The sequence below is a fragment of the Bufo bufo genome, chromosome 1, assembly GCF_905171765.1.
Source record: "Bufo bufo chromosome 1, aBufBuf1.1, whole genome shotgun sequence".
Taxonomy (NCBI): Eukaryota; Metazoa; Chordata; class Amphibia; order Anura; family Bufonidae; genus Bufo; species Bufo bufo.
This window is the reverse complement of record NC_053389.1, coordinates 289,106,698-289,167,645: the sequence shown is the minus strand read 5'-3', so window position 1 is coordinate 289,167,645 and position 60,948 is coordinate 289,106,698. Positions and strand designations below refer to the sequence as shown.

At 45.3% G+C, this 60,948-nt stretch overlaps 1 protein-coding gene across 1 annotated transcript; it reads right to left on the bottom strand.

Annotated features, from left to right (window-relative positions):
- Positions 1 to 4,003: 4,003 nt before the first annotated feature.
- On the bottom strand, positions 4,004 to 54,030 carry CCDC69 (coiled-coil domain containing 69). The gene is made up of 9 exons (XM_040440350.1): positions 53,863 to 54,030; positions 18,385 to 18,430; positions 17,916 to 18,052; positions 15,008 to 15,095; positions 14,060 to 14,100; positions 12,703 to 12,804; positions 8,511 to 8,630; positions 7,312 to 7,409; positions 4,004 to 4,465 (listed from the first exon to the last, which is right to left on the bottom strand). The coding sequence occupies exons 1-9, from the start codon at positions 53,911 to 53,913 to the stop codon at positions 4,291 to 4,293; spliced, it is 858 nt and encodes a 285-aa protein (XP_040296284.1). The 5' UTR covers positions 53,914 to 54,030; the 3' UTR covers positions 4,004 to 4,290.
- Between the last annotated feature and the right edge of the window lie 6,918 nt (positions 54,031 to 60,948).

Below are 60,948 nucleotides of genomic sequence, written 5' to 3'. Positions count from 1 at the left end.
GGAGGTGGTGATGGAGAGTACAATAAAGGAATTCAAGAGGGGCCTGGATGTATTTCTGGAGCGTAATAATATTACAGGCTATAGCTACTAGAGAGGGGTCGTTGATCCAGGGAGTTATTCTGATTGCCTGATTGGAGTCGGGAAGGAATTTTTTATTCCCCTAAAGTGGGGAAAATTGGCTTCTACCTTACAGGTTTTTTTTTTTTGCCTTCCTCTGGATCAACTTGCAGGATAACAGGCCGAACTGGATGGACAAATGTATTTTTTTGGCCTTATGCACTATGTTACTATGATATAGGGTGCAGGGGTGCCTATCGGCCACAAATTCCTGACCAGACTATAAAAATAGTTAATAATAATTTTTTCAGTGTCCATGATTTTTTTTTTTTCTTTGAGGCTGGTGGTACTTGAGCAGGTCACTGTAATTTTCAGCTTTTCTGAGCTCGCAGTAAATGCTGGTAAGGGTGGGTTCACATCAGCATTATGGCTTTCCATTATAACATGGTTATAACGGAAAATAACGGAATCCATAAGACGGAAGTCAAAACGGAAGCTTTAAGAGGCATTCCATTTTGATCCGGCATAATACAAGTCTATGGGCAGCAGAACGGATCCGTCCTGGTTTTCATTATGCAGGTGTCCAGTCCTGCATAAAGGAAACCAGGACGAATCCGTTCTGCTGTCCATAGACTTGTATTATGGCGGAATGCAAAACGGAAGCCTTTAAGAGGCATTCCATTTTGCTTTCCGTCATAATAGAAGTCTATGGGCAATCATAACGGATCCGTCTGGTTCCCATTATGCAAGACGGAAAACAAAATCCCGACAGGACTTTGTTTTCCGTCTTGCATAATGGGAACCAGACGGATCCGTTATGATTCCCGTAGACTTCTATTATGACGGCTCAAAACGGAATGCCTCTTAAAGGCTTCTGTTTTGACTTCCATCTTATGGATTCCGTTAATCCACCCTAATGTGTTCATTATGAGTATCTGCCCTATAGACATGTATTACTTCTCTGTATAGTTCATTATAGTTTTCCAGTTTGTCCGTAAAAAATATTGTCTGTCCGTTATTTTTGGATAAATTGTCCAGAAAAAACCCCCAATAATTTAGGTTGGAAACCCTGAAAGGGTTGCTGTTCAGACCTGCAGCAACCTGCTAAAATCTGGAAAGTGTTCCATTCCCTTGCAGCACCCCCACCAGGGGAAATTAAGTATTACATGGTGCTCATTAAGTCCTCTCCTGCATAACGGAAATGGGATGGATCCGTTTTGCAGCCCATAGAGTGACCACTTGAATGAATTCTTTTGGATGGTTTACTGTTCCTACAAGGGTATCGGTGAAATGGGGTTGACAATAATAGAATGACATAATACATCCATGTAACCAATAGGAAATTGTAAAATAAAACATATAAAAGAATAATCAGTGCAGAATAATTGACACTAAATTGATTAGGCATTGTGGGCCCTTGCATCTTATATGCAAAATATATATCAATGAAAGCTAGAACAAAAAAAATGGATGAAATATTTTATAGTTTTTCCCTGCAGTTACATCACTGACAACCTCATAGAAAAGTAGTTATTTCTGATGCTTTAACTGCCACAAAAACTATAAAATACAGACCCTGCCTATATTTAGCCATTTTTATATCTAGCCTTTAATGATATATATTTTTCATACAGAGATGCAGCCTAACTAAAGCCTTAAGCCTGTATTAAGCAGGCAGATCAGGAAGCGTTCCCTCCCACCAATCGAGCGCTAGCTGAGGAGACCGCAGCTATTACATGCAGCGACTTCCTCCGCAGCATGGGGAGAAGCGATGGCTATGCCATCATTCATCCCCATACTGTCTAGTGGTTTGCCATTGGCAGATCGCTACCGTATTAGACAGCACGATCTGCCACCGGCAAGCGCTGATTTTTAAGCATGCTTGAAATTCAGAATGGTCAGATGAACGAGCGTTAGCGGCGGTATTATACTGCAAGATGATTGCTAGCAAGTGTTCATGCGAACGCTCGTTAGCGATCATCGGCTGAAATATTGGCCAGTGTAATGCCTTATTCACACAGTCAGTGTTCGGTCAGTGATTTCCATCAGTCATTGTGAGCCAAAAACAGGCGTGAAGCCTCCACACAGATCAGGTATCAGGGAAAGATCTGCACCTGGATTTGGCTCTAAGGGCTTATGCACACAAACGGACCGCAAAACAACGGTCGTGTGCATGAGCCCTAAGTCACTGATGGAAATCACTGACCAAAACACTGACATGTGAATGAGGCATAAGGGCTCGTTCACAAGAACATGTGAAGCCCGTGCTGTGGAGCGCAAATTGCGGTCCGCAATGCATGGGCACCATCCGTGGGGAAGGTGCATGGGGATCGCAGACCTGTTCACTTGAATGGGTCCGCGATCCTTCCGTTCCGCAAAAAGATAGAGCAAGTTCTATCTTTTTGCGGTGTGGAAGCACGGAACGGAACCCCAGAAAGCACTGAAATGAATGGGTCCGCATCCATTGGCCACGGAACGGTGCCCGTGTATTGCGGATCCGCAAATGCGGTCTGCAATACGGCAACAGGCAGCACACGTTCGTGTGAATGAGCCCTAATACAGGCTTTATTCACATGTCAGCATTTGGTCAGTGATAATCATCCGTGATAGGCTGAATGCACACGGCCGTAGAACACGGACGTGAGCGGTCCGTGGTATCCCGCCCTGGCATCCTGCTGACAGCAGGAGCGCACGGCGTCATTGGTTGCTATGACGCCCGTGCGCTTCATGCCGCCGCTGCACTACAGTAATACACTGGTATGATCTATACGAGTGTATTACTGTAGTGGAGCGGCGGCATGAAGCGCACAGCGTCATAGCAACCAATGACGCCGTGCGCTCCTGCTGTCAGCAGGATGCCAGGCCGGGATACCATGGACCGCTCACGTCCGTGTTCCACCTGCACCTGGGGACACATTTATCAAGCTCGCCTATTTTTGCCATAAAAGTAGACACGCGTATTTTAGTCCTCTTGCACATGACCGTATGGCTTTTTCAGTATTTTGCGGTCCGCAAAAAACACAGATGACGTCCGTGTGCAATCCGTGTTTTGAGGAACGGAACAGCTGGCCCGATAGAACAGTACTATCCTTGTCCGTTATGCGAGTTAATAAATATCCTTTTTCAGAGGTGTAACTATAATTCATAGGGCCCCCACCACCTAAAATGGCTGCATAAGTAGCAAAAATTATAGATATGTATAATAGCACCATATATCAGAAAAACCACATTATGGCAAAAAGCCACCCTATTGTTATTCCCCACAAAAATGTCCAAATTTCTTGCACCTGATTGGGCCCCCTAACCTCTGGACTCCATAGCGAGTGCTATGGCTATAGTTACACCCATGTCCATTTTCATAAGGTAAGCTTTGAGAGGCAGTAACTTTGTACTGTACGGTCTCGCTTTGTCTGTCCCACAATGGGGATAATCAAAAATGATCTTTTGTTATATTGCAGATAATAAGGGGAGATTTATCAAAATTGGTATAAAGGAAATCTGGCTAAGTTGTCCTTAGGAACCAATCAGAATCCACCTTTCATTTTCTGTGGAAGCTGTGGGAAATGGTAGGTGTAATATGATTGGTTGCTAGAGGCAACTACACCAATTTTGATAAATCTCCCCCGATATGTACAAGGAGACAACATTGGTGAAGTCTGATTTTAATTTCTGGTATGAAAGCCCTTTATAGAATGCTTATACCCCTGTGAGGGCACTGTTAACAGGATTTGTGGCACCAGAAACCCGACACAAGTGCAAAAGGGTATTAGCTTTGTATAAAGCCCCTTCATTCTACAGACAAATTGTAGGCCGAGACTGACTTCACCAATGTGATCTCCTGTCATGTATCTTTCACGCATTAGAAGACCACTTTGGCTTGACTTCCCTCTTATGTAGTATGGTAAAAGCAATGTTGACCGATGGTGGCCACAACAAGAACAATAAAGAGAAGTAGAAATCTAGAGTTTAATGACAGTCGTGTTCTTCGGTTCCGGATTAGTGACAGGGTAACAAGAAGGATTATTACGAGTGGTGGAGGGGGTGAAGCACTCATTCAGTTATGGACACCAGTGACAAGAACTGGGTTTATTGATTATATAATTAAAAGTAATAAATAAAATCCAACATCTGGCTCCATCCAGGAGAGACGGCAATCCTTGGATCAGGCCAGTTCAGCTTCAGTATAAAACAATGATTAAACAATTTGTCCATTAGTTTTTATTGGTCTTTGGTCTAAGTCACCAAAACAGCCACATCCTGTGAGGAAATAGACAATGAGAATGGCAAGGACGGCTCCCTGCTGACTGCCCGATACACGTGCTGCTCTTTATCATGTTGAAGCTGTTCCCGGAGCTGTATTTCCTTCTCCAGGGCAGCCTTAGTGCTCAGAAGCTCCTCAGTCAAGCACCTGAAATACAACAGAGGTGGCGGCATTAATTCCTAACATAGTTACATATGAACATCAATAAATCTGATAATCCAGCACAGAACTTCAATATAATGTGGATTTTCACAATACCACAACAAAACTTGGAGACAGGCCTAACAACTTTCATGAAGCCCAAGGTGAGAATGGTGCCTTGCACCAAATTGCTTCTCCTGCTTGAGAGCAGTGTCCTGGAGTTGCCACTAGGTGGAGCACAATGCATAGTTGAGTAGAAAGGCTATGTCTGCCTTCACAATTAATTTACGTTGTACCAATCCATCTGGGATGAAACATAACGTAAATTTGCATTAGGTCTTTGATTAAAAATTTCCTAAAGCTTTGCTTATACAGCTCCTTCTAGAGGTGGATTTACACATTCAGATAAATCTGGCAGATTGGGAACGCTTGTTCCTGATGATCTGCACGAGTAAATGGTGAAATGATTAATTAGTGCAGGCACATAAATTATGGGCAGCATGATCGCTACAGCTGTATGAGGACGAGCAATCGCAATAGCTATCCCTCGTTCTCATACTGTGGAGGTGATCACTGTATCTTAACCCACACTGAACGAGCAGCAGAGTATCGGGAAGGAATGTATGGGGGCTGTTGGTCAGGACAAAATAGAACAGGTTCTATTTTTTGACGTACGTTATTGACTGGCTGTCAAATAAACTGCTGTGTGAATAACCTTATATAGACTACCATCGCTCTTCAAACGTCACATGTGACCATGTCATCTGAGGGGTTAAATGTGTGTGGGTTAAAACAGCAGGCACCCGGTGGCTATGGCGCCCGCTTATCTAATCGCTGATCTAACTGGTGTGCAATTCATTATTTTATCCCTTTTATTTCTGTCCTTTTTTGTCATCTTTCTGTAACCTCTTATCACTGTACATTTTTGTTTAATAAATCTTAAATTTGATAAGTCATTCTTTCTGCCATGCCCTCTAATTACCACTTTGCTGTGTTACCATTGATGGGCAGTGTGCTGGTTTCTCTGTCGCATGCTAGAACGCAGTGCGTTCCTGTGAATGCTGTGCACCTGTAACCAGGGTATTTCTTTGGCCGTACTGACGAATGGTGACAGCGTTGGGTGTGGATGCGTGGATGTGTTTGGGGGTTCACTTCCATCTTAGTAGAGAGTGGGGACGGAGTCCCACCCTACAGTCACATCCAAGGTCACGGGTGCTGTGAATGCCAGAGTGCCCCTCGTGGCCCGTCATGTTGCATATGTACGTGATCATGACCGCATATGCTGGTAAAGTATAGTCTGCAAAAATCTGTAAGATATGAAGAGTTCATACATACCACACAAGTCTACATGCTGTATGTGCTACAAAAATACAAAATACAAGTCGTTTTCAGTCAGGTATAAAACAGATGTTTTATTACTCCCGTATTATCGACATGACACTTGAACCTACTGTAGTTCATCAGGAAATGAGCTGTCAGTGCCCTACTTTTGGTTCTGACAAACTGCCCTATTACACCTGTCTGAAAAGTGTCTGAATACTGCTGCTTGAAAAGAAAAAAAAAGGAAAGCTGCAGTAATTGAAAAAGATTTTTTATGGCAACAGTCAGTGAGCAAAAATGTATTTTCTGACCGATTAAATTTTTTCATATTACAGATATTTATCATTAGTGATAATCGTTATTGCTATTATTGCAGCCAGTATCTCTTAAGAAGCCATCATTTAAACCTAAAAGATAGGATATGGACAAAACAGGGACAGTGTATAACGGAATTATTATTATGCTTGTGTGTTTGGAACTTTGTGAAAAGCCGAGCATTGCTGTGGGAAGGATTTATTAATATATTCAATTGAATTCAGAGATTTTTGTGGTCCTGAGCATGCAAAACTCCCGTGTTTGGTGCAATATATTTGGTGCTGTGATCTGGACGCTCGTAAATGCCTGGATCATAACGTCAATAAACAGTCTAATTAGGCACAGAGAGGTGATTAAGCAAACAGTCTTCATAATGCTTTTCTGTAAAAAAATAAAATAAAATGACCACCCATATGTGACAATCAGATAACAAGTATGCTTTCTAAATTATGGGAAAAGGGGAACTGATAACATGCAAAGAAGTCCATGTTATCCTCCCTCAGGGAACATGTTCAGTAACTTTCCTCTGTGCAGCCTGTAAGCACTCTCCCACTGCACCCCCCCCCCCCCCCCCCCCATCTTCTTCTCCAGGCTGGCTGACATCTCAGCTGACTGAAGGGAGGAGGGCTGACTTCTGCTGACTTGCTTCAGGCTGTGTAAAAGCTATAGATTCATGCCAGGTTTGACAGTCTCACCTTTAAAACAAGACCAAGATTGAGGCTCTATCTGAGATAAATTGTGAGACAGAGCAATTAGAAATCAGGTCAAGAATGAAAGCTGCAGATATAAGCAGCTTTCACTGAGACCCCGCTCTAAGGGCTCTAACTTGAGATGTGTCAAGGATAGAGCCTTGATCTTGATCCTGTTTTAAATCTGAGATTGTCAACTTTAAAACAAGCCATCAGCAGCAAGGACATACCAGGTACATTCTGGGCTACTGAATTGCCATTCTGCAAGGACATATGACATAAAACCCAGGCAGGAAAAGATATATATATATATATATATATATATATCCACCTGCTTCCTCTAATGGTAGCGCCAGACAGCCATATGTATCGTGTACTTTGTGGAAAGCAAAGCATTGTGGGAAGGATTTATTAATATATTCAATTTAATTGAGAGATTTTTGTGGTCCTGACTATGCAAAACTCCTAGACAGAAATCTAACAATGCAAAGCTGAAATGTATGTAATTTAATTCAATGCAGAGCTCACATCGCGATGGTGGAGTGATTCTGTGTCTGTTCTTGAAGGGCTTCATTCTCCTGCTGGAGCATCTTCACTTTCTCCTCCAGTGTAAGGATTCTCTCCATCTGCCAAAAACAGATAGAATTGACGAGTTATAAATTAGGTTTTCTTGGACCCACCAGATAAAACCATGCTCATGGTCTGCCCCATCTATACAGAACACATGCACATCAACTTATCACTGGATCCTATAGAAATTCAGCAAGAATTGCTCCTAGCAACAACTGATTGGCTACAATGTCTGTTTTAGATTGGGTGGCCTTCTGCTAGACCTTTGGTAACCATTGGCCCACCTGAGGATCATCTGGTACAATAGTGGGCCAGTTCAACTTTATATATAGCATAAGGCCTCATTCAAATGGATTCTATGGTGACCTAAGTTCAATTCACATGATGGTCTGTGTCTTATGCCTATATTAAGTCTGTCTGAATGCAGCTCGCAGATTACAGAAATTAAACAAAGTTATATTTTCCACAGGAACCATGATTTGCAAAGCAATTATCACTATCTAATGTGTATGAGGGCCTCCTGACGCAGAGCTCAGTTGCTCGTTCCCGATAACTGGCTTGTATAATCAAAAATGTACTGCTGCGAATTAACAGAACTGAATAAGGGAGGGACAACTGCGGTAACAATTGTTCCTCCCACATTTAGTTTGATTCAGCCTGTGTAATCAAGCCAATGCAAACAAGTGCCAATGGATTTATCATCCATTGGCGCTCACAATGCTTGAACATTGGCAGTCTAATAAGGCCCTTGCCAGAAGCATTTGTTCTCAGGGAGATAAACCACCATCAGAGTTCTATTTCTAGTAATTGCTTCCTCCCCTCTCCCCATTCAAGACACATGCATGCTCGGACAAGTGCATGGCCAACAGTCAGGTTCAATTCACTTTCCCAAGCAGAGATTTTGAATTATGTGCATGCATCCAGAGATGCAGCTAGCCTTTCTGCTGCTTGAGGCGAAAACTGAAACGGTGCCCCTCCCTCCCTAATGCCAATTTCTTAACCTAACCCCTTCCCTTCAGCCCATGGCCCTTCTGCTGCCCCCCTCTTGCCCCCACCTGGTGCTGCCCGAGGTGATTGCCTCACCTGGCCTCATTGGTGGTGCACCCCTGCATGCATCATAATAGTGCATTAGGAGGTCAGTATAGGATATATCTCACCATGACTTGCTGGTTCAGTAGCTTCTTGTCTTTTTCCTTGTTCAGGTTGCTCTTCATTTCAATCACAAAGTATAAGCTGTGCAGTTCTTGTTCCCAGAACTCACCAGGGCTCCCATAATCCTTAGTAAATACCATAAAGGTGATATCATTGGAGAACAAAGGAAAAGCATTGACCTTAATGGCTGAAATACGTATACAAGTATTCTAAATAGCACAATGTACTGGAATTTAAATGGCAAGCTGATTCTTGTATAACTCTTCTGCAAACCTATAGCTGGCAGACATCTAACTGGCTGCCATAGCAGAAGTGAGGCTCCAGCGTATGCGGACATTCAAATTCCCCAATGCTACCAGTCCTGCACTGTACATGGTATCCATAAAGTGAAACTCCACATTTTATCAGCATGTCAGTTAAAGGGGTTTTCCGAGTCTTCTATGTTGATCACCAATTTCTGATTGATGGGGGTCTAACACCCAGCATCCCCAATGATCAGCTGTTTGAAGAGGCCACAGAACTCCAATGAGCGCTGCGGCATCGTCATAGCTTACCAAGTGCAACGGCATCCATTCTATAGCAGCTGAGCCTGGTATTGCAGCTCAGGCCCATTCACTTGAAGCTGAGCCTAGGACATGTGACTGATGAATGTGACATCATAGGTCTAGTAAGAGGCTGTCCTTCAAACAGCCGATCAGTAGGGGTGCCAGGAGTCTGACCCCTCCGATCAGATATTGATGACCATTTCTGAGGATAGGTCATTAATATTAAACACCTGGAAAACCCCTTTAAAGGGAACCTGTCACCTGCAAAACACATATTAAACCGACCACAGTACCTTACAGTATCCCCCAGTGTGTTGCTAATCATGTTCTTCTTTCCTCTTTGTGTTTCTTCATACTTGTTAAAAACGCTGTTTTAATGTCGGTTGGCGCCGTCTCCGAGTCAGGCTTGAAGTCAAGGGGGCAGCGGCCTCCTTGCTTCAAGTAAAGCTAAGCCCGCCCCTTACCCCTCCTCTACAATTAGATGGACATGCTGCCGGGATCGCGCTCTTCTAGCGCATGCGCGGTACGCTGCCTGTTACAGCGTGACGGTCGGGCGCGCGTGCGATCGAACTGTCCGGCGCATCCGCAGTCAGCAAAATGCAGGGGGGTGAGTGAGGATCGCGCTGTAACAGGCAGCGTACAGCGCATTCGCTAGAAGAGCGCGATCCCGGCAGCATGTCCATCTAATTGTAGAGGAGGGATAAGGGGCGGGCTTAGCTTTACTTGAATCAAGGAGGCCGCTGCCCCCTTGACTTCAAGCCTGACTCGGAGACGGCGCCAACCGACATTAAAACTGCGTTTTTAACAAGTATGAAGAAACACAAAGAGGAAAGAAGAACATGATTAGCAACACACTGGGGGATACTGTAAGGTACTTTGGTCGGTTTAATATGCGTTTTGCAGGTGACAGGTTCACTTTAAAGAACCATAATTCTATGCTTAATTTCCTAATATAGGATGTATTTTTACATAATGATACATGATGCAGAGGGTCAAATCCCCTGTCCAACCATATTGTTAAAGGGGTTGTCCAGGCTTGGAGCCAACAACTCCTTAAGTCCCAACCTGTGCCCATTTGCTGTGGTGCATCATTCAAGCTGATGTGACTGCTGAGACCTGTGACTGGCTGCAGCGGTCACTGGACCAAGCCAGTTCCTGGTCCTGCGGGGACCGGAAGAATCCAGGAATGTAACAGCGTTTGGATTGCGGTCAGGTGAGTGGGGTTTTTTATGTTGGGGGTAGAGGTTAGGACTCCAGGGGTTGTCTGCTTCAAGGCTGGACAACCCCTTTACTGAGGTTTTCCAGTACTTATCTCTGCACACTGTGTAGTGACCTTGTCTAGTTACTGCAGCGCTTCTCTCAAGTCCGTGGGAGCAGCACTGTAGTAACCAGATACAGCCACTAGACAGTGTGCGAAGCTGTGTATTGTTGTGCTTGGGTCTGGTGCTGCAGCTACTGGAAACAGCTATTCACTGTGGATGCCAAGAGTCAGACCCCTATTGATGATTTATCATTAGGATATGTCATCAATAGGAAAGTCCTGGAAATCCCCTTTGAATTATAGGATTCCGATTGTGTGCATCCACCACTAGAGGGCGCTTTATGTCTGGATTTCATTATACTGTAACATTAAAACATATAAACAGTAAGCTGCCCCACATGATGGCTGCAGGCAGCCAGAATTGTATCTTATAATAACAATCTTCATTTCTATATAGCGCCAACATATTCTGCAGTACTTTCCTATTCAAAGGGTACATGTACAAACTAAATCAGACGTCACAGCGTTAAACACTAATACACAAATCAAATGCTAGAAGTGACAAGCCCTGCTCGCAAGAGCTTACAATCCTCTAACTCTAGGTCTATGCTTTGAATTTGAAGCTCTGTATTGAAGGGGTTGACCAAGATAATAAAAAATCTTGGCCAAGCCCTACAATAGCCCAAAATAAAAATGATGCTATACTCCCCCCTTTTTCCAGCGCTGTTTTTCTGCAGCACTGCTCCGTTCCTACTGCCGCTGCTGGTTTACAAGCCGCAGTGGTGACATGTTGGTATATTATATGTGACTGCTGCAGCCAATCAGTATCCTTAGTGTTCTAATACTGAGGACAGTGATTGGCTGCAGCAGTCACGCTCTGTACACCTGTATGTCACTGTACATGACCCTGACACTGCAACAAGCACAATGATACGCCTTTCCGAGCGGTGGTGTGAAGTCTATAGACCACCTGCACCTGGATGTCTGGCTCGTAGCCCAATGTCATGCAAACTCCTTCTGATGGTTATTGTAGACACTATTTGCCGCCCTAGGCTTGGGATGATGACTTCCACTTTAAACTTGCAGTACAGAATGGATCACTATGCCCATTCTGCTAGTCAAACAGTTTGTGGTCCATGTAGTGGTTCACCTCTGTGCACCTCTTGCTGTCATTCCAGTTCGTCACTGTTCTCCCAACAACCGGGACACACAATGTTGAACGGTGCTGACATCTCGGTCTAGGCATGTAGTGATCTACTGGAGTGATCCACCAAAGTCTCTTAGTTCAAGGATTCTGTCCCTCTCAGTCTGTGACAAGTGGTGATAACTAGCCCAACGATGAACAGGAAGCATCGCCCAATCATCCCACATGACTTGATCTGATTTTTGCGGTTTTATGTGGCTAAAAAACTTTGCTTCCAATCCGGCTTTTATGCCCCTTCTACATGCTACAAATTGGAGCTAAGTGCTTAAAAATGTGATCATCTGCGGATCTTAGCGACCTTATGGCTTGTCCTTCTTGGTGTTGCAATTTCAGTGTTGAAGATTGTATTTACAATAGATGTGCTTCCCATCATGCACACTTGCATGACTGTTCTCTGAACGCTCACAGAAGTGAAATGCTGGGAGTTGTAGTCTTACAACAGCTGCAGTGCCAAAGGTTGCTGGTCCCTGCTGTATAGGCATACAGCTGCCTACATTAGGAGCTTCAGTTCAGCCGAGAGGTTGGGAGTACTCATACAATATGATGAATACTGAAATTTAATAGGTTCCAGCGTCCAAACAAACAGCTGAATCAAGTAAACATTACATAAGGCAAAAAAATAAAAAAGAGAAAAAAACTAGAACTCTTCATTTTTAAACTTTTGACCTTATAAAAAAAAAAAAAACGCTGGCTCCAAAAATACACTCCGGGCCCTTTAAGCCTCCATGTGCATGACAAGAGGGAGGCGAGGAATGCAAAACACACCTAAGTGCGGACAGATTATGAAAGGAATAGGATTACTGCATTGTGCACTAAAATAACTACGCTGTGAATATCAATGAGTAACACACTGCAGGGGAGTAAACAGAGCACAACTCCCACCGATCGGAAGAACATGAGGACTAAACTGCGCACTTACATTGTAAATGCAGCATGGACTTAATTAATTAATTAATTAATCAAAATTCTGGAGCATCTATTCTTCAAACTCTACACTGTGCCATTCCTCTGTTATTCCTCATGGAAAGATATGAAGTGGGAATTATCTTTCCCCTTGTCAATAGGATGTGTCCCTACACTGCTAACAGCATAACTGTAACCTGGTGACGGTACCGCACTGGCAACTGCGCTGGTACCAATTGTGGAACTCGGTTATTTTAATAAAAAAAATGATTCGGGTTTTGTACCTTAATATGTCTTTCGTAGTTTTGTTTCAAGGCCGATTCCTCACTTTGCTGAATTTTTTGTAAAAAGGATTCCAACTGGCTTTTAAGGTCAGTGATGGTTTCCTATAAAGAGCAGATACAGTATATTGAATAATTAGTGCATTTAATACATACGAGTATGCAGTCACGTCACTACCCGGAGTTGTTAACCTAGGACCAGTGACTAGAAAAGTTTTTCTGAAGACTGTAATTTGAAAAAACAAAGCAATGTAAGGGAATCAAATATGGTTATAATAAATCATTAGAAATAACATATCAGGGACTTGCTGACAATGGTACACACAGCAGCATGGTGGTACAGCCTTTACATTAGCGATCTCCTCCCAGTTTTTTAAAGGTCATTATTTTCCTACAAATGTAGTTGAGCAACAGATATGTAGGTCTGAAGGGAAGTGGTGAAAGGAGGCAGTCCCATCGCTGGAGTGGACTTTACGCCACACATACCATGCAAATGCTTGAGGCCCCAGAGATGAGGGGGCCCCCTGCTGGCCACAAGTGGTCGGCTAAAGAGCAAAAAAAAAAAAAAAAGGGGGCAGACAAGGGCCAGCTTCCCAGCTGTACAGCAGTAGCAGATGTGCTCAGGCTACAGTGCTTAGCTGAGAGTGGGGCTTAGTGGGCCACTGGGAGCTTAACGGTGCAACAGGGACAGAGTGTGACATGGGGGGGGTTCTGGGGGGGTAGACAGAAATGCCAAATCCGCCAATGCCCATCACTGACACTTACAGCATATTTGAAGGGGGTTTTCGAGAGTTATTTTTTTTTACTGATGGCCTATCCTCTGAATAGGTCATTAGTATCTGATTGGTGGGGGTCCAACATCCAGGATCCCTGCCGATCAGCTGTTTGAGAGGGCAGCGGCGCTCACCACGGCTCACCAAGCACAGGGCAGTACATTGGTATCGCAGATCAGCCCCATTCACTTCAATGGAGCTGACCTGTGCCTAGGCCACATGACCGATGACGTCACCGGCCTATGGAAAAGCTGTGAGACGGCCACGGCGCTACTGTGAGCGCAGATGCCTTCTCAAACAGCTAATTGGTGGGGATCCCGACAGTCAGACCCCCACAGATAAGATACTGATGAGCAATCCAGAGGACAGGTCATCAGTATATAAATCTTGTTAAACCTCTAACGCTGTACCACCTCACCTGACACAGGCTGCCACATCCAGGGGAGGAATGTATGGAAAGGTGGCCCTGTACGTGCACTATGGGGACACGTAAGTCACCACTCCGTTCATTCCCAGCCTCGATGAGTGGCCGGCAGCGGGTGAGGCAGGACAGGGTGTCTATGTTACAATCATTTTTCACTGCTTACTGTAAGTGAGGCCTTTTCTTTCTCAAAGGATTTCTGCAGCTCTGTGACCAAAAAAACTCAACGTTATTCCTATTCAAAAACCAAGACAAATATAAAACACAACATAAAAGGCTAGTAAATACATATGTACTATTATTTTTCATTCTATGTGTCTCTCAATCAAAGTTGGAGGTGATTGCTAGATAGATATACTTGGGAGTGAATGAGACTAGTTATAACTCTGATCCCAGATGATTAAAGGGAACCTGTCAACTCCGTTCTAATGCCCTCTTTTGAGTCCCTATTACTGTGGATATGGAGAAACCTGTCAATCAGCAGGTGGAGGGCAAGGGAAGCATGCATATGACTAATACATCATACTACCAGCTGGCAGCATGCTACAAAGTTTAAGGCTACATGCACAATGTGCAGGTTTTCGTGTTTCTGCACCAAAATCCGCATGCGTCACTTGTGGATTTTAACGCAGCTTTGACCCAGATCTCACCCTTTGCATTGCAAAGGGTAAAATCTGCACTGAGAATCCACACAAACAATTGACATGCTGCGGATTTCTAAATTCACATCACAGTTCAATTTCCAAGCTGAAAATTTCCGCACTGTGTACGTGAGATTTCGAAAGTCCCATACACATACGGTGGTTAGCCAGTCCTGCAGACATTGCTAGGCTCGGCTGACTTTGCTCTTACGGGAGGGCTTAATGGTCAGTGTAACAGAGAAAAGCATACTTCTGCATCGTCATGTATTACAGCACCTAACAGCAGCATGTATAGACAAACAATGGGCGTTTTGGGCACTGACAATTATTGCTGTAGGCGACACATGGACAGCAGCTCTAGGTATTCATGCCTAACTGCTGTGACACACGGCTTCACTTCAACCTGACATTTGGCTTTCAGTCTGTTAAAAATATGTCTAATAGTCTGAAAAAAATACAATATTTTGCCTCACCTGCAATTTTCACATCCATTTCAGCTTTCATCTCTGTGGCCTTTTCAGAAAGTCGCCGCTCTGTCTCTGCTTCTGCATCTCTCTTTGCCTGTAACACCAAAGATTCCTCAATGTTTGTCACGGAAAGTTGAAATGCAGTCAATTTCTGTTTTTATGCAAAAAATTATGTTCAGCTCGCAGAGCATTGCCTAGACATACAGTTCTATCCAGTGTAGGTAATGCTCTGTGAGCTAAATACATCATCATCTGCTGCACAAATCCCTCTGCTGGTTTACTACAATATATCAGTCTGGAGTCCAGGCTGTTCAGCTCGCAGAGCATTGCCTAGACAATACAGTTCTATCCAGTGTAGGTAATGCTCTGCGAGCTAAATACATCAGCATCTGCAGCACAAATCCCTCTGCTGGTTTACTACAATGTATCAGTCTGGAGTCCAGGCTGTTCAGCTCGCAGAGCATTGCCTAGACAATACAGTTGTATCCAGTGTAGGTAATGCTCTGCGAGCTAAATACATCAGCATCTGCAGCACAAATCCTTCTACTGGTTTACTACAATGTATCAGTCTGGAGTCCAGGCTGCTCAGCCCACAGAGCAATGACTAGACAATACAGTTGTATCCAGTGTAGGTAATGCTCTGCGAGCTAAATACATCAGCATCTGCAGCACAAATCCCTCTGCTGGTTTACTACAATGAACCAGTCTGGAGTCCAGGCTGTTCAGCTCGCAGAGCATTGCCTAGACAATACAGTTATATCCAGTGTAGGTAATGCTCTGCGAGCTAAATACATCAGCATCTGCAGCACAAATCCCTCTGCTGGTTTACTACAATGTATCAGTCTGGAGTCCAAGCTGTTCAGCTCGCAGAGCATTGCATAGACATACAGTTCTATCCAGTGTAGGTAATGCTCTGCGAGCTAAATACATCAGCATCTGCTGTACAAATCCCTCTGCTGGTTTACTACAATGTATCAGTCTAGAGTCCAAGCTGTTCAGCTCGCAGAGCATTACCTAGACAATACAGGTGTAACCACTTCCGACAGACGTGAATAGATCTGTGTTCATGCATGCATTCTCCATGCAATTTACACAGGGGACCCCACTTCTTGGGATGGTGGGGGTCCAAGTGATCATATGTTATCACCTATCTTGTAGATGGATTATAAATCTTGGTTATGGGAAAATCCCTTTAAGTTCTCCCAACAGGTCACGTGTTCGGTATTTTCTCAAGCCATGACCTCTGCAGCGAGTGACTGCCAGCAGTGGTCATATATCTATCTCAAGAGGGAGCAGAAAGTACAGAATGCATTGGAACGGGAGTGGTAGGGGATCAGGGAGGTATTATTTCTTTTATTTTTTATCCAAATAAATAAATCACTGGACAACCCCTTTAAGGACTGGAGATGTGGTACAATTTTCTAGATGACAGGAGAATTTAATACTTAAAGGGAGTCTGTCACCACATTTCAGCATATTAGACCGATCAAATAGGGTTATATGATCCACCCAGAACTTAAAAACGGTCGAAAATGAACCGTTTTTAAGTAGGTATCGCGATGCCCTTCCAGGAGCGGGCATTGCATTGCGCATGCGCCCGCTACGATTTGGATCGCACAGCCGCAGTGGAAAAGGACAGGGGAGGGGAGTAAACGGGCGGGCAGAGGCGCACGGAGGGCGGGGTTATGAGCCGTTGAGGAGGTGCTGCCTGGGGCTCCGAGGATTGAGAGACCGCCCTGGGCACTTGAGAGGGCTCATTAACATAACCTTCTAAGTTCATTTTCGGCTAAAAGAAAAGTCTGTTTTCTACAACAAAGGTACTGTTTTTAAGTTCTGGGTGGATCATATAACCCTATTTGATCGGTCTAATATGCTGAAATGTGGTGACAGACTCCCTTTAAGGGTATTTTCACACTTGCAGAGGATTCCGGTAGGCAGTTCCGTCGCCGGAACTGCCTGCCGGATCCGTCAAAAGGTATGCAAACTGATGGCATTTGTCAGACGGATCAGGATCCTGATCCGTATGACAAATGCATTGAACTGCCGGATCCGTCTCTCCGGTGTCATCCGGAAAAACGGATCCGGCATTTATTTTTTTTACATTTTTTTGCAGTCTGAGCATGCGCAGATCGCAATGCCGGATCAGTTTTGCCTGAACACTCGGGGCCGGATGCGGCATTAATACATTTCAATGGCAAGTATTCCGGAGTTTTGGACGGAACATGTTGTGGTATTATCTCTCTCTGTCCTGAAAAGTCAAAAAGACTGAACTGAAGACATCCTGAACGGATTGCTCTCCATTCAGAATGCATAGGGATAAAACTGATCAGTTCTTTTCCGGTATAGGGCCCCTGTGACGGAACTCAATGCCGGAAAAGAATAACGCCAGTGTGAAAGTACCCTAATAGGAAATTTTACTGAAGGCTAAATGCTTTGAAGTCAAGACCTACAGGAAACACGTGTAACAAGCCTCTAGGAAAACTTTAGAGCAGGGATGGCCAACCTGCGGCTCTCCAGCTGTTGCAAAACTACAACTCCCAGCATGCCCAGACTGCCTACAGCTATCAGCCTACAGCAGGGCATGGTGGGAATCGTAGTTACACAACAGCTGGAAAGCCGCAGGTTGGCCATCCCTGCTTAAGAGTATTCCACTCCAGAAATACTTACAGGGGCTGCCTTATAATGAAAGGGCATATGGACTACACAGGGAAGGATCCTTCAACCCTAGCGAATAGCAGAGAACTACCAACAATGGCAGACGTGGACATCCATGTATTACGTAGACGTCCATGCAGTTAAATGGCCAACATCTCATATTACATTTCTTCTGTAGCAAAATGAATGATTGGCCATCGTCTTCAAAGCCAGGCAATTAGGGATGATCCCCACGCTTGCTTTAATATGTGCAACTAACCTGTTCTTTCACCTCACATTCCAGCTCTTCCAACTTGAGGCTGTTGGCCTTTTCCAGAGCAACCTTCTCCTCCTGGAATCTCTGAAGGAGGTTTTGAATTTCCTGCTCATTGTCCTTGATCTTTTGGGTCCCATTATCTATATATTTGGTGGAGAAAAGAAGAGAGACCATGATAGAACCAACAGACTATACATTGGACATGCAAACCTATTCAACCACGGCAAAATCATTTGCTGAACATGGAACCCACAATGTTTACATGCAGGTCAACTATCTATTGGTGACCCATGTCGGACCAACATCAGCTTTGATCAGAGTCTCTCCAGGGCGGCCTGATTTATATGCCTAGATATTTCTAATCAGTCACCACTCTGCACGTACATGTGAAAAAGGGTTAAATAATAGCATTGGGTTTCTTTTACCATCTCCTGTCACTTGTACAAGAATGGATTGCACAGAACTTTCTCACCATTTACGTCATTCAGCTCTTGCTCGTTCTTTGCCTTGTGACGTCTCTAAAATGAGAAAAAAGACTGACTTACAACAGGTCATTACATTGAGCTCCATTCATGTGATGTGGAGAATCTAGAGGCCACCACCACACGCTATATGTAACTTGAACTAAGCCAGATATCAGAACATCAATGGACCTTAAAGAGCACTGGTCACCTGACACGATGATAGAACATTTTTTTGTATATAATCCCATATTATTTTCTTGAATGTTTTTACTCAGTTTTTTCTAATATTGAGAGAGCTCCATTAATTCCAGTAGAGGTAAAGGCACCCACAAGTGTTAGAATTCAGTTTTTTTAGGTGTGCCTAAAACCCTGGCAGCAAAATGGTTAAATATGTTTCTCAGCGTATTATTATTCACTTCCTTAAGTAATTGGAGCAGACACATAAGCTGATAGTGTGCCTGAACTCGCAATAGCTGATCTCATTTCTGTAGCAGACCACGGCACTGTGATGACGCCGTCCTCCAGGGGTGAAACAGGATACAGAAGTACCACATCCTGTTCACTGAGCACTGGGCTGTTATAGATGGTTCTTGCCTTCTTTTCAGTTTTTCAGGCCCAGCTCAACAGATAAACCAGTATAGTATAGTATAGCTGTCAAACCTCAGTGTTGGGCCACTTTCACACGGTCAGTATTTGGTCATTACTTTGCATCAGTACTTCTAAGCCAAAGCCAGGAATGGTACCTACAGAGGAAAAGTACAGTGTAAAGATTTGCTCCTCTCCCATGTTTGGACCCACTCACGGCTTTGGCGTTCGAATAGTAATGCAAAACTACTCAACTACTCCATCGTGAAAGTGGCCTTACAATAGTTTGAATATCCCCTATAAACATGTTATTGGGGGGGGGGGGAATCAGTATTTGATCGGCAGGGGTCCAACACCCCACAGATCAGCTGTTCCGAAGTTGCTTCGGCACTGGGAATACAGCAGTGCTGAAGTAACCAACTCCAACCGCTACACAGCTGATCGGCAGTGTGAGAGGTGTCAGATCCCTGCCAATCAGATACCGATTGCCTATCCTGGGGATAGGCCATCTATAGTCAAATCCTGGAAAACCCAGATACACAAGTCGCCCCTATAGTTGTAGTCTGGATGCTAAAATGCAGCTTTATTATGGCTGCGTACAACCAGCCTATTAGCTACAAGCTTTGATATGGACAGAAGTCGTCAGAGAACTGGAAAGGAGACTTGGCCCAAAAGCTTTAATTAATAGGCAGCCCCTTGAACCAACAAGTATGATTTTGAATTAGAGCCAGATACTTATAGAATAGAAGGAAATGATGCTCCTTATATAGTACCTGACCCCATCCTACAGACACAAAGTCCTGTCTGGGACTATAGAAACAGATGGCAGTTGAGTTAAATAAAACATTTTCAATACCATAAGGGTCTATTCACACGTCCGCAATTTCGTTCCGCATTTTGCGGAACGGAATTGCGGACCTATTCATTTCTATGGGGCAGCACAATACGCTGCCCGGATCCGGAATTGCGGATCCACACTTCCGGGTCCGCAATTCCGTTCCCGAAAAAAATAGAACATGTTCTATTCTTGTCCGCAATTGCGGACAAGAATAGGCATTTTTTTATTAAGTCCCGGCGATGTGCGGTCCGCAAAATGCGGAACGCACATCGCCGATGTCCGTGTTTTGCGGATCCACGGATCCGTGGATCCTCAAAACACACACGGACGTGGGAATGGACCCTTAGGTAGAGATTCAGCCACAATGACATGGGTGCTTGACCACCACTCCATGGTTGTGCAGTGAGGGGGAATGAAGGGCTCACAAACTCCATTCCAGCAAACAGTGAAACCCCAGTGATCAGATATTTATCACCTAATAGGTGATGTGTCCATTGGGGCACAACCCCTTTAAAGGAGTAAATTCACCGTTAAATCAGGCACAATGTCTTGTAGAACTAGCTTAGGCTACTTTCACACTGGCGTTTTTGGCTTTCCGTTTGTGAGATCCGTTCAGGGCTCTCACAAGTGGTCCAAAACGCATCAGTTTTTCCCCAATGCATTCTGAATGGAAAAGGATCCGCTCAGAATGCGTCAGTTTGCCTCCGTTCAGTCTCCATTCCGCTCTGGAGGCGGACACCAAACTTTAACCTTTTCAGCCCTGCAAGAAATTTAGCGATGAGGGGCTTTTTGCAATGGGACCTGACGTCAGGATGTAACATTAAAATGGTTTTATGAGATTTTAATATTGATGACCTATCCTCCAGATAGGTCATCAATATCTGATCGGTCCGACACCCCCGCCGATCAGCTGGTTGAGAAGGCAACGGCTCCTTCCTGTTTGAGAAGGAGTGAGCGCAGCGACCTTCTCTCTGCTCACCAAGCACAGCACCGTACATTGTATAGCAGCTATGTTTGGTATCGAGCTCAGCCCCATTCATGTCAATGGGGCCGAGCTGCGTCTAGGCCATGTGACCGATGAACGTGTCGTCACTGGACTAGGGAAACCAGCGAGAAGGCTATAGAGCTAATGCAAGCGTCACTGCTTTCTCAAATAGCTGTTCGGTGGGGGTCCGGGGTGTCGGAGCCCCACCGATCAGTATTAAAATCACAGAAAACCCCCTTTAAACCATTAGTGTATTGTTGGCCGAAACTGCCGGCTGACAATTTATTGTGTGTGGGGAGCTACCGACATCCTCTATCAGGGGAGAAAAGGGTCGGCAAAAATAATACTTTAGCCTCATCCTTTTGTTCTCCTGTGAGATAAGCCGCCGCCATAAGTGTCTGGCAGCAGCCTTCTTCCCTTTGCCCATTAAATACACATACAAGTTCATCTGAGCCCAAAGTGTATGCATATGAGAGAGTTGTGAGGGAGTTACCTTTAGGCTCCCAAGCTGCCACTCAGGAGTTACAATGATGTCCAAAAAAGCTTTTTGATTTCTGTATTGTAATCAGTTTCAGGTGCCATGGAGGAGGAGCCACTCCTTGAAAGAGTCATGCTGGGCGGTTCCCCTCTTGGCTTGATTGGCGGCTTTCTGTACAGGAACGTCATCACAAGCTGCCTCCAGCAGAATCCGGCATATGACTCTTCCAAGGAATGGCTCCTCCCTCATGACTCCTAAATTGGGTTACAAAACAGCATTCAGACGGCTTTTTTTCAGACTTCTGCCGAATGGCAGTTTGGGAGCCTAAATCCTGATGATAGTTTCCCTTTAAGGTTGCAATCTAGTCTTCCATTACTTTTTCTACACCTCCCGCCCAGGATCACGGTAGACCTCTGGGCTCACTAGGTCAGGTGACAGATTTCCTTTCTGATCTCACAGATTACCACAGTTTATAGTGCAATAGAAGTCTGTTCCCAGCAGGAGGTGCACATAAGACACAGCATAAAAGTTATGTCTGTCATCAATGTATACCCTACTACGCCTTTCATTACACAGTGCACATAAAATACAAATGTGACATAACCCAGCAATCACATGGGGTCAAGGTCACCCTGTAAATGGCCATCCCCACATCATCTAGGTTCTATCCATCATACAACAATCTGTAAGGTCTGGAGTAGTAGTTGCAAAACTGGAGCTAGAGGACACGCAACATTACCTGCAGGGCCACCTTTCCCCAATAGGCACATGAATATGGGTAGCTCTGCTCAAGGGCGGACAGGGAACTTAAAGTGGCCCTGGGAAAAAAATAATTAAATGGCCTCATGTGTTTAAGCGGGTCCAAATTGACAGAATGCAGGTCCAATATAAGTAGGCAGGGCCTATAATACTGTAGTGCAGCATAAAATACTGCCTTCCCCACTACAGCATTCAACTCTACCATCATCCCTAAAGGGAACCCGTCATCAACTTTAAGCTTATCTCACTGAGGGCAGCATAAAATAGTGACAGAAATGTTGATTTCAGCGGTGTGTCACTCATGAGCTAAAAGTAAGTGGTTGCCGAGAACCAGCATAATAATCATTGCAGCCCAGGCCTGGAAAAGAGTCAAATCTACCTGAGAAGAGTCATGGTTATTCATAATCTCCTGCTCTCCCGCCCACCTGCTGATGATTGGCTGTTCTCTACTAGAGAGAAAGAGAAAAAACTGGGTAGAAGACTGTCAGTCATCAGCAGGTGGGCAGGGAGAACAGGAATTTACAAATATCCGTGACTCTTCTCAGGTGGCCGTGACTCTTTTCCAGGCCTAGTCAGCAATAATTGTGATGTTGGTTCTCGGCAACCACTTACTTTTAACTTATAAATGACAGACCGCTGAAATCAACTCACCTGTCTCCACTTTATTCTACAGTTAGTATGGGCAGCACAAAGTTGATCACAGTTTCTCTCCATGAAAACATATTTATGACTCATCCTCTGCATAGGTCATCAGTATCAGATCTGCAGGAGTGCGAAACCTGTGATCCTCACCAATCAACTGTTAGAAGAGACCTTGAGCACCGCACCCTATTCCTGGGCCAGTGAGATCACTGTACATCGGTCACATGGCCTAGTTGCATCCTAGCCCCATTAAAGTCAAAGTAACAGAGCTGCAGAACCAAGCACTGCCACAATACGATGTATGCTCTGTCCTTAGAAGGCTGACGGGAGCCTGCATCGCAGTGGCTCCCTGAAACAGCTGATTGGCAGGGGTGCAGAGACTTGGACCCCCACTGATGTGATCATGATGACCTATCCTGAGGATAAGTCATCATTATCTTTTCCAGGATAAGCCCTAAAAAACGAACTTTTATTAATATGCTAATGAGCCTCTAGGTGCTATGGGGCGTCTTTTCAGCACCTAGAGGCTCGGTCTACTCACATTGTATGCCGCCCCGCTCGTCCGTTAAGCCCGCCCATCTCCTCTTGAATGCCATCCTCCATCTGAGCCAGCGGACGAATTCTCGCGCCTGCGCCGTGCGCGTCTGTATTCGGCGTAGGCACAGTGAATGCCTGCACAGACATCTCGGTCATCGGCGCAGGCGCAGTGGAGATGTCTGTGCAGGGAGCGGTCAGACATTCACTGCACCTGCGCCGAATACAGACGCGCACGGCGCAGGCGCGAGAATTCGTCCGCTGGCTCAGATGGAGGATGGCATTCAAGAGGAGATGGGCGGGCCTAACGGACGAGCGGGGCGGCATACAATGTGAGTAGACCGAGCCTCTAGGTGCTGAAAAGACGCCCCCATAGCACCTAGAGGCTCATTAGCATATTAATAAAAGTTCGTTTTTTTGTGAAACGGATCCACACACAGGTCTGAGAATAGCATTGTTAGGTAGATCAGACACTAGCAGATCGCTAGTGTCTGAGAGCTAATTAGGTCAAAATGAGGTGGTAGAAACCCTTTAAGACAGCAATACAGTTGAATGCAGGACGGCACTTTATTCTGCAAGGCAGGTGCATAAGTAGCAGACGCTCCTAGCATTAATCAGTGCCGAGAGCATCAGATTGCTATGTACCCGACTGAGGAGGACTTGGGCAGCCACCTAGGCATCGACCCAAGTCCTGTAGGGTCTATGGCCAGTCCGCACCTGGTCCTGCTTGAAGCACACAGGCTAGGTGATCACAGACCGCTTCTCCGGGTAATGGATATCACAAAGTCTGACAAAGAATGGAATACATGAATACCTGCTGTGACTACTAAGGGGGGACTGTTAACACTGGTGGGGGGACACTGTAGTAAATACTATAAGGACAACAGTAAGGGGATGATGGACAATGTCCAATAGTAAACCCTGCTTCCTAACAGTCCAGTTTTTCATGGCACTATCCCATGAAATGGGTTATAGTGTGGGCAGTGCTTGTGCATAAAAAGGACACACCCAAGTTGTTTCACGCTCATTTCCAGGCAGACCAGGGGAGGGACTTAAAACTGTCACATGAATGGGGATAAAAATGTAGGTACTTATGGCAATCCTGTTGTGGTTATAGTTCAATAGGATCTTGATTACCCAGTGCAATCCAATACAAACAGCTAGTATCTGACGTCTGTGTGGACAGCTCCTCTACCAGGAGTTGTCCAGTTCCACTGTTTCATGGAACTTTCTTACATACTTTGCCCGTAATTTGCTTGGAATGCTCAAGATATCTGATTCATATCAGTATACGGAAACATTGCGGTTTACATTCAAAGTTCGAATACCTACATCAGGGTTTCCAAACCTTTTTAGTATTGGAGAACCCCTGGGGAAAAAAAAAAGCTAAAAACAAGTAATACACAAGACAAAGCAAAATGAATTCAGATCAAGACATCAGACCGCACAATTCAAAATTAATTCAGACCCCATACCTCAAATCACACCCCAGACCAGACCTCTAACTTTCACACTTGCGTTAAACTTTTCCGGTATTGAGTTCCGTCCTAGGGGCTCAATACCGGAAAAAAACTGATCAGTTTTATCCTAATGCATTCTGAATGGAGAGCAATCCGTTCATTATGCATCAGGATGTCTTCAGTTCATTCACTGTACGTTTTTTGGATGTAGAAAGTACCGCAGCACGCGCAGACCTTTAAAAATGGGAAAAGTAATAAGTACCAGATCCGTTTTTCTGGATGACACCGGAAAAACGGATCCGGTATTGCAATGCATTTGTCAGACTGATCAGGATCCTGATCAGTCTGCAAATGACATGTGTTTGCATACAGTTTTGCCGGAATCAAACAACGCAAGTGTGAAAGTACCCATAATTATCAGCTCTAAGATCAGAAATGAAAACTTGCCACTTTGTGCCCCTCACTGCTCTTGTTTCAGAGACCTGTACACGGTGCCAAGATGTTGTATGCTGCTTAGCATCAGGACCTTGTATGTACCATGTGCTCAATGTCCTGATGCTGGCCGTACTGGACACTGAAGGACCTGAGGCAGCAGGAGGGTCTATGTATTGTGTACAAACAGTGCATGAAACCCCTGTTAATGTCCCATGCAAATGCAGGGTTCCATGAAACCGCCGATTGACAAATATTCACCAAACAAACGTTCTACTTCTTGCTTCAATGTATCCATGGTGTCTACCTTATTTTATGAGCTGGACTTTGCCGCAATACAGCCCGGACTTAGCAGCAATACGAATTTCAGAAGTCCACATGTAACCCTACAGTGAACATACCAGCAATCAAGGCCTCATGCACACATCTGTATTATGGCTACATACAACATCTGAGATGGTCAGCATGGCAAGATGGCACCCACGGTAGTCGGCTTATATTGTGTCCTCAAGTCTTTCATTCCATGGCATGTTCCATCAGAAGTCTCATAATATGGGCATATTCGTTGTAGGGAATACCTACATGGAAAGTGGGTGGAAGCCTGTGGTTCCCGTTTGCAGGGAGTCCCTATTATCTCAGGAACTAAACCCTACCTATTTATAGCATAAACCGTGACATGTTTCAGATGGAAATATCATTTTACTGAGGCTAAACTGTGTTCAAGACTCAACCAGCCAGGATCCTACACCGTACTGATGGGTGCCAAAGCCTCCAAAACGACTTGGCCATTTTCCGTTGATCAAAGTCTTGTTCTAAAGTCAGACTTTGATTCATAGAAAGCCACTTCCAGAAGGGGGCCCTGGCGAGACGGTTCTCTTTTTTTTTTGAGATATCTCTTTGCATATTATTTTCTCAAACACAACTGGTCGGAGCCAGTAACCTCCTAAACTGTGGCTCTCAGGAATGTTACAATATAATAATGTGGCCCTCAAACCGCAATATGTATTAACCACCTCCGGACCGCCTAACGCAGGATTGCGTTCCGGAGGTGGCAGCGCTGCGCAGAGTCACGCATATACGCGTCATCTCGCGAGACGCGAGATTTCGCTCAAAGCCGGCCCGCGCATGCGCATCGCGGGCCGGCAAAATTAAAATAAGTATTTCGTCACCAGCCTGCCAGCAACGATCATTGGCTGGCAGGCTGGCGATTTTCAAAAAATCCAATCCAAAGTCATATAACAGATCATATTAGTAAATATGATCTGTTATATGGCTTGTCTGCTCCTGTGCTGGTCCTTTTCGTCGGTTGGATCCAGCACAGGAGCAGACTGAACTGTGAGTACACCAACACTACACCTTAGCCCCAGATCACCCACCTGCACCCCAATTAACCCTTTGATCACCCCTTTGATCGCCCCTGTCAATCACTAGTGAAAGGAAAAAAAGTGATCAGTGTAAACTGTCACTTTTTTTTTTTTTACTGGTATTGGCTGTTAGGTTTTAGGGATAGTTTAGGCCCCTTGGTTAGGTAGTTAGCGTCAGTTAGCGCCCAGCCCACCGCACCGCAGTCACTTTTATTCGCTGTTTAGCGTATCGCTAATCAGCATTTGTACTTTTATAGTATCTGTAAGTGATCAAAACTGATCACGGTCAGATCTATAATAGTATTAGTGTCACCTTAGCTCGCCCTCCACCCAAAACGCAGTGTTTGCCCGATCAGGCCTGATCGGTCGCCCACACGTGCGTTCACCCACGCCCGCCCCACCGCAGTGACAAAAAATATATATTTTTTGATCACTGCACATTCATTTTACACGCACTGCGGCGATAAAAAAATCAGTTTTGATATTTTTTATCAACCGCAGCGGCCTCCGGTACTTCGCTAGCCTCCCCTTTGTAAGACAGGCTTGCTTTTTTTCTTGGGTAGTCTCAGGGAATACCCCTAAATTTAGTAGTCCAAAATGTCAAACACGGGGTATTCTTCTGAAGAGGCCTACAGGATTCTGACCCAGTCGGATGAGGAGTGGGAACCCTCATCTGACGAATCTAGCGGGTCAGAATATGAACCTGTGGAAAGCAGTGGCTCTCTGACCCAAAGTTCGGACGAGGAGGTGGAGGTCCCTGGCAGCACCAGGCGTACCCGGCCCCGTGTCGCTAGACCACAGGTTACGCAGGATCCGCTTCAAGAGCAGCAGAGTGGGGCTGTCGCTGCCGGATCACGTGGTGAGGCATACACCAGCAGCGCAGCCCTTCCTGGACCTAGTACCAGCACTGCCGTACAACATGGTGAAGTAGCGAGCACCAGAAGGGCAGTTGAAGCTGGTACGGTGGCACGTGCAATAGTTACCCCGTCGCAGCCACCGCAAAGACGGGCCCGTAGAGCCCCTAGAGTCCCTGAGGTGCTGGCAAATCCTGATTGGCAGTCACCAACTTCAGCCGCACCAGTAGTTCCCCCTTTCACCGCCCAGTCTGGAGTTCGGGTTGAGACGGCTCAAATCGGTTCGGCCCTGGGATTTTTTGAGCTGTTCTTGACTGCGGAGCTCTTGGACTTAGTCGTGGCAGAGACCAACCAGTATGCCACACAATTTATAACCGCTAACCCGGGAAGCTATTATGCCCAGCCTTTCCGGTGGAAACCAGTCCAAGTTTCCGAACTTAAAATTTTTTTGGGCCTTCTCCTCAACATGGGCCTGACAAAAAAGCATGAATTGCGGTCATATTGGTCAACACACCCAATTCATCACATGCCCATGTTCTCTGCTGCTATGTCCAGGACACGATTTGAGACCATCCTACGTTTTCTGCATTTTAGCGACAATACCACCTCCCGTCCCAGAGGCCACCCTGCTTTTGACCGGCTCCACAAAATTCGGCCCCTCATAGACCATTTCAACCTGAAATTTGCAGATTTGTATACCCCTGAGCAAAACATCTGCGTAGACGAGTCCCTAATACATTTTACCGGGCGCCTTGGCTTCAAACAATACATCCCAAGCAAGCGTGCCCGGTATGGGGTCAAATTGTATAAGCTCTGTGAAAGGGCCACAGGCTATACCCACAAATTTCGGATCTATGAGGGAAAAGATCAGACCCTGGAGCCGGTCGGTTGCCCTGACTACCTGGGGAGCAGTGGGAAGACAGTCTGGGACTTGGTGTCACCCTTATTCGGCAAGGGGTACCATCTTTATGTGGACAATTTCTACACAAGTGTGGCCCTCTTTAGGCATTTGTTTCTAGAACGGATTTGCGCCTGTGGCACCGCGCGAACTAGTCGCGTGGGCTTCCCCCAACGGCTTGTAACCACCCGTCTTGCAAGGGGGCAGAGGGCTGCCTTGTGTAACGAAGAACTGCTCGCGGTGAAATGGAGAGACAAGCGTGACGTTTACATGCTCTCCTCCATTCACGCAGACACGACAATCCAAATTGAGCGAGCAACCCGTGTCATTGAAAAGCCCCTCTGTGTCCACGACTATAATGCGCTCATGGGAGGGGTGGACTTCAATGACCAGATGTTGTCTCCGTATTTAGTTTCCCGCAGAACCAGACGCTGGTATAAGAAGGTGTCTGTATATTTAATTCAATTGGCGCTCTACAATAGTTTTGTTCTCTACAGTAAGGCTGGGAGAACAGGATCCTTCCTCAAATTCCAGGAAGAGATCATCGAGAACCTCCTTTACCCAGGAGGTTCCGTGGCCCCATCCACCAGTGTAGTTAGCCGTCTACACGAGCGACATTTCCCCAGTGTCGTTCCTGGTACCTCAACCCAACCGTCACCCTGAAAAAGATGTCGTGTCTGTAGCAGGAGTGGAATAAGGCGTGACACCCGCTATTTCTGTCCTGACTGTGCTGACCACCCTGCCCTATGCTATGGAGAGTGTTTCCGGAAGTACCACACACAGGTACACCTAGCATAGGGATCACATCTCACCAGGACAGGCACACAGGGCTATTAGGGCCCATTCACTCACAGCTGCTGCAAACCTCTCCTTTCACCTGGGATAAAGTGCATAACGTACTTCGCCACATCTTTGGGCGATTTGCGCTTTGCACATTGTCCCATGGGGAAGGAGAGGTTTGTTCTATAAAAGGTAAAAAAAACTAAACAAAAAAAAAAAATACCGGTAAGTAAAAAAGTTAAATGTTCAGTTAAAAAAGTTTAAAAAAAGTTTCTATGTTCTGTTCAACAGTTAATAAAATTATTGCTTTGCGGCCTGGTTTTTTCTTTTTTGTTTTGTTTTTTTTACCTTTCAGGTGGACCAACCGATCGACTAGCTGCAGCACTGATGTGCATTCGGACAGAAGCATTGCGCTGCTGTCAGATTACACGCAAGTCGGTGTATGCGGCGCTGCAAGACGAGATTTCTCCTCTGCAGTAAAAGATACGTTTGCCGAGGCATATGAGCTGAGGAGGTGGCGGTGTTCATATACTTTGGCAAACACTTTGTATATATAAAAAAAAAAATCCCGGCAATGATTTATTCATCCACATCGATTGATGTGAATGGAGAAATCTGGTTTGCCAGGGCATACGAGCTGAAGTGGGTATGGATGTTGGGCGGAGCTCCTATGTCCTGGCAGACGCCTTTCCCCTCCTTTTTCTTTTTTTGGCAGAGATTTTTTCATCCACATTGATCGATGCGAATGAAGAAATCTGTGCCGTTCATTTTTTTCTTTCAGCCCAGAGGCTGAACGGAAAAAAAAAATCTCATTACCCGTATGCTCAATATAAGGAGAATAGCAGAAACTCCTAATGCTGGGCATACATGTAATGATTGCGGAGACCCTCAAATGCCAGGGCAGTACAAACACCCCACAAATAACACCATTTTGGAAAAAAGACACCCCAAGGTATTCGCTGAGGGGCATATTGAGTCCATGAAAGATTGAAATTTTTGTCCCAAGTTAGCGGAAAGGGAGACTTTGTGAGAACAAAATCAAAAAAATCTATTTCCGCTAACTTGTGCCAAAATTTTTTTTTTCAATGAACTCGCCATGCCCCTCATTGAATACCTTGGGGTGTCTTCTTTCCAAAATGGGGTCACATGTTGGGTATTTATACTGCCCTGGCATTTTAGGGGCCCCAAAGCGTGAGAAGAAGTCTGGTATCCAAATGTCTAAAAATGCCCTCCTAAAAGGAATTTGGGCACCTTTGCCCACCTAGGCTGCAAAAAAGTGTCACACATGTGGTATCTCCGTATTCAGCAGAAGTTGGGGAATATGTTTTGGGGTGTCATTTTACATATACCCATGCTGGGTGAGATAAATATCTTGGTCAAATGCCAACTTTGTATAAAAAAAATGGGAAAAGTTGTCTTTTGCCAAGATATTTCTCTCACCCAGCATGGGTATATGTAAAATGACACCCCAAAACACATTCCCCACCTTCTCCTGAGTACGGAGATACCAGATGTGTGACACTTTTTTGCAGCCTAGGTGGGCAAAGGGGCCCACATTCCAAAGAGCACCTTTCGGATTTCACAGGTCATTTACCTACTTACCAGACATTAGGGCCCCTGGAAAATGCCAGGGCAGTATAACTACCCCACAAGTGACCCCATTTTGGAAAGAAGACACCCCAAGGTATTCCGTGAGGGGCATGGCAAGTTCCTAGAATTTTTTATTTTTTGTCACAAGTTAGTGGAAAATGATGATTTTTTTTTTTTTTTTTTTTCATACAAAGTCTCATATTCCACTAACTTGTGACAAAAAATAAAAATTTCCATGAACTCACTATGCCCATCAGCGAATACCTTGGGGTCTCTTCTTTCCAAAATGGGGTCACTTGTGGGGTAGTTATACTGCCCTGGCATTCTAGGGGCCCAAATGTGTGGTAAGGAGTTTGAAATCAAATTCTGAAAAAAATGACCTGTCAAATCCGAAAGGTGCTCTTTGGAATATGGGCCCCTTTGCCCACCTAGGCTGCAAAAAAGTGTCACACATCTGGTATCTCCGTACTCAGGAGAAGGTGGGGAATGTGTTTTGGGGTGTCATTTTACATATACCCATGCTGAGTGAGAGAAATATCTTGGCAAAAGACAACTTTTCCCATTTTTTTATACAAAGTTGGCATTTGACCAAGATATTTATCTCACCCAGCATGGGTATATGTAAAAAGACACCCCAAAACACATTCCTCAACTTCTCCTGAGTACGGGGATACCAGATGTGTGACACTTTTTTGCAGCCTAGGTGGGCAAAGGGGCCCACATTCCAAAGAGCACCTTTTGGATTTCATAGGTCATTTTTTACTGAATTTGATTTCAAACTCCTTACCACACATTTGGGCCCCTAGAATGCCAGGGCAGTATAACTACCCCACAAGTGACCCCATTTTGGAAAGAAGAGACCCCAAGGTATTCGCTGATGGGCATAGTGAGTTCATGGAAGTTTTTATTTTTTGTCACAAGTTAGTGGAATATGAGACTTTGTATGAAAAAAAAAAAAATAAATAAATCATCATTTTCCACTAACTTGTGACAAAAAATAAAAAATTCTAGGAACTCGCCATGCCCCTCACGGAATACCTTGGGGTGTCTTCTTTCCAAAATGGGGTCACTTGTGGGGTAGTTATACTGCCCTGGCATTCTAGGGGCCCAAATGTGTGGTAAGGAGTTTGAAATCAAATTCTGAAAAAAATGACCTGTCAAATCCGAAAGGTGCTCTTTGGAATATGGGCCCCTTTGCCCACCTAGGCTGCAAAAAAGTGTCACACATCTGGTATCTCCGTACTCAGGAGAAGGTGGGGAATGTGTTTTGGGGTGTCATTTTATATATACCCATGCTGGGTGAGATAAATATCTTGGTCAAATGCCAACTTTGTATAAAAAAATGGGAAAAGTTGTCTTTTGCCAAGATATTTCTCTCACCCAGCATGGGTATATATAAAATGAAACCCCAAAACACATTCCCCACCTTCTCCTGAGTACGGAGATACCAGATGTGTGACACTTTTTTGCAGCCTAGGTGGGCAAAGGGGCCCATATTCCAAAGAGCACCTTTCGGATTTGACAGGTCATTTTTTTCAGAATTTGATTTCAAACTCCTTACCACACATTTGGGCCCCTAGAATGCCAGGGCAGTATAACTACCCCACAAGTGACCCCATTTTGGAAAGAAGAGACCCCAAGGTATTTTGTGATGGGCATAGTGAGTTCATAGAAGTTTTTATTTTTTGTCACAAGTTAGTGGAATATGAGACTTTGTAAGAAAAAAAAAAAAAAAAAGAAAATCATCATTTTCCGCTAACTTGTGACAAAAAATAAAAAGTTCTATGAACTCACTATGCCCATCAGCGAATACCTTAGGGTGTGTACTTTCCGAAATGGGGTCATTTGTGGGGTGTTTGTACTGTCTGGCCATTGTAGAACCTCAGGAAACATGACAGGTGCTCAGAAAGTCAGAGCTGCTTCAAAAAGCGGAAATTCACATTTTTGTACCATAGTTTGTAAACGCTATAACTTTTACCCAAACCATTTTTTTTTTACCCAAACATTTTTTTTTTATCAAAGACATGTAGAACTATAAATTTAGAGCAAAATTTCTATATGGATCTCGTTTTTTTTGCAAAATTTTACAACTGAAAGTGAAAAATGTCATTTTTTTGCAAAAAAATCGTTAAATTTCGATTAATAACAAAAAAAGTTAAAATGTCAGCAGCAATGAAATACCACCAAATGAAAGCTCTATTAGTGAGAAGAAAAGGAGGTAAAATTCATTTGGGTGGTAAGTTGCATGACCGAGCAATAAACGGTGAAAGTAGTGTAGGTCAGAAGTGTAAAAAGTGGCCTGGTCTTTCAGGGTGTTTAAGCACTGGGGGCTGAAGTGGTTAAGGAGCAAGTCACCTTCTAGACCCCTGCCTTCTGCATTTGGCAAGAGATGGTAGTGAGGGGAGGCTCTTTAGGCCTTATTCACACAGTTAGGCCCCTTTCACACGGGCGAGTTTTCCACGCGGGTGCAATGCGTGAGTTGAACGCATTGCACCCGCACTGAATCCGGACCCATTCATTTCTATGGGGCTGTTCACATGAGCAGTGATTTTCACGCATCACTTGTGCGTTGCGTGAAAATCGCAGCAAGCTCTATTTTGTGCGTTTTTCACGCAACGCAGGCCCCATAGAAGTGAATGGGGTTGCGTGAAAATCGCAAGCAAGTGTGGAAGCGGTGCGATTTTCACTCATGATTGCTAGGAGACGATCGGGATGGGGACCCGTTCATTATTATTTCCCCTTATAACATGGTTATAAGGGAAAATAATAGCATTCTGAATACAGAATGCATAGTACAATAGGGCTGGAGGGGTTAAAAAATAATAAAAAATAATTTAACTCACCTTAATCCACTTGTTCGCGCAGCCGGCATCTCTTCTGTCTTCTGTGAGGAATAGGACCTTTGATTACGTCACTAGCGCTATTTTACTATGCATTCTGTATTCAGAATACTATTATTTTCCCTTATAACCATGTTATAAGGGGAAATAATACAATCTACACTACAACTAACCCAAACCTGAACTTCTGTGAAGAAGTTCGGGTCTGGGTACCACATTCAGTTATTTATCACGTGCGTGCAAAATGCATTGCACCCGCGCGATAAAAACTGAACGGAACGCAATCGCAGTCAAAACTGAATGCAATTGAGTACCTACTCGCGCGGGTTTGCTGCAACGCATCCGGACCTTATCCGGACACGCTCGTGTGAAAGAGGCCTTAGGGCTCATGCACACAAACATATATTTTTTCCGTTTCTGGTCCAGTTTTGTTTGTAGCCCGTATGCCGAACCACTCACTTCAATGCGGTAGCAAAAAAAAAATACGCAATTGTCTGTATGTCCACATGGACGTTCCCCAAAAATAGAACATCTCCTATTATTGTCCGCATTACGAACAAGGATAAGACTGTTCTATTAGGCGCTGGCCATTCCGTTCCACAAACTGCAGAATGCACGCGGCTGGTATCCGTGTTTTGCGGATCTGCAATTTGCAGTCGTGTGCATGAGCCCTGAGAATGTGAAATGATAATATGTTTAGGAATATTTCTCATCCAGGATAGCCGATAACCATCCTAGAGATCACTTTCTCCCTTTCACCTGTGAGACCATCACAAGAATGAGGACTGTAAGGGAGTCTCTCACGGATGACATCCATTCACCCTCACTCCAGCAGAGTTCTGTCACATTTGATCGAGGAGATATTTGTAATGTGGGTTTCAGATGGAAAACAGGAAAGCAGTGGGAAAAAAACAAAAACAAAAAAAAACATAGATGGATGACAGAGAATACACAAGGAATGTGTGAAGCTCAGCCAGGCAGGCCTCTGTGCGGGTGTAAATTTATAGCTTGTCGGTGATTTGGTTATTATGATGGCTGCCAGCATCATTCACTAGTCAAAGGGTTGTAGATCTCTCCATGTACACTGTACCAACAGAAGGAGCGAACATGTCCCTGGAGATATTCACAGCAACCAACCCCAGGAACTTATCCGTAACCTCTCCCGATAGGTCTGTTTTACAAAAAAAAAATTGCATTCCTCAATGATTGCTCCTGGAAATGTAAGAATAAATGGATAAGTGGATGTTACTATTCCCCGGTCAACAGGGTGTCCCTACACAGTTGACTGGACAGTGCCACACTATACAGGAACACAACCCATGGCCAAGGGGAATGGGAACGCCTAGGTGCAATTTATCTATCCATTTCCAAGACGAATAATAGAGGAACATCACAATTCAGAGTTCTAAGAAAAGGTGCTACAGAACTGTTACTAAAGCAGATTGTTCACATGAGATAGCGACAGCTAACTCTCCCGATTCTCCCATACATATGTGCGCTTGGCTGACCATAATGAACGGGGAAGGGCAGAAAGGCGATGCCAGACGACTCTGGGAGCGACTTATCCCTGAGGAAAAAAGGATTGGGCAGTTAAAAATCCAAGCAGCCCAATCCCTATCTCCCCCAACATCTGCTGTGGGAGGAGAGTCAGGAGATCCCATATACATAGTCTGGTGCAGCCAACATAAATCTAAGGCTACTTTCACACCTTCGTTAGGTGCGGATTCGTCTGGTATCTGCACAGACGGATCCGCACCTATAATGCAAACGATTGTATCTGTTCAGAACGGATCCGTTTGCATTACCATGAACAAAAATATATATATTTTTTTTTTTTTTTTTCATGATAATGCAAACGGATCCGTTTTGACTTACACTGAAAGTCAATGGGAGGCGGATCCGTTTTCAATTGCACCATATTGTGTCAGTGAAAACGGATCCGTCCCCATTGACTTACATTGTAAGTCAGGACGGATCCGTTTGGCTCCGCATCGTCAGGCGGACATCAAGACGCTGCAAGCTGCGTTTTGGTGTCCGCCTCCAGAGCGGAATGGAGGCTGAACGGAGGCAAACTGATGCATTCTGAACTGATCCTTATCCATTCCGAATGCATTGGGGCTGAACTGATCCCTTTTGGGCCGCTTGTCAGAGCCCTGAAACGGATCTCACAAGCGGACCCAGAAACGCCAGTGTGAAAGTAGCCTAATGTGTAAGGCCAGCTTAAAGCAGACATATCAGGAGAGATGAGAGGTCTTCTTCCTGCTTCCCCTCCTGTGGCACCAGCAGAATCAAACTGGCATGTACTAGAGTACGAGGAGGGTATCAAGGTAATAATGATTTAAGTAATAGAGGTATTTTAAGGCATAGCAATTCGCTTTTGCACCCGTTTCAAAATCTCTGCTTGCTTTGTGTGAATACAATCTTTCAGGCACTGAATGAAAACCTGTACTTTGCTACTCTTGTATCCAGTGTAGACAATCCTCTGTGAGCTAAACACATCAGCGCTACCAATTTCTTCCAGTTCTGGTAGTTTGCTACAATGTATCGGTGTAGATAAAGCATCAGTCTGTCAAGCTCAGGGAGAATTAGCTGATCTGGATACAACTGCAAGAAACCCTAAGGTTAGGTTCACATACCAGCAGAAAAATGAAACTCAAGCTGCGATCTCTCGGGTTTCTGCCATTTTATCAAAAGAAATAGTCCTGCAAGCTGGCGTATTTTTTTAAGCATTTAAAGTGGGGTTTTCCACGATTCTGAAATTGATGACATACTGTACCCTCAGGATAGGTCATCAGTATCAGATCAGCTGGGATTGACTCTCGGTAGCTGTTTGAGGAGCTGCTTGCAGCATACCAATCACAGCGCCAATCACTATATACTGGCAGTGTTTGGTATTGCAGCAGTGGCAGTGCTTGGCACTCACTTGAATCTGCCTAGCCTACATGACCAATGAACGTGACATCACTGGCCTAGAAAGAGGTCTCTTCAAACAGATGATCGGCGTGGGTGCCGGGAGTCGGACCCCCACCAATCTGATATTGATGATGTAGGTCATCAAAATCAAACCACTTTAAAAAATATATATGTATTCACTGACAACAGGCAGAGATCTTGAAAATGTTGGCAAATTGAAATAAATAGAATTATATTACTTTCATACTTTTTCCTTATACAATGATTAAGCTTTATAACTGACACTGAAGAAACCGAGAACGACCTAAAACCCAGATTGCCCAGCGGTCTGAGGATGCCAACCATGGCACAACAACATTCGTTACTGATTTATTATTTCTGTAAAAAGTAAGAGGGGGGGGGGGGGGGGGGGGTAGCTACAAAAATATAAAGCAGCTGGAGGTTTGCAAACCGTCAGTAAATGTAGCATCTCCTAATGGCCACGTGTTTCTCAGCCCTTTGCCAGCATACAGTGCTCTGTTTCTTCTCTAACCAGCACAGATACTCCCACCTGCATACTTGAGAATCTCCAAGCCCCGCTGCACCATCATGGTGCCAAATCCTATATACCTGACAATCCTATATACCTGACATGATGCACCTCACTCATGCACAGCATCCATGCTGCTATGGGCCAATGCTGTATACGTCACATATACAGGTCAGACTATAGAGATGTCCTCTGGCACTAGCTGTAGATGAAGATATGGTGCCTCATGGAGGCACAATACAGTGAGTGCCGACACAGCTGTGTGTGTATGGTGTGGGGATTCGCTCTGGTAGACAGGACAAGCGGACGCAGAATAGAGGCAAAGACCAGTTTGTAACTCAAAAACGTCAGTGTTTTAGTCACACTTATGGCAACAAAACAGTACGACAGTCCATTTGCAGTTTTGGTGTTCGTTCACACCTAGACAGTTCATACAGCAAAAGAGTCACCTGTTATCCTAGGTGTTAGTTCACACCCGATCGGCATTGCTCAGGACAGAGCAGACCCCCCAAACTCAGGCCTCCAGCCTAGCACACGACTTAGATCCCAATCCAGCGATTGCCAAAGCTCCTCTGTCAGAGAGAGAGAGGTAATTACCACCAGCTGACACTGCTGGCTCTTTTTTTTTATATAGGCCAGTCAAGACCCGGCCTGGAACGTGGGGAGTAGTCACCCACCAAGCACTTTGACTATTCCAGTAAGGCCCCTTTCACATGGGCGTTGCGGAAAAATGTGCGGGTGCGTTGCGGGAACACCCGCGATTTTTCCGCGCGAGTGCAAAACATTGTAATGCGTTTTGCTCTCGCGTGAGAAAAATCGCACATGTTTGGTACCCAAACCCGGTGTTCTGTAGATTGTATTATTTTCCCTTATAACATGGTTATTCTGAATACAGAATGCATAGTAAAACAGCGCTGGAGGGGTTAAAAAAAAATAAAAAAAATTTAACCTCACCTTAGTCCACTTGATCGCGTAGCCGACATCGCTTCTGTCTCCTTTGTTGAATAGGACCTGTGGTGAGCATTAATTCCAGGAACAGGACCTTTGATGATGTCACTCCGGTCATCACATGGTACGTCACATGATCTTTTACCATGGTGATTCACCATGGTAAAAGATCATGTGACGTACCATGTGATGACCGGAGTGACGTCATCAAAGGTCCTTTACCTATAATTACTGAATAGGACCTGTGGTGAGCATTAAAGGGGACAGAAGGAGATGCCGGCATCGCGATCAAGTGGATTAAGGTGAGTTAAAGGATTTTTATTATTTTTTAACCCCTCCAGCGCTGTTTTACTATGCATTCAGAATGCTATTATTTTCCCTTATAACCATGTTATAAGGGAAAATAATAATGATCGGGTCTCCATCCCGATCGTCTCCTAGCAACCATGCGTGAAAATCGCACCGCATCCGCACTTGCTTGCGGATGCTTGCGATTTTCACGCAACCCCATTTATTTCTATGGGGCTTGCGTTACGTGAAAAACGCACAAAGAGGAGCATGCTGCGATTTTCACGCAATGCACAAGTGATGCGTGAAAATCACCGCTCATGTGAACAGCCCCATAGAAATGAATGGGTCAGGATTCCGTGCGGATGCAATGCGTTCACCTCCCGCAACGCATCCGCGCGGAAAACTCGCTCGTGTGAAAGGGGCCTAAGAGTCGTCCCGGATCAGCTATTACAGCTATACTAAATAGCAAGGTGTTAAACAGCAACTGCTGCTGACACATGAAAACTGTCTCTTACTCCACTGAGGCCAGGAACCTCGGTGACACAAACCTTCCGTCAACGACGGTCCCTTGCGCCTTCCTACAATGGATGGTAACATACTGGATGTATGCGGTACAGTGTCTGAAATGGCAGTGAACCGCCACAGCCAGAGTGGCAACTTGCATTCGTTATGACTAAGGACATGTAACCCGTCCGAAATGCATCAACGAGGTGCTGGGGTGTGGTCTCCCCATGTTTCTTTATTGCTGTGAGTATTAAATAAAGACAGTTGGATTTTACATTTTTCAGTGTTTAAGACTTCTAGAATCAGACAAGATCTGTGCACAATCTTTCCCATGGCACAGGTGTGCTGGAGTTTCTTTGCTACCCATTGGCAACTTGCATAACCCCAAAAAGGGTAACATCATAGGCCATGCCTTTCACAGTTAAAAGTCACCCCATCAACCCGCTAAGCCACACTCTTCTCACAGCAAAGGCGCCAGCAAGATAAAAGAAAATTGGGTAGAGCGACTTCCACTCTTGCATCCAAAACCACCTGCCTTACATCTGTAGACCATCATATCCTCCCAACACCTTAAGGTGACCTGCGCGTGGGCCCAGCTTGCTTCTCTCACCTTCAGTCAATCACTAGAGTAACATCTCGCTCCATGACTGGCTCAGCAGAGAGTGAATAGCTTAGGCTTAGGTCAAACAGTCAAATCAGTCACAGTGACGTGTCCGCTGGCTCTAGTGACTGGAGGCGAGAGAAAGCCTCAGTCAGTTTGTGGCTGCAGTTCATGTTAACAGATGACAAGGACACCCGTCCAGACTTTGTCCTGAACAGAGGACAGGAACCCAGGAAACCGGACTGTCCGGCCTAAAGCCAGATGTTTAGCCACCCTAGCCACAGCCCATTTGCTGAACTGGTGGGAGACCCTCAACGACCATGTTGTGAGACTCCCTTACATTTCAGGACAACAAGTAGAACCTTAACAGGACTTCAAATGCAAACTGAAGCCAATGATTTCTTGAACACATCTTTGTTTATAGTCTTCTGAAAGTAACATTGATCCAGCCCCATCACTTCACATTCCCCTTGCTCAGCGTCTCATGACAGTGACCCTGCCGGCAGCCATTTTACTCCCAGAGACAGACAATCACTGTTAAACATTCACGGACAAAAACAAGCTAGGATACGTGAGCTAACACATATTTAACCCTATGCTCCGACACTGCTACTGTAGGGGCTATTAACCATGAAAGTGCAATAACCCATAGCAACAGGTATAGTAGTCAAATGTGCACGGTGGTTCTAGAACAATATAGATTATTTATCGGAGTGGAGAACATCCTCAAACTTTCGAATATACGAAGGACATTCCATGGGGCAGGAGACGCACCATAGCGGCATTACAAAAATGATAACAAAGCCATGTCATATATATGCAGTTTAGCCAGAAGCAGTAGTATGAAATACACAAAAGTCTGATAAATGGGGTCCCTGGTCATTATAGTACCTCTGTTCTTGGCAGAACCCAGCTGTAAAGATTAGCAGACCATGTTGTTCTTAGGCTACGCCATGCTCTATTAGCGTTTGTCTTTTCTTAAATTTGGGGACTTGGATGTTGCGGGGGATTCCTTGCAAGGCACCCCCTTCTTTGAGCCAGAGAATGTAGAGTTTTTAACAAAGAGCTTCTCTCGTTCTAGTGAACATCCCCCATCCATGGATTACATGGTTGGCTATTTATTTCCGTGACCAGCACAACTACAAATCCTGGAAAAACAACACCACCCGGCTGGTCACCAGGCTACCTGCAATTGAAAAAGGAAGTAGCTTACAGGAGTTATTTATTGTAATGCAACTTGTTACCAAACTCAAGTGTAGTATAGCCCTCCTAGTTGGTAGGCGAGATGTGACCTTTATTGCCCAAGGGTGCACAAATACCTCACTCCACACACTCTAAGGCCCCTTTCACACGGGCGAGTATTCCGCGCGGATGCGATGCGTGAGGTGAACGCATTGCACCCGCACTGAATCCGGACCCATTCATTTCTATGGGGCTGTGCACATGAGCGGTGATTTTCACGCATCACTTGTGCGTTGCGTGAAAATCGCAGCAAGCTCTATTTTGTGCTTTTTTCACGCAACGCAGGCCCCATAGAAGTGAATGGGGCTGCGTGAAAATCGCAAGCATCCGCAAGCAAGCGATTTTCACGCACGGTTGCTAGGAGACGATCAGGATGGGGACCCGATCATTATTATTTTCCCTTATAACATGGTTATAAGGGAAAATAATAGCATTCTGAATACAGAATGCTAAGTAAAATAGGGCTGGAGGGGTTAAAAAAAATAATAATAATAATTGAACTCGCCTTAATCCACTTGTTCGCGCAGCCGGCATCTCTTCTGTTCGCGCAGCCGCTCATCACATGGTCCATCACATGATCCATCACCATGGTAAAGGACCATGTGATGAGTGTAGTGACGTCATCAAAGGTCCTTTTCCTCACAGATGAAGACAGAAGAGATGCCGACTGTGCGAACAAGTGGATTAAGGCTAGTTAAATTTTTATTTTATTTTTTTAACCCCTCCAGTCCTATTTTACTTAGCATTACTTTCCCTTATAACCATGTTATAAGGGAAAATAATACAATCTACACAACCTTGAACCCAAACCTGAACTTCTGTGAAGAAAATCGGGTCTGGGTACCACAGTCAGTTTTTTATCACGCGCGTGCAAAACACATTGCACCCGCGCGATACAAACTGAATAACGGAACGCAATCGCAGTCAAAACTGACTGCAATTGGGTACCTACTCGCGCGGGTTTGCCGCAACGCATCCGGACACGCTGGTGTGAAAGAGGCCTAAGGGTACTTTCACACTTGCGTTGTTGGATTCCGGCAATCCGTATGCAATCCGGTTGTCATCCGGAAAAACTGATCCAGTATTTATCTTTTTCACATTTTTAAAAGGTCTGCGCATGCGCAGACTGCAAAACCAGATCCATTTTTTCAGAACAATGCCGGCATTAATGCATTTCAATGGAAAATAATGCCGGCAAGTGTTTCGGAATTTTGGACGGAGAAAAACCGTACAGTGACTGAACTGAAGACATCCTGATGCATACTGAACGGAATGCTCTCCATTCAGAATGCATTATGATAAACCTGATCAGTTTTTTTCCGGTATTGAGCCCCTAGGACGGAACTCAATACCGGAAAAGTTTAACGCAAGTGTGAAAGTACCCTAAGTTCACCATCAACCAACAAAACTAAAAACTAAGATCATCATTGCTCCAACAAAAATAGCTCTGATCCCTCAAAGCATGGACTCCAAAAAAACCTTTGAAGGTGTCTGGTAGTATCTGGCACCGACAGATTAGTTCCTATAAATTCTGTACGTTATGAGGTGAGGCCTGAAAGGATTGGTGATGTTTTTCAGCACATCTCACAGATGTTTCAGTTGGACTGAGATTGGGAAATTTGAAGTCAACACCTTGTGACAGGGTGAATTATACTCTTTAAAGACACCACTGTCTTTAATGAATACCATTACCATAAAGGGCTATACTTGGTCTGCAACAATATTTAGGTAGGTGGAATGTGTCAAAATACATTCCAGATAAATGCCAGGACCCAATGTTTCCCAGCAGAAGATCGCTCAGAGCATCACACTGCCTCTATTGGTTTCCCTTCTTCCCATAGTACATCCTGGTGCCATCTCTTCCCCAGGTAAGCAATGCACACTCACCTGGTTGTCCACATGATGCAAAAGTGAATAGGAGTCATCAAAGCAGGCCATCTCCTTCCACTGCTTTATAGCCCAATTCTGATGCTCACTGTGGATGCTTTTGGTGAGTGTTCAGTATGGGCACTGTGACAGTCTAAGGCTATGCAACAAGCTGCGATGTATTGTATGTTCTGACACCATTCTAGGATAGCCACTGTAGCATTGTGGCTGGGAAAGTACTGGAGGGGATGTATATCTCACCCAGAATGCTCGGATGGGTGAGGTAAAAGAAGCCAGTAAAGCTGGGTAGTTTCAGCAAAATGTAGTTTGCTGAGGCACTTTTATTTCAAGTGTTTTAGGGGCCTGGATTTTTATGGCATGGTGGGTAGGTTAGTAGAAAGACCCGCCGTTCCCTCCCCACTCCAGTACATTTTCTGATAGCCAGAAGTAATCCCAGGTGTAGATGCTGGGCTCATGTGAGGATAATACAGGGCTGAAATGCTCATTCAGTGTCAGATGCCTAGAAGCTGCATGACCTGTTGGCTGTGTAAAAGTTAATCTCCTGTGTGATGGATGGAAAATAAACAGTATTAGACTGTTAAACTGCTGAATCCAGTGAAATCTGTCATCACCGATCCTGTCCACACATGGACCCGCGACCACCAATATTAACTTTTTCAGCAATCTGTGCTACAGTAGCTTTTCAGTACAATCAGACAGGCTAGCCTTCACTCCTTATGTGCATCAATGAGCCTTGGGAGCCCAGAACTCTGTCTCTGGTTCACCAGTTGTCCTTCCTTGGACCACTTTTGGTAAGTACTAACCATGGATACCAGGAGGAGGTTACCTTTTATACGCTGCAGGATTCCGTGTTAGAAAATCCACAGCATGCCCTCGTTTCCGTGCTGGATGAGGTTTATAAATCCCCGTCCACATGTACTTTACTGTAACCTGCTATGGATTTCTCGTACTAAAATTCTTCAGCTATTCAGCAGAGTGTGACTTCACCCTTATCAGTGTATGTTAGCAACTGTATCTTGTATATGACGGGAAGAGCCACAAGACTGAATGCTCGCCTGCCAGCACAAACATTGCTGCTTACATAGCACCACACACAGATCGCCATCACTCGTATCAGTCTGTATCCTTAGTGAGGCCCAAGATTTCCTCCTCTACCAGACACTAGGGCCAATATCATCTGAACCTGTGTGTTTCTATTCCTCCCTATCAGTCACTTTAGTCGTAAAGTGTATCCGCCCCTTCCCGACTAGTCCTTACTGCTACAGGAGTACTAAGGACCCTCCCTGAGCCTGGCTTCATACTTCGGACAGATCCCTAGAAGGAATGTACAATCTTCTGCACTGGGAAACAGATCCGCAGCTCATGCCAACCACATTTGTAATGTCAAACAGTGTTTACGAGATCCGTGCTGTCTGGTAATAAAAAGGGAGCTCCGAGCGTCTGTGTACTTCAGCACTGTGGTCAGGGTGGCACGGATTATGAGCCGCAAATAGCAGGGCACAACACCACGCACCCTTTAATGACCACACAGGCCTAGATTAGGACAAATCCACCAGTTAGATAGCCAATGCGCTAAAAATGTGCTAACCTCTATGAGAGTTCCCGCAAGGTCACATTTATTGCCCACAGTGCAGCTGAAAACCGCGCCGTCACATAAGTTTTACCGCAAATCTGAAAAGTTTTCAAAGCAACCTCACGCACTCAACCTGTTCTACAATCCTCCTCTTGCACACAAACGTTTTTTTTTTTCCATTTTACGTTCCGTTTTTTGCGTTCTGTAAACGGAACCATTCATTTCAATGGATCTGCAAAAAAAAAAAAGAAGTTACTCCATATGCCTTCCGTTTCTGTATTTCTGTTTTTCCGTTCCGTTCAAAGATAGAACATGTCCTATTATTGTCCGCATAACGGACAAGGATAGTACTGTTCTATCAGGAACCAGCTGTTCCATTCCGCAAAAAACATAATGCACGCGGACGTCATCCGTATTTTTTGCGGATCATTTTTTTTGCGGACCGCAAAATTCTGAGAAAGCCATACGGTCATGTGCAAGAGGCCTAAGTGTGTATGCTGGGAGTTGTAGTGTCACAGCACCTGATCCCTGGTCTAGATGAACACAGACCGTATGTACATAATGAAGCCTACAAGGACCTAGAGGCACTCTGTGTGCATGCCATGATATGGTGACTGTGTGTGGCACTACATTGCCTCCTTCCACAGATTCTGTATGAATTATTAAAGGGTTGTGCCAAGTTTAGAAGTTCTCACCCATCTACAGGATAGGGGATAACTAACTGAAGAATGGGGGTCCGACCGTTGGGACTCAAACCGATCCTGAGAATGGGGGTACTATTCCCCCGATCTGATGGTGCGGCAGGTCAAATGCTGTACTCTGCTATCTCGGGCGGTCCCATAGAGAATGAATGGAGTAGCAGGTCCTTGCTGGCCTGGACTTCCTGGTCCAGGAAATGGCAGGAGATGTGTACGCTTCTCAGGCAGTGACTGGCTGAGCAGGCATTTCTTGTATGTTGACATGGGAAAAGGAAGTGGAGACTATGGGTGACCTGGGAAGCATCAGAAGGACAGCGGCAGGGGGAATCAGTGAGAAAGGTTTTGTATTTTTTTTTTTTAACCCACTGTGCCCCTTTTCAAAAGGGAAAGGCAACCCCTTTAAAGGAAAGTCACAAGTCAAATGACATGCCCCATCCAACCTAGTTTGGCATGTAAGGTACCATTCCATAATCTTACAAATGATGTGAATTAGGGCTCATGCACACATCCGTTACCCAGCCGTGCCCATATTGCGGCATGGATCCGCAATCCGGAAGGAGCTTCCATGGGGTTTCTCCCTGTGCCTCTGCACCGCAAAAAAATAGAACCTGTTCTATTTTTTTGTGGTGTGGACAGACCCATTCAAGTTGAATCCGCAAGGATGTTTTGCCCGGGCATTGGGTACCGCAAACTGTAGTCCCCAATGCACGGAGCGGCCGAGCAACGGCCGTGTGCATGAGCCCTTAATGACCCTTCAATTCCCTTTCAAGCCACGTGCACAAATTTCCGTGGAGATTTCTGTGCGTTTCTGCAGCATATCCGCACTAAAATCCGCAATGTCTAACAGTGTTTCTTGGTGCGGATTTGATGCGGTTTTGCCGCAGCTCTCACCCTTTTCCATCCGCAGCTAAGACTGCAAACATATTTGACATTCTGCGGAATTAAAAATCTACAATGCAGGTCCATTTCTGCACAGATAAAATCTTCAAAGTACACGAGATTTCGCTCTGAAAAAATGCACGTATTCCACAACGTGTGGAAATTGACCTGCGATGCGGGTGTATGGATTTAGGGAAACTTCATATCAAAATATGCAACACATGTGGTCTTGTCAGGGCCTATGGTGTGTTTTGTGACACTTTCCTTCACTTGGTTGCCCATGGCAACGTGTGGTGTTGTGTGCATGTGGTGGCAGTGTCTCAGCCCTATGGCTGATCCCCAGGACATGGTTGCCACGCATGCCGTTGCCCGCGGCAGCACGTGAAGTGTGTGTTTATGTGTGTACTTCCCCTTTAAGTGGCCGTCTTCCCTTGCCTTGTGTTGGAAGGGTTAACTCCCTTCTGTGTGTGTGATCACCTGGTGTGTCTGAGTGTGGGTGTGGCTACTTTGGGCTATAAAGCCTCTGCTGTTTTCAGTTAGCTGAGGGGTCCTTCAGTCATGGTTGCTGGAGATGGCCTCCTGTTATACCATCTGCCAGTGGGGGCCACCCTTGTGGTCATAGGTTTATGTTATGAATATGTTTGTTTGGTCTTTATTCTTTGCAGCTTATGGTCCTGGGTTCCTGTGTGATGTGTGGTGTGTCCGTTTGTGTTGTTGTGGACAGCAGCACTTGCACAGGGGTTCCAGGCTTTGTGTCTGTGGCAGGTACCTGCCATTGCCATAAGTTGTATATGTTCCCCCTTCCATGCAGCTTGGCCAGTGAGACTCCTGTTCCTCCATATCCAGAAGGAACAGGTCGTCTTACCCTGCTCTTAGTTTAGGGCCACCCTGAGGGCTAGCAGGGACTTCAAGGTTCCGGAGCATGAGCCCTCCTACCATCAAGGTTGGCTCATGCAGCTAGGAGTCAGGGTCAGATTAGGGATGCGGTAGGAGGTGACCTGCTCCCTAATTCTGTGGTCCTGGCCAAGTAGCGACCTACCATCTCCTGGCATCGCACGGCTGAGGGTTTTCCCCATCCTCAGCCGTGACAGGATTTTGGTGTGAAAACTGCACGAAAAAACCACAAACTACACTCCTATGCGCATGTAGCCTTAAATGGGTTTTCCAAAACTTCAGATACTGATGACCTATCCTGAGGAGCGTCCGACACCCGGGACTGGTTGGGATCCCAGGTGTCGGACCCCACCAATCAGATACTGATGGCCTATCCTGAGGAGCGTCCGACACCCGGGACTGGTTGGGATCCCAGGTGTCGGACCCCACCAATCAGATACTGATGACCCATCCTCAGGAGGCTGCGACAGATACTTTTTCTTGGCAAACCCTTTTAAGGCCTCCTGCACACGACCGTAGGTGTCCTGTTGCCGTATTGCGGACCGCATATGCGGATACCCAATACACGGTCACCGTTCCGTGTGCATTCCGCATCACGGATGCGGACCCATTGACTTGAATGGGTCCGCAAATCTAGAGATGCGGAACGGAAGCACAAAACGGAACACTACAGAAGCAGTACGGAGTGTTTCTGTGGGGTTTCGTTCCGTAAAAAGACAGAACTTGCTCTATCTTTTTGCGGAACGGACCGATCACAGACCTCATTCAATGGGGTCGCGATCCGCATGCGGCTGGCCCATGGTCGGTGCCCATGCATTGCGGACCACAATTTCGCGGTCTGCAGCACGGGCAGCACATGTTCGTGTGCAGGAGGCCTAAGGGCTCGTTCACACGAACGTGTAATGCCCGTTGCCGTATTGCGGACCACATTTGCTGATCCGCAATACACGGGCACTGTTCCGTGGCCATTCCGCATCACGGATGCGGACCCATTCATTTCAATGGGTCCGCAAATCCGGAGATGCGGAACGGAAGAACGGAACACTATGGAGCGCTTTCTGGGGTTCCATTCCGTGCTTCCGTACCGCAAAAAGATAGAACTTGCTCTATCTTTTTGCGGAACGGAAGGATCGCAGACCTATTCAAGTGAATGGGTCTGCGATCCCCATGCGCCTGCCACACGGACGTGAACGAGCCCTAATGCTGTACTCAGTACTGACACAGGGGAAAAAAAAGCATAAGAAAAATGAAGAATAAATAAAATGTATTTCTTCTGAAGATGATCAGCAACATTTCTAAGGACAACTCACCAGGGACTGTCAATCTAAATTAGGAAGCCTTGGCGACCATGTAATCTATTCAGTGGTGGAATATAATCTGGTAGTGTGTGGGTGTAGTAGTGTGTATATATGTGTGGGAATGTAAGGTCAGGTCTGCAATGACTGAATCGCTTAAAACAGCCAATGCACATTCCTGCCCATCAACACCGCTCCGAGATGCTAGGAGGAGAGGGGCCGGGGCACAGCGACCCAGCTGTTAGGAAGGGCAGGCCAGCATCAAATCTCTAAAGCCCCTCAGACCACTTCCATGAGCCAGGCCCTGTCACTAACCAGCGACAAGAGATTTAAATCTGGAAAGTTGTGTGTAACCGTACCCATAGGCTGGGTTCATAACTAGATCCATCCCTGACTATAAGGGCACGGCCACAAGTGGATCATAAATGGAGAGAAAGTATAAGGCCCCTTTCACACGACTGTATGGCTTTTTCAGTGTTTTGCGGGCCGTTTTTAACGGATCCGTTTTTTCCATTTTTTGTTTCAGAAGTGTTTCCGGTTCCGTTCCATTTTTCCGTTTGTTTTAAATTTTTTGCGGAACGGAAACGGAAGCATGGCATATACAGTATACAGTAATTACATAGAAAAATTGGGCTGGGCATAACATTTTCAATAGATGGTTCTGCAAAAACGATTCTGTATGTATTCCAGTTTTTTTGCGGACCCATTGACTTGGTCCTCTTGCACACAACCGTATGCATTTTGCGGTCCGCAAGAAACGGATGACATCCGTGTGCATTCCGTATTTTGCGGAACGGAACAGCTGGCCCTTCATAGAACAGTACTATCCTGGTCTGTAATGCGGACAATAATAGGACATGTTCTATTTTTTTGCGGAACGGAAATACGAACATATGGAAATGGAATGCACACGGACTAACTTCCGTTTTTTTTGCGGACCCATTGAAGTGAATGCTTCCGCATACGGTCCACAAAAAAAAAAACGGAATGGACACGGAAAGAAAATATGTTCGTGTGCAAGAGGCCTTGAATGGAGCCACGGAACGTGATTTGCGCACAATAATACGACATGTTCTATCCTTGAACGGAAAAACGGAAATATGGAAACGTTCATGTGCAAGAGGCCTAAAGGACATATATATAACTCACTCCTGGTTTTAGTTTCCAAAACCGCTTTTGGAAACGTCACTGGCCGTACCCTTACACTGCTCCGGGTTTCCATCATGGTGTCTATCATTTTACCGGAGAAATTAGTGCAGCATGCTGGGCTATATTGTCCACCATTTTTACAGCATCTACACCAATGGCTCCTAAGGGAGAATACAACGCAGGTAAGATTTTCCCCGGGCAGGATCCGCAGCCAGAGTTCCCACTGACATGGGTAGGATGAAAACCATCTCAAAATATGAGTGAGAATAAAAACCGCATCCTAAAAAACCACGGAGAACCCTCAATCAGATTCCGCATCATGTTTGAACATACCCTTGGGGCTCTTTCACACGAGAGAGTGTTACGTCCGGAAGCGATGCGGGTAGTGAACACATAGCATCCGGACTGAATCCTGACCCATTCATTTCAATAGGTCTGTTCATTCTTTATGCATCATCTCTGCGTTCCGGAAAAATCGCAGCATCTTCTATATTGTGCGTTTTTCATGCAGCTCTGGCTCCATAGATGTGAATGGGGCTTGTGTAAAAACTGAAGGCATCCGGATGCAATGTGTTTTAACTGATGGTTGCTTGGAGAGGTAGATTATTCTTCAGTTTTTCTTCATGCGCGTGAAAAAACGCATCAAAAACTGATTGCATCCGCGTGGAAAAATCGCACACACTGAATGCAATCGCAGAGAAAACTGATTAAGGGCTCATGCACACGACAGTATTTTGCGTTCCGTATATGGACCGTATTTTGATTCCGTATACGGAACCATTAATTTCAATGGGTCCGCAAAAGATGCGGACAGCACTCTGTGTGCTGTCCGCATCCGTTGCGTGACCCCGCAAAAATTATGAGACGTCCTATTCTTGTCCGTTTTGCAGACAAGAATAGGCATCTCTATAATGGGCCTCCTGTTCCGTTCCGCAAATTGCAGAAGGCACACGGGCGGCATCCGTTTTTTTGCGGATCCGCAATTTGCGGACCGCAAAAAACGGCACGGTCGTGCGCATGAGCCCTAAACTTGTGTGCAAAACCATCAGTTTTTTCCTGAAAAGTTCCTGACACAATCCATATGGCTCGTGTAAAAGAGGACATCTCCGACAATGGGGGTATATCGGTAGAATATGCCCCCAGCGTCTGATAAGTGTGGGTCCCATCGCTGGGACCCGCACCTACACTGAGTACGGAGGCCGAAAGTTGTGGAGGGTGCACTGTGCATGCGCAGCCGCCCTCCATTCATTTCTATGGGGCCGCCGGAAATAGCCGGGAGCAGTGGCCACACAAGCGCGGTGTGGTCAAATTCACTACTACGGGGAGAGCGCCTGGTGGTGGCCGCACCACGGAAAAAACACGGTCCTCCATGCACTACAGAAAAAAATCCACAGCGTAAGGCCTAATGCACACGACCGTATGTATTTTGCAGTCAGCAAAAACGGTGTGCATTCCATATTTTGCAGAACGGAAACGTAATGCGGACAATAATAGAACATATCTTTTTGCAGAACGGACATACCGAAATAGAATGTACACGGAGTAACTTCCGTTTTTTTGTGAACCCATTGAAATGAATGGTTCCGCATACGGTCTGCAAAAAAAACCGGAATGGAAACGGAAAGAAAATCCGTTTGTGTGCATGAGCCCTTAGTCTGGGTTCACAAGTGACTGATTAGCTGCGGATTTTGGAACTGCGTGTTTTTGTCGCCGATTTTGTTCCAGAAACGCTGTAGATTAGACGACGTTTTATTCTTTGTACTGCAAAGGGTGAAATCCGCAGCATTAACGGACACGCTGCAGATTTAAAATCCGCACCACAGGTGACTGAGAATTGCTGAAAGCTCATTCACTCTGCTGGTACTGTACAACGCTGCAGATTTGGCACACAAAAAAACGTGACAGCAAATCCGCAGCTAATCAGTCACGTGTGAACCCAGCCTAAATTCTCTGGTCATAAATTAGGTGCACCTCCAGCAGTCTGTGCACCTGGAGTAAAAAGCACTCGGGCCCCGGACTGGAGTCGTTTTACTCCTCTTTTACACTTGCTTCAGTAAAAGGAAACTTGCCGAAGCCCCAGCCGCACGGTGTAAAAACGCCACCAGTCAAAATATTGTCGCACAAGTGTTTAAAAAAAAATCTAAATACTTGGTTTTGGCAAAAACTGCCATAGCGCTCGTTGTAAATGGTTCTGAAGCAATTCCATATGTAACACGCCGCCTCTTATGAGTCTTCTAATGGGGCAGCTCTTGGCACTTCAGCATGGGCACAGCGAGGGTGTGTACCACCTCCTGCAAGGCATCGCACTCCAAAACACAGACAGATCTCATGGACAGATGGTCAGCAAGTGACGTAAATAAGGACACAATGACATGGGCGCATCTGTGGTGCCCAACATAATATACAGAAGAAAAACTGAAAATATCAGGAGTAAATGCTTCCTCAAAAAGATAGGATGCTAGCTTCTCCCGCTATGTACAGAAGAACATCAGGGCGACAGTGGCGGTAATGAAGACGAGCCAACGCAAACACACCCGATACGTGTAAAGGGCTTGTCCTGGATTTTTATAGGGATCGACCGACACCCCCACCCATCATCTCCACAGCGCCATCCATTGTGTAGTGGACAGAGCTGGGTACTGCTGCTCTCATTCACCTCAATGGCAGCAGCACTGCGGTTCCCAGTCCTCTATACAGTGGATGGAGCGGTACAGTGAAGGCGCCAGGGCTGCTCCAGAACAGATAATGGGTGGGAGGGGGGGGTGCAGGAGTCGGACCCCCACCGATCAGATATTGATGTCCTATCTTGAGGATGATCAATATAAAAGTCCTGGACAACCACTTTTGGGTTGGATCCACACATGCAGTTTTCGTGGCTGTTGTTTTACAGTCAAAGCCAGGAGTGGGATATACAGTCAGGTCCATAAATATTGGGACATCGACACAATTCTAACATTTTTGGCTCTATACACCACCACAATGAATTTGAAATGAAACAAACAAGATGTGCTTTAACTGCAGACTGTCAGCTTTAATTTGAGGGTATTTACATCCAAATCAGGTGAACGGTGCAGGAATTACAACAGTTTGCATATGTGCCTCCCACTTGTTAAGGGACCAAAGGTAATGAGACAGAATAATAATCATAAATCAAACTTTCACTTTTTAATACTTGGTTGCAAATCCTTTGCAGTCAATTACAGCCTGAAGTCTGGAACGCATAGACATCACCAGACGCTGGGTTTCATCCCTGGTGATGCTCTGCCGGGCCTCTACTGCAACTGTCTTCAGTTCCTGCTTGTTCTTGGGGCATTTTCCCTTCAGTTTTGTCTTCAGCAAGTGAAATGCATGCTCAATCGGATTCAGGTCAGGTGATCGACTTGGCCATTGCATAAAATTCCACTTCTTTCCCTTAAAAAACTCTTTGGTTGCTTTTGCAGTATGCTTTGGGTCATTGTCCATCTGCACTGTGAAGCGCTGTCCAATGAGTTCTGAAGCATTTGGCTGAATATGAGCAGATAATATTGCCCGAAACACTTCATAATTCATCCTGCTGCTTTTGTCAGCAGTCATATCATCAATAAATACAAGAGAACCAGTTCCATTGGCACCCATACATGCCCACGCCATGGCACTACCACCACCATGCTTTATTGATGAGGTGGTATGCTTAGGATCATGAGCAGTTCCTTTCCTTCTCCATACTCTTCTCTTCCCATCACTCTGGTACAAGTTGATCTTGGTCTCATCTGTCCATAGGATGTTGTTCCAGAACTGTGAAGGGTTTTTTAGACGTTGTTTGGCAAACTCTAATCTGGCCTTCCTGTTTTTGAGTCTCACCAATGGTTTACATCTTGTGGTGAACCCTCTGTATTCACTCTGGTGAAGTTTTCTCTTGATTGTTGACTTTGACACACATACACCTACCTCCTGGAGAATGTTCTTGATCTGGCCAACTGTTGTGAAGGGTGTTTTCTTCACCAGGGAAAGAATTCTTCGGTCATCCACCACAGTTGTTTTCCGTGGTCTTCCGGGTCTTTTGGTGTTGCTGAACTCACCGATGCGTTCCTTCTTTTTAAGAATGTTCCAAACAGTTGTTTTGGCCGCGCCTAATGTTTTTGCTATCTCTCTGATGGGTTTGTTGTGTTTTTTCAGCCTAATGATGGCTTGCTTCACTGATAGTGACAGCTCTTTGGATCTCATCTTGAGAGTTGACAGCAACAGATTTCAAATGCAAATAGCACACTTGAAATGAACTCTGGGACTTTTATCTGCTCATTGTAATTGGGATAATGAGGGAATAACACACACCTGGCCATGGAACAGCTGAGAAGCCAATTGTCCCATTACTTTTGGTCCCTTAACAAGTGGGAGGCACATATGCAAACTGTTGTGATTCCTGCACCGTTCACCTGATTTAGATGTAAATACCCTCAAATTAAAGCTGACAGTCTGCAGTTAAAGCACATCTTGTTTGTTTCATTTCAAATCCATTGTGGTGGTGTATAGAGCCAAAAATGTTAGAATTGTGTCGATGTCCCAATATTTATGGACCTGACTGTATATGGGGAAAAGGATCCAAAGAACATCTGCTTCCAAAATGGAACCTCCATCTGCCTGTGTGATTCCTGCCTTCTGACCCCATCACTGGTTACCTCCACCTACCTGCCCAGCCCTCTGACTCCATCACTGGTCACCTCTACCTGCCTGCCCAGCGCTCTGACCCCATCCGTGGTCACCTCTACCTGCCTGCCAAGCCTTCTGACCCCATCACTGGTCACCTCCACTTACCTGCCCAGCCCTCTGACCCCATCACTGGTCACCTCCACCTACCTGCCTAGCCTTCAATGAGCCTGGCACTTTCACAGCCCAATGATATCACTCCCCCATCTTACTGACATCCCCCAACCCCTGCAGGGGGCAAGCACATCACCCCAACACTGAGCTGTATGCCGGGGAGGCAGGGGTTAATGTGCGCTCGGAGTTAACCCTGTCACTGCCCGGGAACCACTACTTCCTCCCGGGAACCTGCGGCGGACGGTACCTTCTTCCTGGCTCCAGGGCTGAGGCAGAGTTTGCTGGCTCGGCAGCCCATGCCTGCGCCCGGGGTTTGCAGCCAGCGGTGCTCCTCACATCTTGCCCCGTTGCTTGTTCCTCCTGTGGCCGCTCCGTCTCCTCCTCAGTAAACCTGCTCCTCACAAACTTCAGACGATACAAAACTATTGTGGCCGTAATTACCAGAAGAGCCGCGCAGCGGAGGCTGGAGGGAGGGCCCCAGGTGACAGCTGCTGCTCCTAGAGATATATATATGGATAGATATGTATATATAGCTATATTCCAGTATAATAACCCTGGCACTGGGTCTCTGGCAATGCCAAGGGATTTAGGCTATGCGACAAAAAGGGCACAACTACATTGTAACATGTGTCCTGTGACATTAATAATGATAGTCAATGGTGTCGCACAAAAAAACAACTTGGATGGATTGTTTGAGACTGTCGTGTCGACAACATTGACAGTCGTTATAAACAATGGAGTGCAACGCATGTCGTTGCTTCCGAGACAAAGTGCGGTGTAATAAACAGGAAGGGGCGCTCGCATGGAGTTCCATCTCCTCTGCAAATCGCTAATCGGCGGGGGTCCCGGGTGTCAGACCCCCGCTATGCAGATATTTAGGATCTATCCTGAGGATAGGTAATCAATATAAATCGCTGCGCAACCCCTTTAAAGCTATTTCACTTGAACATATCCGAAAAGTTTGCATTCTGGGTTTTTTACTGATTCCCATCAACAGAAATGGCTTATCTGAAACACAAAAAGATAACAGAATACGACATGTGCAGATCAGGCACAGGGATCCGAAAAACCAAAAAATGTGTGAATGGCCCCATTAACTGGTATTGTTCTCTTTTTAACAGATTGCACATGGAAGAAAACTTTTGTGTGAATAAGGGACTGGCGAAGATCACACATGGCAGATTTGTTGTAGAAAGTTCGGTGATTGCTCCATTCAAACACTACTCACAAAAAGTTAGGGATATTTGGCTTTCAGGTGAAATTTATGAAAAAGCCACAGTGATATTAGATCATGAAAGTAGGGCATTTAAGTAGAAGCATGCAATGGTGATTTCATCATCTCAAAGAATGTATTGGAACTAAAGCCTACAACAGTCGTGGGTATGTAATGCCCCAGAGTGGCATTACCACTTCTTCACCCCGCTACTGTCTTTAATGGGCTAATATAATGTAATCTTATATATTTTGTTCAGGTCCACTACACTGTGCATTCCTAATCTGTTTGTAACTGTTATGTTCAAATGTAATGTGCCTGGTTCACCAGCAGGTGGCAGCAAATATGGCAGAGCTACAGTTAGGTCGAATGGACCATTCCATTCTAACAACCCCTCCCCCCCCCCCTCTAGGGAGGAGTGGGCGAATCCCACCTCTTGCAGGAAGGGTGGGGATCAGTTTTAGTTAGTCTAGCTTACTCCCTGCTAGGGGAAGGAGGGTGTGCTGGGCATGTCTCTGCTGGACATCCCAAGCACCGTCAGCTTTGCTTGATGTGGAGGCCACAGCTTAAAGCCTCAGGAGCCAGGAGGAGAGTTAAGAGACAGACTACAAAGAGAGAAGTTGCAGCATAAAGAAGAAGCTAAGTTATACAGCAAGCCTGTCAGCACAGCAGAGCTAGAGAGCAACAGATGTAGCATAGTTGAGTTTGCCTGCCAGAGTTTTAATGCCAAAGCCTGCTTGGACCAAGACAAAGTTGGAAGATTGTGTCTGATGAAAGTTTATCAAAGTAAAGGTCCATTCACACATCCGTATGTGTTTTACGGATCCACAAAACATGCACACCGGCAATGTGCGTTCCGCAATTTGTGGACCGCACATTGCCGGCACTATAATAGAAAATGCCTAATCTTGTCCGCAATTGCAGACAAGAATAAGACATGTTCTATTTTTTTCGGGAAAGGAATTGCGGATCCGCATAGAAATGGTTGGTTGCTACACTCCTGGTCTATTCTAGGTGAGTCTCTTCTGCATGTTTACCCCCTTGACTCTCTTTACCTGGTTGTTTACTGACACTGTAGGTTCACATCCAGTGTGGCTTGCTGCTCATTCTGTTTTTTTATTACAGCCTTTGCTCCACAAACTTCACTTCATATTTGTATTTGGTTCTCTGCAGTTGATTAGTGACTCACCATCTATTATGTATATGCATGTGATCTGAGGGTAGGTTATTATACCATACATATCCCGCTGATCCATTGTAATCACGTATTTTTGACCGGTGTGTTCCTCCCAGGGTGGCGCCGTTCTTTTCTTCCCTGTTCCCCTTTTTTGTTCCTTGTCTCCCGGCATCACATGCATGTAACTGTAATTTTAATTGTGTTTTGTTACATTATAATAAAATTCTACATTTACATTATTTGCTATCTGGCACTTTCGGCTCCATTTTCTTTTGTTGTCTTGCTGTGTCCTTTCTATGTTTGGTGTGGACGTCACCGTTTGAGCACGGAATCCAGTCAGGGTGTCTGTGGCAGGTAGGGGTGGAAGTGGTTTTACTCACCTGCCATATCCATAGGCTGTTTATGTTTCCCCTTCATTGCAGTTTGGCCAGTTTAGACTCCTGTTCGTCCGTGTCAAGGAGGAACAGGTTGTCTTACCCAGCTCCTAGTTCAGGGATCCCTTGAGGGCTAGTAGGGACCCGAGGTTCCTGAGTATGAGTCCTCCTACCTTCAGGGTTGGGTCATACAGCTAGGAGTCAGGGTCAGATTTAGGGATGCGTTAGGAGGTGACCTGCTCCCTAATTCTGTTGTCCTGGCCAAGCAGCTTCCGTATCGACTAACATGTATGAATCAGGTTTGTGGATAGCCACCCAATGCTACAGAAACAACACCATTCAGATAAAATTTCTCCGACATGTGACTATACGTTTAGAAATCTGCTGGCTCGTCTATCTACATACCTCCCAATGGAGAGGAACATGTCCATGTTCTGCCACCTCATTTATATACTCCTTAACTTTGAAATTGCAACACCAAGAAGGACAAGCCGTAAGCTTATGCAAATCGAGAAAGTAGCAGCTGACACTGAGATTTGCAGAAGATCAAATTTTCAAGCACCTAGCTCCAATCTGTGTCGTGTGGGAGGGGCATGAAAGACAGATTAAAAGCAAAGTTTTTTTAGCCACGTGAAACCTCTAAAATCAGATCATGTCACGTGGGATGATTGTGTAATGCCTCCTGTTCATTGACGTGCCAGTTATTGCCACTTGTTGCCAACTGAGAGGGACCGAATCCTTGAACTGAGAGACTTTGGTTTATCACTCCATCAGACCAATATATGCTTAGCCCACTGTTCAATGTTGTTTGTCCCAGAGGTTGGGAGAACAATGATGACCTGGAATGACAGTAAGAGACGCACAAAGGCGCTCTGCATGGACAGTTCATCTGATTAGAAGAATGAGGCATATTGATCCGTTCTGAACAGCAAGTGAAATTGGCCATCACATCCCAAGCCTAGGGTGGCAAACAGTGTCTGTCTACACAAACCATCAGAAGGTGTTTGCACGATATTGGGCTACAAACCAGATGTCCATCTACAGATGTTCCATTGTCCCCACGCCACCACTCTCAAAGGCTATCATGGTGCCCAGCAAGATGGCAATGGAGGTTGGAATGGAGGTCTATCCTCTTCAGTGATGAGTCTTGCCTTTGTCTCGGATGCAATGACAGCTGGAGATTGGTCTGGAGACCATGTGGGCAACACCATGAAGAGGCCTTAACAAGGGAAGGTCACACCAGTCCTACTCCCAGGATTATGGTGTAGAATGGCATAATGTACGGTAGCCAGACCCCTTTAGTCTTCATATCAGGTACACTAAACATTATAAACGTTATATTATGTTTATACGTTATACTACGTTATATAAACGTTATATTAATTTGGTCATGGAACCAGAGGTGCAGCCATTTCTACAAATGTGTCCCGGGAGCTATTTTTCAACGGGACAGCTCCCAAATTTAAATGCCGCACAGTATTCAATATATACAATGCAGCTCACATACTAACGTTTAGGTTTTGAAAATCGGGGCATCCAAAACCCCATCCATGGGAGTGAGTCGACTCCACAGGAAACACCCACTTTTGGGTGGGGTTATTGTTAGCCCCAACCATGTCTCTGAAAATCAGGGACAGTCCTTGCAAATTCGGGACAGTTGGCAACTATGCTATCATGAACCCCAGTATTTTTCTCTTACCAGATGGAGCAAGCGAGTAATAAATTGGGGCAACAGTTGCAGGTTGTTTAGCTGTGCCTCAACCCTGCCGATAAATTCATTAGTGGTGGCACTAAACCTCGACACTAATCTGGAACCCCAATGCAGAAGGCACGGGAGTCAGACATTTACTTTCATCTTCTCCATAGATTTCTGTGAAGTTGCACAATTCAGCTTATGTCACCTTTAAAGCCAGTGTTGGAGCTCTTCTATTAGGATCACTACGGTATGTGTGTGTAGCTGGGGCAGGGTCCTCCCATGTGAGTAAATGGGGCAGGACTGAGTGTTGTGGTTACTGATTTCTATCACAACAGTATCTGTTATAACACTCAACTTCTCTGGGTCATATCCCCTCTACTATGCCAAAGGTTGCACCTTTTTTTTTATTTGGCTGCAGATTCAGAACCAGCATTGATAGCAGACCGTGATCGGTCATCCTGTCTCATAGTCCAAACGGTTGTGTTGTAATCTGATTCCCAGAAAAATAATACTTTGTAAACTTGCGCACTCTGCTACTCATTCTATGACATCACTAACAGCAACCCCAAAGAATGGGGTCACTTAAAGGGAAAGTACACCATTTTATTTTCCGTGCCTATTGTTGTTCCTTAGAGAGGACCTGTCACCTCTCCTGACATGTCTTTTTTAGTCATTACTCACAATCTCATAAAATAATTCTGGAGCATCTTTTTATACAACTCTATGCTGTGTTGTTCTTCTATTATTCCTACTAGAAATGCATGAATGAATTGCTGGCAGTTTGTAATAAAGCTCCAACCAGGTGTTACCATTTGGGCTTGTGTCCCTGCACAGTCTGACACTGGCAGCGCTAATTGGATGATGCCAGACTGCAGTGACCCCCCCCCCCCCCCCCCCACCCAGCTGCACCTTTATAGCAGAATGCTGGCAATTTATTAATAAATGTAAAGACCTTTAATTGGTTTGAGTATTATATGCCTACCAGATAGATGAACGCCTCCCCATGTAAATGTTTGTTTTCAAAAATCCCGCTTTGTGGGAATACTGTGCCCCCCACCATTTTTGGCGTCTTATATGTTGATTTCCACCATTGGTACAGGGAGGAGACGCAAAGTTTCTCAATGGGCGTCTCCTTCTCCCTGATGCCGTCGATTGAGACATGTTCTGCTGCGACTGAGCGGCGTCTCAAGCAGGGAGATTCCAGTTACACACACACAAAAAAGAAATAACACCAGCATTCAACCTTACAAGTACAACTTTTTGTACTTGTGGAATATGGTGGCGCTATATAAATAAAGCTTATTATTATTACTGCACTATATGTCAGAAGATGAAGTTCTGAGGGCAGTTTGACTCCTCCAGAGTTAAGGCTCATGCACATGACCGTATGTATTTTTCAGACCACAAAAAACGGATCCGCATAAAATACGGATGACATCCATGTACATTCCGTATTTTGCGGAACGGAACAGCTGGCTCCTAATAGAACAGTACTATCCCTGTCTGTAATGCAGACAATAATAGGACATGTTCTGTTTTTTTGTGGAACGGACATACGGAAACGGAATGCACACGGAGTAACTTTCATTTTTTTTGTGGACCCATTGAAATGAATGGTTCCGCATATGGTCCACCAAAAAAAAATCGGAACGAACGAGGAAAGAAAATACGTTCGTGTGCATGAGCCCTAATTGCGATATGTGACTCACACCCTGTGTTTCCATCCTGGTGAATGACTCTTGGGGAATATCTATAGCATCAGGTCTCTCCTTCCCCTCCCAGCTCGGACATCACAGATCCAAGCCTGCTTGAAGCACTGCTGGGAAACTCCTTGTCACGATCAGCGTGGGGGGGAAACTCCACACTGAACACAGGAGGGAAGAGGAACAGTAACTGGGCCTGGAAACTAGGGAAGAAACAGGTCACCTCTTAGACAACCCTAATCCGGGCCCTGACTACCTATCAATATGAATAGACCTTGAAGGTAGGAATATTCATAAGCAGGATACCTAGGCCCTGATTTCCCTATAAGGCCCTATAATAAGTATAGGATCAGAGACAACCCATTCCTCCCCAGATGGACGAATGGAAGTCTCTGTCTCAGGCCCAGATACAACAACAGGGAATATAACAAATACAAACGCGACACTTAACTTCTGTAGAGATGGAAGAACAGGAACACCAGAGACGACCTAACACCAGCTCAGCCAAACCCAAATGAAGCTATCAACCGCATAGTCAGAAGGGTGGGGTGAGACTATAAAGTGTAGAAGTGATGACCACTGCGAAAAGGGAAGTGGTAATTTCCCTATCAACACTGAATCAAGAGAAATCAAGAAGGCTGTTAGATTCCTCCACGCTCAGCCAATCTCCTTGATTTCCTCACATCAGTCACCTGAGGGACCGTGACACTCCCACACTAAGGGCTTATTCAGACGATCGTATCTGTTTTGTGGTTCGCAAATTGCGGATCCGCAAAACATGGATACTATCCGTGTACATTCTGCATTTTGTGAAATGGAATGGCCAGCCCTATGACAGAAATGCCAGTTGCGGACAAGAATAGGACATGTTCTATCTTTTTTGCAGGGCAGTGGAAGAACAGAAGTACAGATGTGGACAGCACACGGTGTGCTGTCCGCATCTTTTGCGAACTCATTGAAATGAATGGGTCTGCATCCATTCTGCAAAATTGCAGAACGGATGCGGACACAAAAATATGGTTTTGTGAATGGGCCAAAGAATTATTGCTGACATCACATCTACAGGGCAGGGTCCAGGAAAATGAGCAGAACACTGCCCTCAGAGGCAAGGTCATCGATGATGTTGTGTTTATAGGGCAAAGCCTTACAGGCCTTTAGTGTTGATCGCAA

Excerpts from the sequence above, each read along its gene's own strand:
- CCDC69 (XM_040440350.1), bottom strand. The coding sequence starts at position 53,913 with ATGGGCTGCCGAGCCAGCAAACTCTGCCTCAGCCCTGGAGCCAGGAAG. Across the intron at positions 14,101-15,007 it reads AATGGATGTGAAAATTGCAG|AGCTGCAGAAATCCTTTGAG; the intron begins GTGAGGCAAAAT and ends TTTTGGTCACAG. Across the intron at positions 4,466-7,311 it reads AATCACTCCACCATCGCGAT|GTGCTTGACTGAGGAGCTTC; the intron begins GTGAGCTCTGCA and ends GTTGTATTTCAG.